This window comes from Telmatherina bonti, assembly GCF_933228915.1.
Source record: "Telmatherina bonti genome assembly, chromosome: 12".
Lineage (NCBI taxonomy): Eukaryota > Metazoa > Chordata > Actinopteri > Atheriniformes > Telmatherinidae > Telmatherina > Telmatherina bonti.
The window spans coordinates 22,913,336-22,968,562 of record NC_136610.1 but is presented as its reverse complement, the minus strand read 5'-3'; the positions used below and the strand labels follow the sequence as shown (position 1 = coordinate 22,968,562).

At 37.7% G+C, this 55,227-nt stretch overlaps 5 protein-coding genes across 6 annotated transcripts in view; 4 read left to right on the top strand and 1 right to left on the bottom strand.

Annotated features, from left to right (window-relative positions):
• Positions 1-7,604: 7,604 nt before the first annotated feature.
• On the top strand, positions 7,605-11,300 carry rap2c (RAP2C, member of RAS oncogene family). The gene is made up of 3 exons (XM_079250040.1): positions 7,605-8,553; positions 9,058-9,343; positions 9,912-11,300. The coding sequence occupies exons 1-2, from the start codon at positions 8,281-8,283 to the stop codon at positions 9,334-9,336; spliced, it is 552 nt and encodes a 183-aa protein (XP_079106166.1). The 5' UTR covers positions 7,605-8,280; the 3' UTR covers positions 9,337-9,343; positions 9,912-11,300.
• A 4,285-nt stretch (positions 11,301-15,585) lies between these two features.
• LOC306763433 (UDP-N-acetylglucosamine transferase subunit ALG13) lies at positions 15,586-21,181 on the top strand. The gene is made up of 4 exons (XM_079250236.1): positions 15,586-15,759; positions 16,925-17,087; positions 19,760-19,898; positions 19,996-21,181. Exons 1-4 carry the CDS (start codon positions 15,667-15,669, stop codon positions 20,105-20,107), a joined length of 507 nt encoding a protein of 168 aa, XP_079106362.1. The 5' UTR covers positions 15,586-15,666; the 3' UTR covers positions 20,108-21,181.
• A 7,765-nt stretch (positions 21,182-28,946) lies between these two features.
• sesn4 (sestrin 4) lies at positions 28,947-40,624 on the top strand. Its single transcript, XM_079250299.1, has 9 exons — positions 28,947-29,114; positions 35,628-35,825; positions 36,007-36,189; positions 36,351-36,596; positions 37,314-37,428; positions 37,632-37,756; positions 37,985-38,151; positions 38,251-38,395; positions 38,763-40,624. Exons 1-9 carry the CDS (start codon positions 29,049-29,051, stop codon positions 38,850-38,852), a joined length of 1,335 nt encoding a protein of 444 aa, XP_079106425.1. The 5' UTR covers positions 28,947-29,048; the 3' UTR covers positions 38,853-40,624.
• A 4,341-nt stretch (positions 40,625-44,965) lies between these two features.
• Positions 44,966-48,079, bottom strand: foxo4 (forkhead box O4; the record flags this gene model as incomplete). Its single annotated transcript, XM_079250390.1, has 3 exons — positions 44,966-45,229; positions 45,625-47,140; positions 47,639-48,079. 2 exons carry the CDS (start codon positions 48,077-48,079, stop codon positions 45,656-45,658), a joined length of 1,926 nt encoding a protein of 641 aa, XP_079106516.1. The 3' UTR covers positions 44,966-45,229; positions 45,625-45,655.
• Positions 48,080-54,674: 6,595 nt separating this feature from the next.
• ubl3b (ubiquitin-like 3b) overlaps positions 54,675-55,227 on the top strand; it is an 8,976-nt gene continuing 8,423 nt past the window's right edge. Inside the window, exon 1 of one of the 2 annotated variants that reach the window (XM_079249530.1) lies at positions 54,675-54,810. The gene's annotated coding sequence lies outside the window, so the exon portion shown is untranslated. The remainder of the gene's footprint in view (positions 54,811-55,227) is intronic. The other variant, XM_079249531.1, reaches the window with a different exon arrangement.

Here is a 55,227-nt window from a genome sequence, read left to right as displayed (position 1 = left end):
TATATATATATATATATATATATATATATATATATATATATATATATATATATATATATATACATACATTATGTGTTAACATGTATAAATGTATGTGTATTGTTATATAGATTTATATTAATGTTGATGGATGGTATGAGTACTTTTAGAAATACTTTTCACTTTTAGAAAAGGTAGATCAGAATTGTACTCTTTAGGGTACAAATGTGCACCATGTAGGTACATCACGACACAATTTGTTCAAAAATATCCTGACATTCAATAAGCTGCACCTGAAAGTAGGGTTTTTTGTGTGTAGTTCAGTTTAAATCCACAAGCTTTTTTTTTTTAAAGACTTGTACTTTTTTCCTACTGCAAATCTTGTTCTGTAAGTGTTCAGACTTGAGAAAGATTGCAAGCTCCTTTTTCCACAATGCAGTTTTGGCAGGTCTACTTTGTGATGATTTGCGCTGTGTTGCAATACAAATAGACTGACAAAGGATAGACGGTGTGTCCTGCAGCTTCTTACCGATCATTCTCATTGGACTTGTTACACACAACACAGTTCTGCAAGAAGGTTTGAGCTAAATTTGATATAAATTAGAATATGATTTACTACTTTGGTTTATTTTATTATCCTCAAAATTATGCTGTCCTTTTAGATTAACTCACTTTATTTGCTTGTAACCAGCTGAAACTTTCATTTACGTTGGTCCTTTGTTCAGTAAAGTACTCTCTTCAAATCACACAGTAAACAACACAGTAGTGCAGCTTGTAAAACTAATCTTACAAGAATGATTCTTATTACCAAGACATGCAAAATGAATTTAGGAGGAAGAAAAGAAAAATCTAAGTTTACAAAACCAAGCTCTGCACACCTAAATGTTAAAGTTTGCAAACCTAAAACTGTAGAAACAAACTTGTCATTACAAATTTACAAAAGTAATGGTTATGAACATAGAACAATGTTTTTTTAATCAAATGTCTTCAATTATATCATTTTTACATGTTTTTTGACTAATTTTGTGCTTGTTCACAAAATGGCAGATGTGCACCAGATACAAAGTTAATTGAGAGAAAGTGAAAAAGTTATTGTGGCTTTTTTCCTTTTTTTTTTTTTTTTTTGACCATCTCACCTTTTGCAACATTTCTGTCTTTATTAACTCCTTATGTGGAGACTGCATGCAGAGTAGTATGGACAGACCACCCAACAGACCTGTAATAATTTGCTGGTGTCCTAACTCGATAAATGCTGCCAGTTGCATTTAACAGGCAAGTTATAAACTTGGGATTAACCATGGTTATGTGAGGTGATTGCTTTCCCTCCCACATTAGCTGGGCATCATAACTAGAACAGGTTCTTGTCTCTTCCCACTGAAATATGAAGCTCGAACCACCAGTTTACCGTAAACAAGGAACACAAACTTAAAACTGTCTAAAAGTGACAAATAAGCCATAATTGCATCCCCTCAGGCTCAACAGTAAACACACACACACACACACATCTTCTTTGTTCAGTTAGTACACAAACAACAAACACCAGGTTTTATCCATAGTGTGAGTGCTGTAAGTGTTTCTTAGTCAGTTCCATTCTGAATCTTCTTGTTGGGGTTGCTAAATAACCTGAAGACTTGATACTCTAGACTTATACAATACACCAAGCCTCTACTTTTGGATCATTGTACAAAATACAATGGCCCAGAAGTGGGGTTAACTTTAGCTTTTAGTTTATCTGGTCATATGCTTTTAGTGTAATAAGTATGTTTAGGGTAATGTATATGCAAAAAATATTAGTCAATTTATACATTACAGTTATTTTTCTATGTAGAACTATACTGGCTTCCTCTAGTCAGCAAGCTAATCTTATCTTGTGGTTCAAGATTCATATTTATGGGCTCAATATAAGTCATAAATATTTTTGCAGGTGTAAATGAGTATCGGCATAGAATTTCAGATTTTATATTTGGATATCAAATTTTGCCATTCTGAAGAAAGGATCTGTCCAAAAGAATCAAGTTTGTAAATGTGCAAAAAGGGATTTGCATGGTTGTAAAATAGAAATGCATATGTGGAGAAAAACTGAAGTTATTTTGCACACATTGGATGATGTGATATGGGAAGCACAAAATTGCATGCAAGACCCTAAAGTTGCGGTTGTGAACTTTTCTCCGTTTTTATATGTTATTGGATAGTGACTATTTGAACTTTTCTATCAGAGAGTAGAGGTCTTCCTATCCTCCAGCACTGCTGGAGGCTCTTAAAGGGCAGTAGATGTCTTTTAAAAGACAGATGGTGTTACAATTGTGTCTCAGTAAATATGCTAAACCGATGTCTCACTCCCAGTCTCAAGCAGCAGGTGCTGCTGACTCTCGCTCTCTGCAAACCACCCCTTTTGTCTCCACCTGGCCATTATTGTTCATTCGGATTGTATTGCAGCTCTCTGATTCTGGGGTAGCTGCTGCTTTAGGTGGTCGCGTCCAGCTTTTTCCCTTACAGCAGCTCCTTGTGGCTGGAGGTCGAAGATTATACAGTGAGGGAGAGAAAGAGGTGCCTGTAGAATAACAGTATAATCTACTGTGTCCTTTTACATCTCATCACCTGTCTACTCAGAGGGCCAGCAGCCACCTACAAGCAGCACTTCTTTTTGGAGGAGCTGAGAAGAGCCATGGTGAGCCTCCTAGTGGTTAGCCAGGAATCCAAGCTCTGCTGGTGTAGTAACATGAGTACACGGAGGCCAGCTGGAGGAGAAAGTGGTGGTGTACAGAGAAAGTCTGAAGCAACAGCTGCTCAAGTCTCAGACTGAGTGATATCAGTTTGCAGGTCCAGACTGTTTTCATCATTCCATAGAAACACCATCCACTACCATCAGGTTTTCCAGCGACTGATACAGACTGAATCATATAGTTTTGTCTGATCATTTTACAAACTTCATCACATTAACGTTGTCGGACCCAGTGCCATTTAATAAACCGCTCTGGTCAAACTATCACTCGTCTTAAGGACATATCTACTCCCCTTTAGGAGCCTGCAGTGACGCCGGATGATGGGAAGCTCTCTGATTGGACTGTTTGATTAGTCACCATCCAATCAGAGTTTTGAAGACAGGATAAAATTTGCAAATGCAACTTCAGTCTTGCACGTAGTTTTGTGTGTCACATCCCTGGACAAGATTTTTGCAGAACAACTAATGCAAATATTTTTTTTCAACCATACCTGCACATTTCCAAACCTGAATTTTGTGGGCAGATTTTTTTTGCAGGATGAAAAAACTTGATTTACAAATATAAACTCTGACATTCTTTGCAAGCATTCCTTTACAGCTGCAAAATCTTTGTGACTTTATATTCAGCCTATACATATTCACTATATATAGACATGAGATCATGTAAGTGAGATAGGATGATCTCATATTTGCAATCTGCATGGAGGATAAAACCATACATCCCCTACTGAACAAGCCTGCCATCTTTAATTGATCACCGTCATTTTCTCCAGGATATCCAGACAAATCAGTTTGTTTAAATCTTACAACTGTGAAAGACTAACTTTTCCCAGCTGAAAAAAAGCCTCTCTTCGCCACCTTCAGTATCAGTATGCCTTCACTGACTCCTGTCCAGCTGGAAAAAAGAGAATACTTGATGAAATACTGTGCCTCTTGAGGGCATTTTAATTTTTAAAAAATATTTTTAGATGCATCTATCAAGGGTTAAACAAAGCGTGTTGGTTTGAAAAATTGTGACATGGCAAGAAAAAGTAGTTTTCACCTTTTTTTCCCTCTCACTCTTTTGGACTTGATTTTCTTTAGGCCTTGCTGTATTTTACCACATGGTCCTGAATCTTTTGTGGAACATGAAAGGAAAAAAAAATATCCTATTTCCTGAGTCTTCAGCATGTGGATACTTTATTCAGTCCTAAAAATACAAATAAACAGAGGGCCCTATTTACTGATCACTGTATAAAGATGTGATAGTGATAAAAAATGTCATGTAGAAATTGTAATTTAATCTTTTCTTTATCTCACATATAAAACATGGCATGGAAGTGATAATAAAAAAAAACTCATTTATATAGTTAGTAGTTTGTTTAGAACAACAGAAAACACAATATAATTTAAAAATCATTTGTACGCAATGATGAAGTCATTGTCAATAGTAATAGTTGTTGTTGTGATGGCAACAAAGAGACAACATGGCTACCTTTCTATTATTCTAGTATCTTTTTTCATAAACTTAATTAACACACAACACTAACATATTCAAAAAGGGAATGTCTAATTAGTTTATCTTCTTATGGCAACGTGATTGAATATTTTATATGGAAAAATTAAATGCTTGTAATATCCAAAGGTCCTTATGGGAGGTCAGTTGTTTGTTTTGTTGTCTTTATTTGAACATAAATCTTTGGAATGTTTTAATTTCTTTGTATATTGTGTTTTTGACAAATAAGAAAGGACTTTCAAAGCAAACACCTAATTGTCAGGGAGGTGAAGAGGCTTTTAGACCGACTGATAGATCTTTTTTTCTGTAAAGTCAAACTAGCCCATTCTGTGTGCCGCCTGTAGACCACACAGCCTGGCTGAGTTCTGTTGCAATTTTGCCCTGAGAAGGTGGTCTAGAAGTCTCTTTCAGCCCAGCTGTGCTGGGTGATGTCAGTCCTGACTGAGGTGTATACGAATGTGTGATGTTCACCTTGTTTGCACTTATGTACATAAATATGTTAAATTACTCAAAATTTATTTTGAATAAATACAGTAAAAGGAGATGATGAAAAAAATCTAATCAGTGTCTTGATAATAATATGTATGTTGTGTTATTACAGTATGAAGAGGTTGCTTTCCTTTGCAGTATTTGTCTTTTTTGTTTTGCGTTTGTTAAAGCTGTTCTTTGCTCAATATGTCTTTGCATCACTGTAAACTATGAGATGCTTTCTTTAGAAAAAGGGTTCTTTTTGTCTTCTTTTTTTTTTGTTTTCAGTTTTTGGTCATTTTTGCTTTGATATCATGTGACACTGACATCAAACAAGAGGGGTGGAAAAGAATAATCCACCTGCAATAAGTTTAGGAAAACCACTAACTTGTCCATAAATGCTTATAGTGGATACACAACATGTAGAGACTTGTCTTTTCCCTATAAAGCACCAATATAAAGCACACAGGGCCTTTACCTGCAGGCTGAAAAGCAGCCAGGAAAAAATGAATAGTCAACATAAGAAGACTAAAAAATGGATGTCATTTGTGTTCACAGGGTTTGTTTCATTTTGTAAAATGCGTTATTCTCTTCTTTCTTTTTCTTTTAAAGATGATCCTAAACTACAATAAATCTCTATTCTATTTAGCATAGTTGCACTTTTGACTACAATTAACCAGATGAGAATTCAAATTTATCTTTTTTTTCTGGGTTTTCCGACATTACTCTTGGAGCAACATCCTTACAAAATTATATTCCTGCAGAAATAGACATGTTATTCTCTTCAGTTGTTCCTAAAGCAAGCAATTTTGTTGCCATGGCACTTGTTCAAGTGGTGGATTGAGTCATTCTGGTTCACAGAACTCTTGACTATTGAGCATCGACTTTTAAGTGTCTGAACAAAGAGATAGGCTTTTGATTGACGCTAACCCAAACTACCCAAAGCCTCTTTACAATGACTCAGCATCTTTCTTTATCCCTTATGTAACATTGTGCAGAAGCATCGACATACTGTGGCTCCTTTTTCACCTGAAAGTGAAAAATTCAAAATCAGTTTATTGTCAATGTTAGTTTCAGCTTTAATTGTGCCTTTTTTTTTTTTTTTAGCCAAACAGACTTTATGTTCAACCCTTCCATTGAAAAAAAAAAAAAAAAAGAAACAAAATGACATGTACTGAATGTGTAGAAAAGTTACCCCTGATTTAAGGCTTTGTCGGTGAGTCATTATATTATTTTCCAAACTGGGTACAACAATCATAAACTAAATGGTTGCCTGTGGAAGATGAAGAAGGCATAAGACTGTTCAGTACTAAGCCATAACGAAAACTGTCTCTGATGCTCCAGGACCGACTGACTGCTGTTTTTAAGTCACCTATTGTTTCACTTTGCTTTTCTGCTTTGTGATGCTTGTATGTGCTGCTGTGCTACACACCAATTTATTTTGCAATGTATAGCTATTAAGACTAAGTTACTGTGCCTATGATGAGTTCTGGATTTTTGTTTTACCTTAAATAAAACACATTACTGTGATTCTCTTGTAGTGTGTTTTGTTGTTCAGTAGTTTTATCACAGTGTTTTAACACCTGTACTAATCGCTGATGATTTTATGAATGAAGATTACAGAAGTTATCAAGGATGTTATGTGCATATGTTACACATTGTATGAAATTATTCAATATTATTCATTCCATGCTTTTTGCATTTTCACTTGGTTCTATACATATAACACGACCAAATTAGTAGGGATAATTTTTTTTTATAACCTTTTATAACCATTAAATAACCTGAAAAAAAACTTAGAAACATATTGAGGTGTAGTTTTGGGGTGATTCATTTAGTCTTCTAACTTTAGAAGATGACATGCAAACTGTGTATGGAACATGTCCTCTAACCACTTAATGCTGTTACTTTAAGAAGTGTGATTTTAAATCTAGGCTGAAAAGAAAGTGTGTTTTTCTATGCAGTTTGATAGCATGGAACTGGAACCTGAACTGATCCATATTAAATTAATTTAACATGAAGAATATTAGACAACATTAATTTAACATTTAACTTATAAATCACTTTCTGGACTGAAAATGTCTGACATCAGACAAGTTTGAGTTTTCTTTTAAATCGATTAAATATTTTGTCAATATTTTCATTTCCTGCCAGAATTTACTCACACTGCCAAGAACAAAATGTCACTTTTAAAGATAAAAAACACCCCAAGAGTAATCTTAAAATGTAAAGATCATGCATGTATCTGCATGCATGTAATTTAAAACAGTACCTGCATTGTAAATCACTTTAAGTCAAAATTCTGAGCTACAATCTCAAAACTTTGAATAAGTATCTCAAAATGTTGATCTTAAACAAGGCCGTATTATCCAATGGGAATTATGGGCACAAGCCCAGGGGCCCACTTAGGGCACATGTGGGGCCCACATCAGGCAAACACCAGCAGTTTGGACATTAAACAAAACTGACATAAAAGCCAGATAGTTACACTGCTACCAATAGTGTATTGCTATTGGTACCATTGGCTGAGAGATGTTAGAAATGTCGTTTCACAGTGTTCATTCACAGTTTTTTTACAACGTTGTGGTGGGAAGGAGGCCTCTGGAACACTCTGGGCCCAGGGGCCTGTGCACTTTTAATCTGGCCCTTATTTTAAAGGTTAATTTACATCAACTAAATGTTTACTCATAATTTAAATATATTTACTATTTTACTTTGAATTTTGAAGTTGAAGATGGAGTTATTCTTTAAAATAGTATCTCTAAATTGTAGGTTTTATTTTTCTTGGGGGAAAAAAATTCAACACGCCAAAGCTACGGACAAAGCAGTGAGAGGTATGTCCCAGACTCTTTTGTAAAGAGTCTACAGCCACTGCTTTGTAATGCGTGACTAATCTGACATCAGTCTCGCCGGAAGTGTCGTTAGCGGAAGCAAGTTGCTATCTTCAGGAAATCAGTGGGAAAAGATTTTCTCTGCAATACAGCCTAGACTACAAAAAATCGATCATAGATCGGGGCAGCAACAGAAAAAGTGTGCCTAATGGATCGTTGGATTTCAGTAGTGAATCTGCATCGATAGCACGCTCGGCTGCCACGGCACCGGGCCGGGCCGGAACCAGAACCAGGCCCGTAGCCAAACTAACGGACATAAGCAGCGCTGCGACACCGGTGGGCTGGTGTGTGTGTGTTTGAGGGTCGTGGGATGCTGTCTGTAGAGGAGAGTGAATATGTACTACCGTGACTAGCTGTCTGGGGTTAGACGGCTGGTTCTCAGACGAGTCCGAGGCCAGTCGTGGTGCTTCAGACGGGGTGTGGAGGCTTGAAGCTCGACTATGGCACAGCTGGAATTTAGCAACACGCCAGCTAGCTTTAACGTGAGCTAACAGCGGAGTTTACGGACATAAACTTTTCACTCGCTAACAAGCTAGAAAGCTTTGCAAAACAAGTATGAGTGTGAGACCTGTGCTTTTTGGGAATATGCAGGGGATAGTTTATTTTGTTTAACTTTTCTAGTTCGCTTGTTAGCTCTTTTTAAAGGCCCGATAAATGTTTAAGAAGGGGATATAGTGGTGTAGCTACGTCGTTAGCTGCTAAGCTAGCCAGCTTGTGTCGCTCCAATGAAAGAATACAAAGTTGTCGTGCTGGGCAGCGGTGGCGTCGGAAAGTCCGCGCTCACGGTGCAGTTTGTCACCGGCACCTTCATCGAGAAGTACGACCCCACGATTGAGGATTTTTACCGTAAGGAGATCGAGGTGGACTCGTCCCCTTCCGTGTTGGAAATCCTGGACACAGCGGGGACGGAGCAGTTCGCCTCCATGAGAGACCTTTACATTAAGAACGGTCAGGGCTTCATCCTGGTCTACAGCCTGGTCAACCAGCAGTCTTTCCAGGTAGCAGAGCGGCACCACGCACACATAGAAACATAAACATCGAGTCCTCTCAACAAAAGTAGGATAGAATCACTATGAAAACCAAGAATATAAGAACATACATTTACACACACTGTTCAATTGACCTCTCACTTTATTAACCTGTCAAAACTATCAAAATAAAACACAAACTTTATTGTTTAACAAGAGCACTTAAATTTACGAAAGCAGTATCCCTATCAGGCATTGTTGTTTCCGCTGTAACAAAATATGTTGAATAAGATTATGCTCCAATAACTATTCCATTAATGTTGTACAGCTAAAGTATTAACTTTTTTATGTGTAGCAATAAAGAGTTCTACATCAACAGTATACTAACAAATTACACGTCTCCTTTAGTTTATTGTATTTATATATCCTCCACTCAGTATTTATAAATACAACTAATTTTTTTTCCCCTACAGAGAACCTGACAGGATTTAAAATCTCATTCTCCTCTGTATTTATCTTTTTTTTTCTTTTTAGGATATTAGGCCAATGCGAGACCAAATAGTCAGGGTGAAGCGCTTTGAGAAGGTGCCATTGATCTTGGTTGGCAACAAAGTTGATCTGGAGTCTGAGCGTGAGGTTGCTGGTTCAGATGGACGGGCTCTGGCTCAAGAATGGGGCTGCCCATTTATAGAAACTTCTGCCAAAAGTAAGACCATGGTGGACGAGCTGTTTGCAGAGATCGTCCGACAGATGAATTATTCCACGCTGCCAGAGAAGCAGGAGCAGTGCTGCACGGCTTGTGTTGTGCAGTGAGAAAGAGGTAAGGCAATGCCTAAGTGAAGTTGAAGTGTGGTACAGTTGACTGCTCTGGAGGTGATAAAATGTCCTTCTAGTGTTTGTGTGAAAGTGTTTCACAGGCTGAAGTGACACGTGTATGAACGTGTGGCATTTTGTTGCAATGTGAGGGAATGCTGAGGTTTGATTGGAAATGTGAAAGATGGGTGGTGCTGCAGACCGTTGGTTGAGCTTGTTATCATAGGATCACAGAAGTATGCTGAATGCAGAGCCCAACTGTCTGAGTAGCTCAGGGCTCAGAGAGAGGAAAAAAAGAAGAGCATAGTGTAGTGAAATAGATAGGTGTTTGAGCTGAGCTGCAGAGAGAGGTAAATGTCACTTCCGAAGAGAGAAATTTGTTTCTAAAACAGGAAGTTTACTTCAGACTCAGTTCTTGATGCTGCTTGTGCTAACTGCTACCTGCATATCTTTTTAACTTTAACAGATATGTGGGCTGAAGGTAACACAAGTTTAAAATTTAAACTTGCATTATCTAATATCTAATATTCTTCTAATATATATTTTCCTACCCTTTTTATTTTATTTTTAAACAGACATTATTCGTTTGGATCATCACAGATATTTTGAAGAGCCTGGGGACAACCTGACTTTGGACCTATCTGTCAAAAACTTACCACTTGGGTAATGTTTCTGTTACTGGTGGTTTCTGACTGTCACAGAGCATTTGACAGGAAAGGCGCCGTTCCTATTTTTGATATAGTAACTGTTGGAAGATGCTTCTGCTGCAACCTCAACGGCCTTTGAGATGACCCAGGATATAGTCAGACTGACTGACCTGGAAGAGCAGCCCTTTGTGAATTTCTGTCTTATTATAATTTTTTTCCTCATAGATGGAAGTTTCCCTGAAATACTAAGCAGGAGTGTCTTTTGAAGTTGCAGCTTTTTTTTCTTTTTCATAGAGCTGCTTTAATCACTATTATATCCTATATTATTACTTGTATTATGGCTCAAATCTGCAATTTGATGAAAGTGTTTCATAATATTGAAGCATTTTGACTTATAAGCATGCATACTTCGACTTGTGTGCTGCCCAGCTGTACTATTCTGAGGAAAAACTACATAAGTATGTTGAAAGTTTTTTGTGTTTATTTGCTTTTTAGGGTTTTACCACTTTAAACAGGGTGTGTAACTAGATTAAACCAATAATATTTACATAAAAGGAAATTTAATTTTCTATTAAGTCAGAAATATGAAGCAGCTGAACATTTTTGAAAACATGTATGCTCTAAAGTGAAAATGTTTAAACAACTAAATCAACTTGATGCAACATGATGAGCCATTTTTTTGTGTGTTTTTAGCTTGAATTTGTGTCATGGTCTCTTAAAGGCATGGCTTGTGTGGACGCAGGTCTTCCATTTTTTAGTTTTATTAAGGGGTCTGTAGATTTTGGATTGACCAAAGTAAACTAACACTCCATATTTGTGTTTGAAGAGATAATGTGTGTTGCTTTAAATTCAGGAGATGCTGATTTCTTGTTATCAAATAACTCCTGTTGCGATGTGGTTTGATAAAACTTCTGGCACAATTAATCAGATTTAACTTTGTATTTTTCTTTTTATTACAGTGATCTATTTATTAAAAACTAATGTCATGGGTAACCAGTTTTTAAACTTTTAATTTTGTACTAGCTTCTGCTTTTTTTACTTTTCAGGATACATGGTTTGTTTTGTTTTTTTTGCTTTTATTTTTAAAGCTGAAAATTTAACAGAGCCTTAAAATTTCTGTTGCACCCTTTTATCACTTGTCATTTTTGTTCCCTTCCCTGAAAGATAAATGGTTGTCATCGTTTCAGAACAAACATGTTGAACTGTCTGTTTTTTGTGACGGGACATATATAAAGTATTATCTTTGACTGATATACAAGCTCCATCTGGTCATTTCTAATTTCATCTTCAGTATTTGGTAATAAAAGGTTGAATTATTATGGTTTTCTTTTTTTCTTTGATTCATTTTTTCTGATGGCTGAAGAAATCTCCTAGTGGTCATCCTTTAATTGAAAGTACTGCCATCAGATTAAACCAACAGAGAAACTGTTGGCTTAAGAAAAGATCAGGGTTTTTGTTGTGTAATTCCAGCAGTTTTCATTTAATATAATTTTAAATTTGATTCCCCCCCCCCAATAAAAGTAATCATTTTATACATTAAGATAGCTGATGTACCACTATCCCTTTACCTAATTAAATGTGTCCAGTAAATAACTAACTTCTGCAAGTATTTGATACCGTCACACAAATCTTGTTTCAGCAACTCCAGCAAGTTCCATCGCATTGAAAACCGATTTCCTTCCTGTTTTTTTGGTTTATACCCTACATTTACAAAGCAAAGATCCTCCCCCACAGAGTTAACTATTTAAAATGTAAAAATTTATTACAGCTGCTGTTATATCTCGCACAGAGTCTGGAAGCAGACAAAAGAACTATGTTACACCTGTTTTTGTAAATGTCTTTTACCTCCTCTTAAAGCTCAGCTTGGGGACTTGTAAACAAATAAAAAATTTGTACAATCAACCTTTCCTCATACATGTGAACACAGACTGGATTTAGGCTCCCAGCTGTGTTGTGTAGCAGAGATTTAAATGAGTTGTATGTGGGAACATTTGGGCAGTGATGCATTTCTTGCTAGCCTGGAACATTTCCCTCATCAAAACTGATGACCAGAGCAACATGCCTATGTAACTTGTAAACTGACTAAGCATCCAATTAAACTTTCTGATTTTTCAGATAAAGAGACTGCTGTCAGTGGATGGGCTAAAGCAAAACAGTGATTGATAGAGGGAACATGCCATTAGCATCACTCTGTGATGTTACTGTAACTTTTATTAGCAATCATCCGGCGAGAGGTGGAGTACACCCTGCACAGGTCTCAATTCCATCACAGGGCCAACAGAGATACAACCAACCATTCACGCTCGCATTAATTCCTAGGGAGAGTTTAGATCACCAGTTAACCTAATATGAAAGTCTTTGGATGGTGGAAGGAAGCCAGAGTTCAAGGAGAGAACCCAAGCATATATGTGGAGAACATGCAAACTCCACACAGAAACGCTGCCGTTGAAACCTCCCCAGGCTTGACCCAGCAACCTTCTTTCTCTGAGGCCATCGTGCCGTGAAACAAATACAAAATGAACAGCCCAAAAATAAAATTAAGAAGCTTCAGCAAGTCAACCTTTACTTTTTCAAAGAGATTGCCATTGTTTCTTGACACCAGGGACTGTGGACTGATAAAGATGAAAACTCAGTATGATTAACTTGCACTATAGAAGCCTGCTGGTTTCATCCAAATTTATGTTCATCTGGAAGTGATCTTATCAAATCTACTTTTACATTATGTTGCAAAATATTGATTTGAATATGAGTGAAAAAAATGGCTTGATTTTCTAAGACCAGCTGTTTATGCAGTGTGATAGAACCAAACAGCCATAAACAGGCACCATTTTCCAATTCTCTGAGGCACTTTTTGTGTGCATTTAAATGCATTTTTGCATCTCACTCACTGATGGAGTTTCCTGCAGAGTAGAGCTAATTTCTCCCATCACCACTTAGAGCTGGAGCATCAGTCGAGTTGCCATGTGTCATCCAAGTACTTCTTGGGAAACAAACATTCTTGGCTTGTTTTTTTTTCTCTTGTTCCTGTTGTCTTCATATCTGTCACACTGCATGAATTACCACAGACTGATGGACTATCAGCAGCAGGTGCCAGCTACAAACTAGATCATCTTATATGAAAGCAGAACTGTTAATCTAATTTATATTCAGGATGATGCAGGAATCTTAACAAAGACATGAATGTGCAGTTTGTTTATCCTTGAACATGTAAATCAGCAATTTGATCAGTTAGAATGGATAGTACAATAACTTCACAGAATGTATAGAGGATCACAAGTGTTGATCCCCCCCCCCCCCCCCAATTCATATAATTTGACAAATTATTGAAATTCCACTTATTCTAGATGAAATATTAAAATCTCCTCTTTCTTTTGCTCTGTTAAATGTTCAGTAAAGTGTTCTATTTTCAAGACAGAAAAATTTTGACCTTTATCAAAAGCAGTTACAAAGCACCTTCAATAACCAAATTAAACGGAGACCAAAAGCAGATGAAAATGGGGGCACTTCATGTGAATGTAAGTCTGATTGATTAGAGTAAGTGAAAAGTAATAAACTCTTTTTGGATCTTTATCTGAGTAATGTAAAATTAAAAAAAAAAAAGACCCTCCTTCACTACGGTTGAGTGGTAAAGGAGGGTCTTTCGCTTCAGTAACAGCATCAACCTACATGTGTTGCCTCATTTAGTCAATGGATTTTGTAATAGGAATCATGTGTTAACATGCTACGTACTAAAGACTGAGCCAGAGTTTTCTGTAAATTAATTTGTATAGCACCTTCTGGTTACAGCTTTTAAAGAACTCACAGCACAGGCAGATAGATAGATAGATAGATAGATAGATAGATAGATAGATAGATAGATAAAGACAAGGCAGCAAAGAAGCAGAAACTGACTATAAGTAAAGAACCAGGAAAAGACAGTCCTGAGAAAATCCTATATTTGCATTAAAACTGACAGTTGACTGTATGATGGATACTGTAATATGTTTAAGAAAGCAAAAAATTGCAAGCTAAAAGGTTATATTTGGCTGAAACATCTGGAGAAATTGAAGTGTCTGCTAATGGGTTGATACTGGGATCTCTTCTGACCTGCTGTCTCTTGATTTTCATGTGAGACTCTCTTGTGTATTCAGAATATTGCCACATGCACTGAGCCCAGCTGTTATATAAAGAACAAACCTGAGCCCTGATTTCTCTGCCAAGCAGCTGAATGCCTCCAGGCCTCAGGTACAGGAAATATTTACATCACATACTGCTCTGTGCAGTCTGTTGCAGGTTGAGCGTTGGCATAAGCTGAAATACCAGCAGTTCTGAAAGAGACAAGGCACATATTCACATCCTTATGTGACAGTCCTTATGATAAGGACTGGGTTCAAAATAAGGGCAGGTAGTCAGTATTAGTTTTTGCTCTTCCACGGTTGCCAGGTCTGGTGTTCCAGGTGTCAAAATGAATGACTGTGCAGGAAGAGAAATGTATTGGCATGGGGACCTGGAAACTGCACTCTGCTGAATATAATTAGCCTTTTCTGTGGTAAAAGTTGATGGTCTTTTTCCCACTGTCTGGAATTTTTTAACCATTGTTTACCATTCACCTGGCATTGTGTTTGGACATTCATCTTAAAGGCAGCAGATAGAGATAACACTTTAACTAAATATAACGTTTTTAAGACCTTTGAAAAATAGATGAAATATAGCAGGTGATCACATCCACACTGTCATCTAACTGGGCTTATGAATGCTTTTGCTGGTGCAAAGTCCAGCTCAGCTGTCCATAATGCTGCACATTGAAACATAACAGTCTGCTGAGCTTTTCTGGAGTTTCACAGTTAAAACCAACCAGTAGCTGGAAGTTGTGTTTCAAGATGTTTACAACAGTGATAATGGAAGGAAAGTCATGTACAACCAATAACACTGAAGGTACCTCAGTTCTATTAATATTTTACCAAGCTATGACAGAATGATGCTCCGGAAAAACCTTCTAGTACTTTAAAGCAATGTAGACTTTTCTTTTATCCCACAGTGAAACCTTAAAATCAAGTTTTGAAATATTTATTGATACAGGGGAGAGACAAATTAAATTATAAACTTGACCCCTGTATTGAAGGTATTAGGAGTCTGATGCAGCCATGTTTTAGTTCCACACTTCACACCTATAGGCAGCAATACACCCCTTATGATATGAACATGTTTGTTACAAACTCTTAAACTGTGATGAGGCATTTCTATCTTGAAAGATGACACTGATTTTGTGCAATAAGCACAAAGGGTCTCTAATTATTTAGCTAAGGATAAAATGATTATGGATTTTGCTCTGCCTACAGTCTCGAAACAAAACGGTGTTCTTAACATCACTGAAACTGCAAATGTGAAGATCAAACACATGATACACCAATTAGTGAATATTTTAAATGATCACGATTTAGTAAAATATTTTTATACTAAAGTTCAGCAGTAAAATTGTTTGAATTTTGCAAACAGGTATTTTTCTACACTTCACTTTCAACACGTCAGCGTGTGCAGAAAATACCTCCACACCTCCAGGTGGCGCCAGGACGCCATCAGACTGTAACGATATCTTGGCTGAAGCGGAAGCAGCTGTCTGGTCTGTGTCTCGGGATGAAGATGAGGATGAAACGCAAGGAAACAGTTTAAAACTAAATAATATTGTGTAGTCAGGCGGTTTTCAATGGACAGCAGCATGAAGACGGTGTTTGTAACTGTCGGCACCACAAGCTTTGATGAATTGATTGAAAGCGTGACGTCCTCTGAAGCCGCACAGGTGAGTAAAGCCTGAAGGTAACGAAGAAGAAACAGTGTTGGTAAATGGTTTCAAATAAATAAATAAATAATCATAAAACAAACTTCACTGACTCAGGACTGTGTTAACCTGACAACACTTAAATATATAATGTTTTACAAGGCTTCCAGAGGAACAAGATGAAGTACTTTACTGAAAGCAAGAACTGAAGGAGAGTGTGGACTTTACCCCCAATTATTACATTAATTACTTAGTTTAAGAGAAACATTAAAAACATTTCCTGTAATTCACATCCATGACAGGTCTTTTGTTAACCTGTCAACTGGTTTATTTTTGCTAAATCTGTGCAATTCAATGTTTTATACCGATTCTGTGAGCATAATACAATCCCTCATTGGAAAAAAGGCAATAAATGCATTTTAAAGAAGTAATACATAGTTTTTCTAGCTCATGTCTAGTTAAACCTCTTTACCTATCTGATTGGGAAAAAAAATATGATCAAGTATCAGAAATTCTCCCCTTTAAAATGAAGTCATTATTGGTTACAACATATAAAATGCAGTGAAGGCAAAAGGAAAAATCTCTATTGGTTTTAGTGAAATGACTACGTTCATTACCACTACCACACGTGACCTACTTCTCTGATTAAACAAGCCATTAAAAACCAAAAAATACTGCAATAGCCCCCCAAGAGCCCTAATATGCTTCAAATTTATTTGCTGACTTTTATTCTGTGGACAGACCAACAATGTAAATACTTAAAATGATTTATCGTTATCATAGCTCCCAATGTTGCTTTTTGTGTCATTAAAATGGAGACTCATCACAAGTAAGACTGATGATTTTGTGAAGTGTTCTATTGGGGGAAAAAAAAGGAGGAAGAAAAAGAAAACATTTATTTTTAGCAATTAAAACATTGCAATAGGGGAGATAGTAGATTTAAGTAAAGTGAGGGCCTTGCTTAGGCTTCTTGTTTAAAACCTATGACTTTCATAAGTATTATGAAACCCAACCTGTCGTGTCATGTTTTAAAGCTTGTTTACAGGAAGTGAATCAGAGTTGCTGCAGGCTTGTCAGTTCTCTGTAATAAATGGGAAACATGCATGTTAAAAAGGCATATATTCAATTTTGATTGACTGGTTGAAAGTGTAAATCGACAACCACTTAAATTTATTTCCTGTTGCAGGAATTAAAGGCTCGTGGATATGAGCGTTTGGTTCTTCAGGTAGGACGGGGATCTTTTCTTCCACATGATGACAGCTGCCCACAACTCAGACTGGAGGCTTTTCGATTTAAAGACTCGATTGCTGAAGACATGAAAAAGGCTGACCTGATCATCAGCCATGCAGGTGAGGAAACTACATTCTTCTCAACAGAATGTATCCAGTATTGACACTGCCTAGAGTACAGTGATACACATTAATACACATTCATGTTATTTTCCAGTCTTTTTTAAATTAGTGTATAATAATGTTGAAATTATAAACCAAAACAAGTATTTTTTTGTATTAATGATCAAAGAATGCAGTAATTTTCTGATCATATTTACACTCATTTTTGACATTAGTATTATGGTAATATTGGGTTGTTGTGAACTTCCTTATATTTTTGATTTTGTATCATTTCTTGATATGCTTCATTTTTCCATCTGTGAACATAGAGCTGATGTGGCAAAAAGTTCCGATTTTGTCTCATCTGTTCACAGGATGTTCTCCCAGAAGCTTTGTGGCTTGTCAGCATGTAGTTTGGCAAATTCCAATCTGGCTTTTTTATGATTTGTTTTCTACAATGGTGTTCTCCTTGGTCGTCTCCCATTAAGTCCACTTTGGCTCAAACAACGATGGATGGTGCGATCTGACACTGATATTCCTTGAGCTTGAAGTTCACTTTTCATCTCTTTGGAAGTCTTTCTCGGCTCTTTTGTTACCATTCGTATAATCCGTCTCTTTGATTTGTCACCAATCTTCCACCTGCGCCCACGTTCAGAGAGGTTGGCTACAGTCCCATGGAGCTTAGATTTCTGAATAATTGTGTAACTGTAGTCACAGAAACATCAAGCTGCTTGGAGATGGTCTTACAGCCTTTACCTTTAACATGCTCGTCTACAGTTTTCTTTCTAATCTCCTGAGACAACTCTTTCCTTTACTTCCTCTGGTCCATGTTGAGTCTGGTACACACCATATCACCAAACAGCACATTGACAACCTGTAGCCCATAATATTTAAGTCCACAAGATTGAAGACACCTGTGATGCAAATGAGTGGACACACTTAGGATGAGCATGTCCCTTTGGTACCATTATTTTCAGTCTTTTCTAAGGGTACCATCATTTTTGTTCAGACCTGTTTAATGAGTTTATTTTTTTTAGATAATTCTGTTGAAGCATAGTTAAAAAGCAATGTCTGACTGTCATTGGTTTAATTCACAGAATTTTAATTTATTATAACTTTTGTCAGATTCAAGTTATTTCGGTGACCATTGAGTTTTTCTTTCATTGACTGAAGGGTATAAACTATTTGGTCAGTAGACTTGGGTTTGAATGTGTCCCCTTTTGCGCCATAAAACTTAGTCTTTGTCTCATCTGATCATAAAACTTTCTCTGAGAAGGCTATTTATTTATGCATGTTTTCAACTGCAAACTTCAACTTGTTAGGGAATTTAAAATTCATTTGACAAAGACCAGTAACACTGGTGTTTACGCACCTCCCATTTCATGATGAAGCTTTTCTCAAATGGTTCCTGGTTTTATCCTGAGTCACTTTGCTCTCAGCTAAGGATGAGGGTTAGAACTTGGCAAAGTAACAGTAGCAGTAGCACATGTTAATGACTTGGGCTTGCATGTTGTTGTTTGAACCAATGATCTTTAAATCTGCAGCTGATGAGAAATGTCTTTACGAGACATTCCTATAAATCTACGTTTCTATTTTTCCAATCTGTACTGAGCTCCTGAGATTTTCCCACTGCAGCATGTATTCAACAATCAAAGTAGTGTGCAAAACACTATTTTTGGCTAATGTTCTATTTTTTTTTTTTCAGTCCAACTTTTCTTTATCTTTTAAGGTCATTGTGAATATACTCCAGGATCACTGAGTGCAAAGCAAAAACAGGTGTGGGAGCAGGGTGGCAACAGAAAGCTGATAATTATTGCAGCACCAAACACAACCGGAGGGCATCAGAAAGAGAATTGTTAACAGGAGAAACAAAGACGTGTTCACTCAGAGCAACTTTGGTTGAAAGCTCTGTAAATGCTTTGCACACTGGACAGAGGGTCAGGACCTTTAACTAATGGAACCACTTAAAGCTGCAACACAAGTGTGTTTACAATATCAAATAATCTTTCGTGGGTGTCTCTGTGTGTGTGTTTCTTTATTTAATTAATGGATTAGTTTATAAAACTATTTTGTTTTACAGCTGACATGGTGGCACTTTACGTCATGACAAATTAAGCTGCTGTCTTTAACAATGTGTACTGTATTCCTTTTAGTCAAGCCAGTCTGTGCTTTGGTGGTGACACATCTAAACGTTCTGGGAGGATGTCTTTCTTACTTAACAGATCAGACACATTGTGAATTTTAACAGCTCCGCCTGTGATTTCCCTACTGTTTCCTGTGAAAATGTTTATACTGCATAGTACACATTTGAAGCACAGCAGCTGCTATTGCTCAGTCAGTGTTTCCTAGGATCCACGTTGAACTGTTTGTTGTGACACCTGGTAGACTGATGGTTGTCCGTCTGGTAAAGATACTACAGTCCCCTGAAACAATGCTAACATGTTATTTTAAACATGAGACAGGATGGTGCAGTGAAAGATAAAATCGTCCGACACACAAACATGTATCCAACCTCAGCTGTCTGATCATCTTTGCTGAGACCTGTTGCAGACAGCAGAGGCTGATGGGTAAACTTGTGGGTAGGTTTATCCTGTGTCCTTTTGAAAGTCATGTATTGTCAAGATCATAGTGGGCAGAGTTTTTTAGTTATCATCATGAATTATAGAATGATATTATTTTATACTTTTCAGGAGCAGGAAGTTGCCTGGAGGCTCTTGGTGCCGGGAAACCCCTATTGGTCGTAGTCAACGACAAGCTGATGGACAACCACCAGCTGGAACTGGCCAGACAGCTGCGCATGGACAACCACCTGTTGTACTGCACATGCAGGTATCTTCACAGATTTGTGCCAAGCTGAGTCACTTGAAATTCTCTGAGAGATCTAATGTAATTGTGGGTAATTTCTTTGTCTCTATAAATGTTTCAGCACCCTGACAGAAACACTGAGAAACATGGACCTCTCTGTTTTGCAGCCGTTCCCACCTGGACAGCCAAAGAACTTTGCAAACTTTTTAGACAAAGCTCTCGGAGTTAAATAAAGTTAACTACATAATAAATTATCTGTTAAATTGAAGTTGATGAGTATTAAATATTCATGTTACTGAATTTTACTGTTTAACACAGCTGACGTTATTTTATGTTTTTAATATGCATTGATAATAATATGTGCCCAATTCTAAATGCCTATATATGTTGTTAATTATTTAAATGATATTGTAGATATTGCTTCCTAAAAGGGTTTCTACAAGTAAAAGAAACATCTTTAGTGGGTTTTGGGGTTTGGGTCTGATTATACTTAGAAATTTAGGTAAACTAAAGTAAGTGCCTAGTACCAAATCTGTCACTACTAAGAATGACTCTTGAATAGTTTAATTCAAATGACAATAAGATTAATCAGATCAGACAGCTTAATTTCATAGCCTTTTATTTGTGTTTGTCGGTGTCCATGTGAAATGCATGATTTTGTTGTGACTTTGGGTTTGTGCATGTATATCTAGAATACTTTATTTTCATGTGGATACTTTTAAAGACTGAGGCTAAACTCTGCCTGTAGATCTTGTATTTTGCATTGCAGCACTGTCACTATTATTTCACTGTAGACCAAGATCTGGGGTCTACAGGCATTATTGTTGGTAAAAGCCACATATATTCCCACTGGTACTCGGGCTGAAAATTACCAGTTTGATCATGATACATCATATTGATTTAATGGATAGCAATTCAGTATTTGCTGATAAATTCAATCACTATCTGATTTTGATTAGATTTGATTTAGGATTCATTAACTGAAATGAATTAATATCATAGGTAAATGAACACAGTCAATTACATTTAAATCAATTTACAAAAAGCAACTAGGATGCCAATTAACATTTTAAATCCTGAGTTTAGGTATTTGAATTGATTAATCAAAATAAAAACAATGTTCCTATAAGACAGACTAGAAATAAACAAAAACAACATGCCAGGGTAACTCAAAATACAGCATTTTCCAAATAAAAATAAAATTGATGAATGATTTTTGCATTGATTTTTTTTTTTAAAGCAATATTTGCATTTTAGGTCGATCACATTGATAATATGGTTAAGATATTTATCAACTTAAAGACGCCAGACCACAGATGTGTTTTTTATGGCATTTTTCAAGGAAGACTGGGTCTCCAAATTGACTAAATCCAGTTATCGCCAAGTTTTACATTTTTGTGACTATGGGAAGATTCATAAACACATTTTATATCTAATGAAAACATCTCAGATCCACCATCTTTGCAGAAGAGAAAACACACCAAAAGCTATTTCACAGCATGTGACAAGTTTGCTCAGGCTATGCGGAGAAACTTGTTGCATGCCAAATAGAATGTTGTTGTGGGCGTGCAACACTTGCATAGAACATACATGCAGTCTGACTTCGCTTTACTAAGACCGTGGGTGCTTGTCAGCATATGTAAACAGGAAATCTCTTACCATAATGGCTAATCTTGCTCATGATATATTTCGTAAGACATTAAATGCATCTTATGGACATGTTAAGATCATCAAAAACTTTATTTTTAACATAGGGGAAAGTTGAGAAAATCTTGTTGTCCAAAGAATCGACATTGGTCCAACACGAATGGCTTGCCATCTCTTTACCTTAGCAAAAAGTAGTTTACCTAAGGTTTATTTTATTTAGTATGTTGGAGTGTATGTTTAAGTATAGCAAGTATACTACAGACCATGAACTTATAGTGTACTAAAAAGCATACTAATTTAATACCTTTGACTAAACTGGTATAGTTTAAATTCACTTAAGTTAAAAAAAAACAAAAATGGCTGTAGCACTTCATGCAAGGATCTGCATCCAAGTGGACAGTCCACTAGCATCTTCCTGCAATGTCCTTTACAGTTTGACTTTGTGCTTGTGTTGTTCTCACTCATATGTAAGTCGCTTTGGATAAAAGCGTCTGCTAAATGACTATAGAATAGAAAAGTATTCTTAAAGTATATTTAAATAAGCAACAATGTGGACGAGAAGTATATAACTAGTAGACCTACAGAAAAGAGTGTACTTGTGGTACACTTGAAATAAACTATAATGTGGAATGGCTGACCTGACAGGAAGCAGGTCACTGCCATGCTATATACACCACCATGCAGACCAAAATTTGTGTTTGAATTTGAAAATCTTGCGCTGTGCACTGGGTTATTTTGTTATGATTGGCAGCTATGAATCTGAGTTAGTGACCATGACTTGTAAAGTACCACAGGGGTCAGTCCTTGGACCTCTTCTTTTCAAGTTGTATAAGCTTCCTTTTAATTTACAACAAAATTATGCAGACGATACACAACTTTATGCGTCTGTCACCAGATGACTACAGTCCAGTAGACTTCCTGTGTCCATGTTTGGAACAAATAAACGCCTGGATGAGAAAATATTTTTTAAATAAATGAAGAAAAAAAACTACATTATTCTGTTTGGTAGCAAAAAGAAGAGGATCAGCATTGGTAAACACTCGGAGACTCAAGCTCTCAAAACCACAGACCAAGTTTTTCACCTTGGAGTTTTTCTAGACTCAGATTTGACTTTCAGCAGCCACATCAAAAGAAGCTTTTTTTTTACCAACTCAGAAACATCAACAGAATTAAAAACTTGGACTCTCATGGACCAGGAGAAAAATACTCTTAAGTATGTTACTTTTTGCAAAGGGTAGCACAAGCCAGTGACTTGACCTTATTCTATACTTGGATCAAGATATACTGAGTATTAGTACTTTGTGGCAGAAAGAATTAATAGTTTACTAGAGTTCAAGTACAAGCTTTAGTTTTAAACTATAGCCTGAATGTAAGCTGAAGTACTAATATACTTAGTCTTAGACTTTTCTTTATACTTTTCAGTATAAGCCAAGTATACTTCACTATACTATTATTAAGTACAAAAATCTAGTACATATAAAGGTAAACTTCAAGTACACTGCCTCAGTTTTGCTACACCAGAAATGAGTGAAAAGCTGCACATGGTTTAAACCTTTCAACCCCTGAACAGCATTTAGCATCACAACAGGAAACATTTTTGTCCACACTGTTGCAAAAACTTGCATTACCAACCTGTTGGCTATAAAAAAGGTGATTGTTAATTTCAGGAGGAACAAGAGTAAACAAGAAACTGTTTACATCCTGCGAGGAGAAGTGGTGGTAGTGGAGGAATACATCTATCTTGGAATTCTGCTAGACAACAGACCAGACTGGAAATGCAACACAGAGGCCACTTGCAAGAAGGGACAAAGCAGAGTCTGCTTCTTAAGGAACCTGAGATCATTCAACGTCTGGACCATGATGTTGCATATCTTCTAGAAGTCTGTTGTGAAAAGTGCAAACAGCTTTGCAACCATCTGTTAGAGCAGCAGCATCAGAATCAGAGACTTAAAGAGACTGGACAGTGTAAGGCTTAAAAGCAAGACAGAAAGCTACCGGATATCATTCCTGCCAGCAGCCATTGCCCTCTGGACTATGTCATTATCTTTTTCTAATTAATCATCTTTAAAAAATAATACTGTAACCCTACTACAACATTGCAATCCCCTTATAAGATTAATAAAGTATTTTTTTCATTTACATGAAGCCACAATAATATTAAATGTGTCTGACACACCAGCATTAAGTTCTAATATGCCAAGTAAGCAATCTGCTGTACATGTTATACAAGATCAAAAAGTCAGAAAACTGGCATATTTCTCTGTAGGGAAATTCCCTTCTGGTGGTTTCTAGACGACTTCCGTGGAAATGGAGGATTTGCTGTAACATTAGAAACAGTGGCTTTCCTTAGTTCCTCCCCTCATCTAAATGTCAGCTGACAAACATAAACTGGCAACTTCTGAGAAGCACAACAAATTAAATAAACCAGGTTTAGTTTTGGTCTGGGGTTACACCAGACAGCTGTTGTGTTAATTACATAATCAACAGCAAGTAAGTGCATGCAAATAACTCTGAAAACACAAATATCGGATAAAGGGTAAAGTTGCCTAAAATGCCAAGCAGGGCAGGAAAAACACCCGACTGAAATGCGAGCTTTTGTTCAGTCACAGCTCTATAAAATGCAAACAACAGAATGGGATCCAACCAAATTCACTAAGGACTAATAATAGATTCACTTCTTTTTTTTTCGTCAACTTTTACTAGTAAATTTCCCAGATGAACAATCCATTTTCAATGGTTTAAATCTTTTTTAAATCAGTATCTCATTAAAATATGACTGAAATCATCAACTTGATCACACATATTGTATCACAGCAAGCTCTAATTTGTCTTTGATTCAGTTAATCTATTTGATTTGAGCTGCTTTTGCCTGGCACAATATAATTCACATGATGTTTGCTCCAATGTCACACTAATCTAATAGAAATGGAGACAATAGTCAAGTGTCTCTCCTCTTTAAAAGGAAGCTTCTTCTGAATAGCACTAAACTACAGTGGACTATACAGTGGGGGCAAGCTTTATCTATAGCTAATTTTAAATTTTACATTGTACACCCCATTTCTTTGTCACTGTTTGCATCAGATTATAAAAAGCAGTAGTTTAGTCCAGGGAATACACCAGTATATGGCATATACCCACTTCTAAATCCCCTGTGATGCTGGTTTTACAATTACAAACATTGCTACACATGTACCAACGTCAACCAGCAGCTCCGCTATGGTTAGTGATGTTACACTGGTGCAGTTAGCCACCACCTGCGTTAACATTAGCCTGATAAAGATAATAAAGATAATGTATATATTTCTATGAGCCTGTCTCTAGTCTGTGTACCAGTATTGGTTTAGTCTTTTCTTGACTCTTCCTCCCAAATAGGAAAAAGCAGAAATTGTGTGACAAAGAGCAAATATACTGAAGGAGTTTTGGGGTAAACTAAATAGAGTAGTCTTGCATGTCACTTTTTCATGAAACAGTGTTTTTCTGGCATACGTTTTTCTGTCTTTTTTTTTTTTTGTTTGTTTTGTTTTTTTTTAAAGGCAAAACAATTTAGAGTATACCCACTTCTTGAGGGACAACAAGACCACTGATCAAAAGAGAGTACTGTCGGCACAGCAGATTTGTGTGACAGTTGTTAGTTGAGAAAAGAAAAAATATGATTAGAATAAATTCAATATCACTATTTGTACGAAAAAGAAGATAAGAAAACAAAATGCCATTCAACAAAAGAAGAGTAGAGTGTGCACAAATAGTAATGGCTGGGTCAGAGCAGAGTCACTTCTTGCAATGGTCAGTTGCAGTTGCGAGAACAGTAAATGCAAACGAGGGCTGTTTCGGTTTTCATGTATGAGAGCAAGCTGTTTAAAAGGCTTTACATCTTCCTTGGAGTTTTGCACTAATTGGTTTCATTTTACAAAGAGATGATATCCAGTTTTCATTCTTATCTGTGGGCTCTATTTGCACTTTGATTTGACCGTCGTCTTGCAGCTATTTCAACCTCTTCTGTACATTAGTTTCAGCAGTACAATCCAGTTTTTTTTATCCACATTTGCAAGAACTATACTCTTTGGACTGAAGCTGTTATTACATTACTCAATATTATATCAAAGTTTTTGCTGAACATGAAATTTCAAATCTCTAATTATTTACAAGCTGTGAAGTTTTCCACAATTGTTTTAATGGACTGTTTTAATGATTTCTGTAATTGAGGTTTGCTTGGCTTATGCTAGCAAATTGTTTTCTTGCCTGTGCACTAAGCTCTGTAGCGCTTTGTGGACTTAATAATTCTTTTAAACAGCAAATCTCTTTCCCTGATTTGTTGACACAAAGTATAAAGCATTGAGTCATTATATGTCGTAGGTGAACACTTCTTCTACATATGAAGGTCCACTTACAAGTTATGAATCACACTACTTACTCAGCCAGTGAGCACAGTTGTACAAGTTTTTTTTATATGTAACACAGAAGAGGAATTAGTGTGACCACAGTATGTGCTTTCAGACCACAAATGGTTTTACAAAAAGACCTTTGTTGAAAGCTTGGGGAATTCAAAGTTTAAAAGATGCTGGCCCTGAATACTACTGTCAAATGCCATCATGAAATGTTGAATCTAGTGTTTTTGCTCTGCTAAACAGATGGTAGCAGCCTTATCAGATATTGTACTTTACCGCAATGTTAGGAATCAGATTATCAGGCCTGAATTTTTCCCTTTTGGATGTCTGCTTTAGTGATAACCTTTCTCTGCTCAACTCCATTGGATAACAAAATTAGGTTTTGAACTTTTACTTAGTTATCGGTGACCATCTGGAGCCTTCCAACCACTTCACAGACCAACCCAACAAATACGGGGCTTCTTAGTCATGAAAAACATCTTTAAGGCTATGATCCTAGATTACCATGTCAGAAAATCATACTTAAGGATTAATCCGACATCAAAGGTCTTTTGAGTTACTGAAACTTATTGTTCAGTGAAATTTCAAGGATGCCTCTGTGTAGTCTTGCTGTTCTTAAAGTACCAACAATGTTTTGTCAAGGATGATGCAGAGAAAAGCGATTTGCTGTGTTTCTTTCAACATATTTGTTCTCACCATAAACATGTTAACATCATGATGTGTTGCATCAAAGTTGGAAAAATGATAAATTAACAGTATAAAAGGTTGTTGTGTAGCCAGCTGACACCTATGTAGAAGCTACTGAGAACAATGCAGTTTTCTCAGCTGTTGTTTATGTCAGGTGTAATTAATGACTGAACAGTTGTGATAACATTTACCCACTGGTTAAGGCTGGTCTATTATGTGTTTTCCTAATGTATGTAAAGACTCTTTTCTAGCCCAAAAAGGACACAATTTAAAATTTATAATTATTGTACCCATAGTGAGGGGCGATCTTTGATACCCTATCTATCAGTTGTGGCAATAGTGAGTCAGAAAGTAGAGTGGGTCTTCCAATAACAATATTTGTGATATATTGGTGGTTGAAATCCCATTCGAGCCCCCAATCCTCAGCAAGAAACTTCGCCATCTTTGCCTCCAATCTTAGTAACAATTTAACTATGTTGTTATCTAATGTAAGCACAGTTTAGTGGTGTATTGAGTGGTCATTGGCCATGCTTTTGTCAGCCTGCAGCAAAGCAGCTGTGGCAACTTGTGGAATTAATAAATAACAGTTGCAAAAGGCCTTTGAATGTCTTCTGCTATGTAAATCTAATCCATTTTTAACTTTTAAGACCATTTTATTTTTACGCATAACAATCTGGGTAGCCCTATGTAGAAATAATTTAGAAAAGGACATGTTCTTTAATAAAATACTTGCTGATTGGATGTAGCAACTCTATGAATGAACAAGCAAGCCTTAACTTATCTGATAAACAAGACTTTACAAGTCAGTTAGCAAAAACTGCCATTGTTTTATTCTCTAGTGTTTGCAATCTTGCCAATCTGTGAGAGTTCTTTTGCTTCACAAGGTAATCAATAAACCTTTTTCAATCTGACTCTGCAATATAAAAGGTAAAATTACCCACTACTTGCTTTTAGAGTTGACAATCATCTCTGCATTGGCTTCACTTTTCCAATCCTGCAACCACATGTGTTTTTGAAATGTAGTCATTGTGTGCATAATGAGGTTACAAAGTGTTCACATTGAAATTTGTTAACATATTCCTCAGTCTGAATATGGTAGATAGAAAAAAAGATGCCTCGTAGGCCTCATGGCACAAACATGAAAAAGTCTCTGCATTCCCACCTCGAGAGTCAGAACTTGGAGTAAGAATGAAAACACCAAAACTGACTTTATTCCAGATGGAAGTCAGAAAATTAGCAAGAACAAGGTTTACTATTATTAGGAAGGTGAAATCCTGATAGTGCATTGTGGATATTTTGCAAACACTGTAGCGACGTTAGAGGCTGGTCAGAGTAAAGGTGTAGCTGATTTTATGACGCACAAACAGAAGAAATAATAAAGGGGTTAGTGCTGTGTTTATTACATAGACTGTACCACTTTTTATGCACAAGCCAATCATCCTGGATTTCGAGGGTAATGGAGTGTAGATTCAACATGACATAAATAAACAACAAATAACCACAAACCATACAAATACTATTAGCTGATTGTGTGTAGTTCAGAATTTTTCCAAAGTTTTGTAACTCATGGTTAGCTGGTATCTTTTATTGTCATATTAGTTATTGAATTTTTTTTATTACTTTTTTTTTTAGCATCCTTGTGGTGGTGTTTGTGGCTTTGTACACCACATTTATTTCTGTTACATCTCTATGACCATTCTTCCCTTTATTTTGTAGATTAGTTTGCTTATGCTGTTTTAATAGTATTTTAGGTCTCAAGTCACAGTTGCAAGTTACTGAGTCAATCTGATCATTTTTCCAGATTTCTGATCATTTTATGGCCCTTGTAGGGCTTTTGACATGTTTCATCTCTGTATGAATGTTGTATGATTTCTGTTTTGCATGATGCCACTTTGCTTCTTTTACATGGAAAATAAATAAATAAAACTAAACAATATTTTTGTATTTTTCTTGTGTGTTTCTGGGATGAGACGAGAGGTCTTAGATTAGATCTAGACATTAGACCTGCAATATACTCGTGTGTGTGGGTGGCACAGGAGAGGCTAACTTTAATAGTCCACCAAAAAGCAAAGTCAGAACTTATTCCTCTACAGACTGCTCCATCTGAACAACTTTACGGTTCAAAATACTGCTATGAAGTTAGCAGTCTGACCCTATCTCAGCCATGGCATGTTTTTTTCTTTCTTTCTTTTTTCGTCTGTGCGTTGTTGTTTGCAGATGTTCATTAGCATTTCGCTTTACCCCTCCGGCAGCCAGCTCCGCCTCCTGCGCTTTGATTGGGCACACTGTTACTGGAGCTGTCAGCTTTGCTCTGGGAAGCTTTCCTTTCCTCTCAGTCCAGTCTGCAGACAGGCTGACTGCAGTCGGTGGTAGACCCGCTACCTTTGTTAGCAAGCCCGGGGAGCACCAAGAGAGCGAAAGAGCATTCATGCAATAGCGCACCTTTTTTTAAAAAATGATAATCTGTACGAATAAAATGGAATGCCCCTTAAGATCGCAGTGCCAGCGAGTCCAGAAACAGGTATGTTATATTTATGACACTGTCGAGAGTTCAAAATAGTTTGATTGATCGAGTTTTTACATTTAGCTAGCAGCTAACCGAAGAGTTCATTCATTTCCCTAAGAAAAAAGAAAAAGCTAATCTCCGAACAGATGCTTACAAACAGTTTCGCTGCCTTTTACGAGCTTTAAATTTCCTAGTATTTTTATGTCTGTAAACTTTTAACGCAGTTTGGGTAGTAACATTAAGTGGAGCGGTTAGCTAGCGTTAGCACATGAAAATAGCTGTACCAAACTTCTGATGTAGCTCACCAACTTAGACAACGCCGAGAAAACACCTTAAACTTGAACCAAATCGGAAACAGAAAGCTAGGGGCTGTTGAGATGCAGTCCAGGGTCATAAGTTGTTATCTTCCCCTACATCCAGACGCAGATCGGGGTTTCCATCTCCATCCGTTAACATGTCACGTAAAGCTCGCGGCGTTTCGCCAGACTCCATCCAACTGGGGGAAAAAAACGGACCGTTTTGGGCTAAAATAGCTCAGATTTGGAGTCATTTACGCTGACGGAAATGCACCATAAGCGGAACGAGTTCTTTTCCTTTGTTGTTTTATTGGGGCTGATTTGAGTAACTAATTTGGATATGTGGTTGAATTTAACTCCCATCTTGCTGAGAATGAACAAGTACCTGTTTTCATGGCTGAGACATGTCAGTATGTGGAGGAAGCTGCAGGTGAAGATGACATCATGTCAGAAATTGGGCTAAAAGTGTGTCAGTTTGCTGTGAAGTAATGCAGTAGCATTTCAGTGCTACGACCTGAGCTATAAAACCATACCAGTTGCTGATTTTTACTCCACGACGATAGACTGGGATTGTTACGATTTTATTTCAGTTTTCTGCCTTCTTAAATGTTGGATTCTCGTTGTTCTGTTTTTTTGGCTGAACCGGACTGCCAATCAAAGTTGTTTTTCTCCTTAACTGTTGTCTTTTCAGCTTGCAACAGAAAGGGGGCGCTGTCCTGAACGTAGTCTGAAAAGACATGTTTGCTGCAGATTAGAGTCCAGAAATGGAACAAAACAAGCAGTAGTCTGAGCAGCAACTCTGGCTGTGTGTGCTTTCTTGTATTGCCATCGCTGTGTTTATTTTTTTATCTGCCATTTGGACACAGTTTTATCTAAGTGAGGACAATCAGTGTGCATTTGTTATATTTCAAAGAAAGATAGCAGTTTATGGCTCATTAAAGCTATTTTTCGCAAATAAACCAATGTAAACTAAGCCCATAGTTGTTATATAGATAACTCACATCCCTCTGCCTTGTGGGTGAATGAGGACAGCAATAAATTAGCCCGTTATCAGTCTTTTGAACCTGCGTATTGTCCTTGCTCTACCTGCACCTCTTGTTTACTCACAGATCACTGTCTGTTGTATGTGGGCTTGCAGTTTCCATTTTAAATCCTGCAAACAGTGTTTGGTTTGTCTTGGTTGTGCTGTATGTGTAGCTCTTATCCTGTCCCTCTCTTGCCCTCTGCAAGCTGCTCTGGGGTGCAGCTGCTTTGTTTTGCATTACTCCTTGAGTTCAGATTGCAGAGCCAAAATCGTCCCTGGCTGCTTGTTTCCGGTGATGAAAGTGGGGTGAGGGGTAAAGGAGTTAATGCCTCCAGGACAGTAGCACATGATAAGGACAGACCCGTTTAGGCTAAAGTGGAATTCAGATTGAATGTCCTTCTCCTGTGTCTTCACCAGCCCCCGCTCCCGCAGCTTACCACACATTTCTACACTGCAAGTATTACACATTCATGGTGGCATCATTTTTCCATTTCTTTGTGTGTCATTTTAGACCCATGGGTTCTGCCTGGTGTTGCTGTTTGTACAGGGGTGCCGTGTTGTCCACTAGCTATCAAAGCCTTTCTTTGTCTTCATCCACCTTTTCTCCCCTCAGTGACGTCACCTGTTTTTCATTTCATCCCTGCTTCATGCTACACTATGATCAATATACAAATGACCTCTTCTGTGACAAGAAAGGAACATTTTCCTTTTTGATTCTTTTTGAACATTAAATCCACCTGTTTTTGCTTATAAATAGCCTTTTGTGAGAAGTTTTGATGACCAGTTTTCAGGCAAGCCTCCAGTTTTAATGCGTCTTGTGGTCTACATACAGCAGCAGTCTTACATCAATAACACTGTCAACCATCAAGCTTGTTGAGTGTGTGTGCGTGCGTGTGCGTGTGTGTGTGTGTGTTTTTATAGCTCCATTTAACTGCTCCATTTCCAAATGAGTTGTTTTTGAGTCTCTCTTAATCTGGTATGCATGTGGAGTATGTTAAAGCAGCAAAATGTGCTTTGTAATTCTTCCCACAGTTGTCTCGATGATATCTTCCTTGTTGCTTTATATATCCACCCACACGTTTGTTACTCTTTTTTTTTTCATGTGGGTGGCCAAAACAGTGTGCACTGCCTCATCAAAAGTAAAGATGTGTGCAGCTTGTGCAACTTGTTTTCAGGCAATAAAAATTTATCTGCCTCTATTTTGATACAGATTTGGCAATGGATGTCTATTTGGTGCTTTTCCCTCAGTGGACATTAATATTAAAGCTGGGGTAAGTCATGTTGGGGGGATAGCAAGATGTGAAAGTAGCCCCCTGTCTTTGCTCCTCCTCCTCTGGTTTTGCTCCTTGCATGATCCAAGGCTTTTCACAATTTTTTTTCTTTTTTCTTTTTTTTTTTTTACCTCTGCCAAGGAGGTTATGCTTTTACCGGCGTTTATCTGTTTGCGTTCAAGATGACTTGAAAAGTTATGAACGGATTTTAGTTAAATTTTTGCAAGTTGTTGAAATGTATAAAGGAAGAACTAATTTAATTTTGGTGGCAACCCAGATCCGTTTGGATCCCAAAATTTTTTAAATGCCATAGGGGGAGGTTTGCGCTCTCCGAGTGCTTTTCTCGTTTGCAGCTTTTTCCACCAACGATTTCTCTTTCTCGACTGTTTAGCAGGAGGAGGCAAATAAACCGAACTGGGTCAGGGAAATCCTTTTTGCATTTTCTCAGCCGTGAAGACAGTTACGAAATATAAGAAATTAACGACTTCAATTTGGCCCGAATGTTTTGATTGGTCAGTTTTTACAGATTTACAGCAAACTGAGACGTCGAGCTATTTTTCTTATTGTTCATGATTTAAAAATGACTACTATCAGGATGAGGAACCCCTTCACCCAGAGTAAAAAAAAAATGTCTGAGCAAGATTACCTACCCCAGCATTAATTACAAAAATTGATTAGTTAAGGTGATAATGGTTTTTAATATTTTAGAGTTTTACTTTTAACAAATATAATTTAGTTTTTGCATTGTCAGCAGAGTCTGTTTTTAATGAATGTGGGATGTGTCATTTCCTGTTTCACCAATGTTCACACCTACTGTTGTTCCTGTTTCGCTTTGAGTTTTCTGGTGGCTTTGTCCAGACATGTTTGAGATGATACAAAATACCAATTTCCTCTTCTGTTGTCACCAGTGACGACAAATCCCATTTCCTAACATAATGTTGTCACCTATTATATTTTTCTATTCGATACAGGCTGAAAATGTGTCTATTTAAGACTCACTGGGTTTTACAGAGTTGACTTGTTTGTCTACACACCTCAAACTGTACCACTTTTCAGAAAAGACCTTTTGAAATGTTGTTTACTGGCTTGTGTTGGCATGAGTAACAGTTCAGGGCACAAATGTGTGATTTTTCACCATAATGTATTTCACAAAATGCAGCCTTTTGCAGTAGGAACTGGTGTTCTCTATCGTTCACTTAACAAAGGCTTTGTCATAGCAAGGGGGGTGTCTTAGTTGTCTGGTTTTCATGAACAATGGAGAGCTTTAAATCTGTCCAGTGTGAGGTGTTTTCCATAGGAACAGCAGCTATGCCAAAGACATTTACAGTAGAAAGTTGTCGTTTTTTTTTTTATTTTCACCTACAAAAGTTTTTTGTTTCAGCTTGAAATTTTCTGCAAAGTTCATATATGAATCAAATTTCTAAATGAATAGCTTATAGAATTTTTTTAAAGTCATTTTAAAAAAGGAAAACAAAGAGTTTTGTCTGTGTCCTGTTTGAAAATCATTAATTAATAATTAGATTGAATTATAATTGATGATATTACAAGGTGAGATTTTTATGTCAGAAGCAGATTGGGGGCGTCATGCCTTCCTACATGTAACGTCCTCAGGGATTCTCAGGGAATGTGCTTGAAGTATATTTAATATTAGATTTAAGCCTCTGAAATACTGGTTGGTGCAACACTTCCTTTTCAGTGATCAAGCCGGTCTGTGCTTGATGGAACAGTAACCCAGATTCTGTGGCTCAGCATACTAATCAGTAGCTCTTGTGTTTGCAGAGAGATACTTATGTGAATACTCTCTTGTGGGTCTTTGATTGGCAGGCACCTGTGCACTCTATATTCCCTCCTCCCTATTTCTTATGCACGTTGACAGGTTAGAGAAGGTCAGGGTCCATGTCTAAGCATGTTTCATTGAGTGCCAACCCCCTCGATCACTCAGTCTATACCACAAGACTCGGTAGATGTAAACGAATGGGCTTGATTTTGTTTCATGCAAACAGTGCCTAACATGCCTTTTTAAGATCCGAGCATTGACTTTATATAGGTCGAGAGGTGGAGCTTCTTGCGGCGTCAGAAAGCCTCATCCACTTCAGGGAGAAGTGAAATACCACATGGATCTTCTAGCCAGATAAACATGGTACTGAATGCCAAAGAGCCCTACAGTGCTTACGTTAGGTAACAACATCTACTAGTCATAACTTGCCTTTAATATCTCTGGTATAAATCAAAGTGTCTGACTGGACAGTAATAATCCTAGACAGCAGCTTGTGCTGCTTAAAAGAAGACGTCTTTGCCAACATTTATACAGTTTAGACCGTAGCAAACCATAAGGCTGTGATCAGTGCTGTGTGCTTGGATTTCACATACAGGAGAACTAAGTCCGTGCTCATGGCTGAGCTCCCGAACACCTTTTCCTAGAGGCCATTGTGTGATGGCAAGAGAACTAATAAATGGTTGTGCCAATGAGGCCAAGCCAGCTTCCCTCTCCACATGGGTCTGTTTCTCTTGGCTTCGGGCTCCTTAGCCCGGTCGCTCCCATATTTGTATGTTTGGTTCTATCCATTTTTTATTTATTTTTTTGCAGCTATTGCACTTCCCTCTTCAAGGCCTCCTAAGCTTAACTTTCACATTAGTTCTGACATCTTTCCCTTTTTTCCAGTGTGTTAATCCCCTTTTCAAGCAACATTTTAGATGTTTTTTTATATTTCCTCTTATTTCAGTTGAGTTTGTTTACAGTCTCCATATTCATTTCAAATGAATACCATTAACTTAGGGTTTTGTCTCCATTTAATGACTACTTACTGGATTCATGTGGAGCAAATCATGGGACTACCCTGGTGTCTGTTGGGATGCTGCTGTTTGCTTGTTTCATTTGGAGAGGAAGAAATAATGTCAGGAATGTGCTCAGTTGCTATTGGCGCTGGTTTCACAGCATCACAGCTGCACTTCTTTCAAGATGGTCCCTCTTGTGCTGATTTAAGGTGTGGAACATAACTCCAGTCCAAAACACAGTCTGAGCCCGTCATCACATGGTGTTGACTCTGAAGTCCAACCTTATCTTTGAGCCAAAATGCCTTGGCGACAAATTGAAGGCTTATAACTGTTTGTACGACAGTCAACTTGACATTGCTGGATATTATGTCCATTGTATTTGCTTTCAAAGTAGCTGTTATGTGCAAGTAATCAGTTTTCCTTTTAAAATTGATTACTGATCATTTTTGTTTTGGGTAGTGTTATCTCCTCCTTTAATTTATAAAGCAACAAAACAAATCACCCGAGCATTGTTATTACCATATGTTGACTATCTCCCAGCTGTCTGGTCTAGTGCTTCATCTGACTTCACACATAAATAAACTTCATGTGGTTCGGAATCAAGCTGAACTTATAGCACTAGGTTTTAATTAAAAGATAAATGATATTGAAATGCATAGGGCTTAATGCTGGTTATTCATTATAATGCATTATTTATTATTAATATTTTATAGTAATATAATTGTAACAAAGACCCCTTTTGAAATGATATCAGAATTAAGAGTTTAGCAAAGATGAAAGTAATTATATGACAAGACTTGCAGTGGCTAATAATTTCACTTTTCTAATTTGAAGGTAATTTTATGAGAATAGTTTATTTAGAGGAATGAATTAATTGAATGCACCAATAAATATTTAATGGCACTAAACTCAGTTTCAAATTTCCTAAACAGTACTTTTGTATTATGGTGACTAATGTCAGTATAATATTTCAGGATAGTATTTGCCGTTAGTCCTTATAAGGATTTGTTTGAGCTCTATTACTGTAGTCCTATTAATGTTGTAAACATCACTGTTTTTTGTAAGGTTTTGAAAGTCTTCAGCTTGCACTGCAATTATTTTTTTAAGTTTCCCATCAGAAACCATCTTTTCTCACCACCTTTCTTTTTCCTGGCTTTGATAGGTGATGGTGAACGGAGAGAAGGAGCGAGTGTCGCTTCTGTTCATGAAGTCTTTGGTCAGCAGGGGAAGTGTGGACGCTGTGTCCCAGCAGATGGCGTCTCACCCTCAGTATCTGGAGAGCTTCCTGCGCACACAGCACTACATCCTGCACATGGACGGCCCCCTACCACTGCCATACCGCCATTATATTGCCATCATGGTCAGTGACCTGTTGTTTTGGCACCTCACTAAGGACTTCATTATTTTTGTCTCAGTGTACTTCAGGATAAACAAATAAGAAAATGGACGAGGATCATACCAGTATGATGCAGAATTACCATAAAACGTGGCTGTTTGAGTTTGTCTTTGGTTAAATCTGCCTGCTTGTCTTTCTCCTCCAGGCTGCAGCGCAACATCACTGCAACTACCTGGTGTACCTGCACTCAGCCCAGTTTCTGAGGGTGGGCGGGGACTCTTTGTGGCTGCAGGGTTTGGAGGCAGCACCTCCTCGCCTTCGCCTCCTTGATCACATCAACAAGGTGCTGGCACATCAACCGTGGCTCACCGCCTGCTCCCACATCCAGGTACGATGACGACCTCAGATTAATTACATATAGCAAAGTCTACGCTGACTGTACAGTTAAACTTGGGGGACTAATCATTCAAAATGTAACTTATAGTTTGTTTTTTTTAATTATAAAAGTATTATAATGCTGTAACAATTATGTTTCTTTATTTCTTGCAGACCCTGCTAAAGGCAGGTGAGCAGTGCTGGTCGCTGGCTGAACTGGTGCAGGCTGTGGTCATCCTGGCTCACTGCCACTCCCTCTGCAGCTTTGTGTTTGGATGCGAAACAGACTCCGACTTTGCCCCTTTCTCCAAATCTCCCAACGGTACCCCACCGACCCTTTGGCTTTTTGATGCTGCCAACGGCAACACTAATGTGCCTCAGTCGCTCAGCACTCCATCTGAGCATATAACACGACGACGGGTAAACAATTAATTTTGTTTTTTTGAAGAAAAACCCTGAAAGAACTGCGTAAATGCTGTCTGTCTTTTAATAGTAATCTTAAAAGGTTGCAAAACTCAACTAAATTGATGAAGTGTGTTTTGCTTTATATTTAATGATGCAAAATAATTTATTTTAAAATTTCATCTTTAGCATGAATCAAAGCAGCATTTAGTCTGTGAACTGTTTGCTTGTTTTCCAGTCTGTTCAGATTCTATTTTTATTGACCCAAACTTAATTTTATTTATAATTTAATTTTAAAAAGTCATGATCTTCATCTATTAAGAACAAGTAGAGTTGATTAATTTTGCATTCATGAATAATTTTTTTATATATATATATATTTCTTTACAAGAGTTCTTTTGATGATTGAAATGTGATTTCAGTATTTAAGATGCTCGTAAAGTTGGTTATGTAAGATGGGAAATGACTCATGTATGATTCCTTATTTTAAACACTAAAACTATAACTATGAAATAGATGATTCTTTCAAGCTGTGATTGTTTCCCTGGATGAATCTGGACTGATTTACTATCACAATTATTTGGAGTTCTTTAAATATGAAATAAGGAAATAAAATGCTTGCCTGTTCCTTTGTTTCGTGCAGTTTTAGATAGTTTTTCGTAGGAGCAGCTGCTGTTGTTTCTTTGCAGTATGGTTGATGGTTCATTTAACTTTGACTTGTATTTGGTTTGTTAGTCTTTGGACTCCAGTTGTGACATGGTGTGTTTAAAGGAGAGGATCCAGAAATCCCAGGAGGAGTGTGAAAAGAGAGAAGAGCACCTATTGCAGACACAGACACTCCAGCAAACAGGTAACCTACTGAAACAGAAACAAGAAACACACGCACCAAAGATGATAATGTTTACACTCACTCCTGATGGTTATCTTGAGCGTAAATGTGAGTCACATGGTGTGAAACCTGAGCAATTACCCCCCTCATCGGCCACACTTGATGAATCACTCTCTTTGCCCCCTCCCCCTGCCTCCTCTGCTGTCATCATCTTTTTTTTTTAGACATGGAAGACGAGGACGAGATGATATGCTTGGCAGATCCGTCGCGTTTCATCACAGACCCTGACTTTTGCTATCAGGAGTTTGCCCCCAGGAATGAGGAACACTTCCAAGTGCTGAGAGTTCAGGTGAGGACGCTGCGTCGGTAAACAACAGAAATGGCCTAAAATATAATCTAAATGTGGTGTCTGCAGTCTTTTTACATTGTGACACATTAGATTAATTGACAAAATGCAGAGAAGTGAATGAGAGGAAATAATTTAATAAATTTATTTGTTGAACTGGTGCCTAGCAACGGAGACATACAGGGTGTCATATTAAACAGGTGGTGCTGACTTAATGCATTTTCTGTGCAGGACTATTCATGGGAAGATCATGGCTTCTCCCTGGTCAATAGATTGTACTCTGAAATCGGGCACCTCTTGGACGACAGATTCAGGAGTGTAACCACCCTCCCCTCATTGCACAGCCCTGACCTGAAAAGGGCGATCTGGAATTACATCCATTGTGTGTTAGGAATACGGTGAGATAACCACTCCGTTATGCAATCCTTGATAGTGGAATATTCTACATGCTTATCATGATAATTAGTTTACTAAAAAGTGTGTGTTTTTGCTTACAGTTATGATGACTATGATTATGGAGAAGTGAACCAGTTGCTGGAGCGAGATTTAAAACTGTACGTCAAGGCCCTGGCTTGTTTTCCAGATGCCACAAAAACCACAGCGTGTCCACTGAGTTGGACTCCACTGAAAACATCAGAGCGAGTAAGAGTGTTTTCACAGGTTCGCAGATTGTTAAAGATGGATTAAAAATAGAAACCTTTGTCCTTTTCTGTAAGTTAAACATGAAGTTACATCAACTCAGAAAGACTTGATTGAAAAGGTTAGAAACAGCTGGTCTGCTTCTGCCCCAAATTTACCACAAAATGTTACATATTGATTACTTAAGTGATGACTAGTCTGCGGTTGAAGTTACCCAAAGCTAAATGTGTGTATTTTCATCCAATTTCTAAGTTAAAAAGTGAGTGTTTCACACAATATCTGAAGTTTCTTTTTATACTTAGGAATTTTGTAACGGAAACATCAGACACGTTTCATCAACATTATCAAGCTTTTTTCTTCTTTTCCTCAGATACACACAAATTTACTCATCATGGAGGCCCGGCTGCAGGCGGAGCTGCTTTACGCTCTGAGAGCCATCACTCAGTACATGATTGCCTGAGTGCCTGGAGGAGCACAAAGTTTAAACTCTTTGCCGGTACAGAGAGACCCGGAGACCCGAAGACATCTCAACTGCAGATGGTGACGTGGGACAAGAGTGGCACTTCTATTTTCTTTTTTTAAGGACACAGAGCTCAATTGTTCGAAGCTTTGTCTCATGAATGTGCTTTTTCTCTCTCCGATTTAATGTATTTATGCCATATTGTGCCACTCTCACCTCTTTATCAATTCTGCTGCTTGTCATTTTGTGAAGTCCTCTTAGATCTTGGCTCTCAAAGATTATGTGCAATTATTAATAGGTATTTTAAATTTTACCTGTAGTCTTGTGTTCCTGTTCAGTGTGTGGGGAAACTGTTTTGTTGCAGCAGTGTGTTTCCAGTGTCCAACACTCCTTTTATATAGATAAGTCTCCTTTTGTATTAACTATGCTTTTCCCAAAAGAAAGGGGAGAAAAAAGAAAATCTTTTGTAGAACATGATTGAATGTTATGAATGGCAATGGGGAAACCAGGGTGTCTGGTTTTTTTTTTTTTATGGACAATCTTTGTCAGTGTTGGAGGTGGACAGTTCAGTGAACTGAGACAACCATTTTAACTCTCCCTGCCATTTCATATTAATGCTGGTAAAGAACAAACACAGCCGTGACACTGCTGGAAGTTATCACAATAGTATAGTTTCTTTTAATAAGCACTTTTTTAAACTTTATATATTTATAAAGCAATGTAGCTCATAAGTAGACATTAAGACAGTCTGTTGGTCAACTTCCTTTTACATTATAGAACTTTTAGACAACTTGCCCTCAACGTTTCAGACTTTTGTCCTTCACTCCAGATTGTTGAGTAAAGATATCTGATATGAGATTTTAGCCAACCCTTCTTTTTCATGACTTGCAGTTTAGGGCTGAGACAGAAGACTTTTGAAGGTAATCTTTGCAGAAGAAGACATTTGTACCTGAACTAATCTGAAGACATCACTCAACTGTTTACTACAGCGATGCTGAAGCTGAGCCATTAACAGGATTTATTCTCTTTAATCGTACAGTCATCAAATTGGAAATAAAAACTTCAAATTTTATGTATTAAGATTACGTAAACATGTCCAGCTGTAGATCTACACCATTTCTGGGTTCAGATTTTTTTCTTTTTAGCATGGACTGTATCAGACTTTTTTCCTCTAAGGCCAAAATTTCCAAAACAGAATAATGTGCAAACTGTATCTTTCTTTTTCATGTCTTTGATTATTATTATTATTTTTACAGTTGTAAATCTCTGAATACTTTAGTGTTTTTCTGGGTGCGACTGTAGGACCTCTTTGTTTCGCTGCAGCCTGGTAGATGTAGAGGTTTTGCTGACTGTTAGAATTGGTGACTAGGATGTTGAAAAGAAACAAGTGCATATCGACGAACGCTAAAGCGCTGTTAACACAGGTGCCTTCAGGCTGAAACTGGAGCACTGCTTAATTTTGGAGAGATGTTACTGCTGAGGCTGAATGTGGGTTATTGTCTTTGCAACCAACAAGTGTAAAACTTGTGATTATTGAATGGGAATGGATTTTTGTCACCCTGGTTGTCAGCAGTATTTCTGATGCAATGTGGACGCCCGTATTTCCTGTAGGACATGTTCTACAAGCCCCAGCAACTCAGCGAGAGCCTTCGACACAGATGGATGTTAAAACAGACAATAATAAAACAAAAACAATAATAAAAAGAGCAAAGTGCAAAGGCAAAAAAATGTTTTTGAAAATGTGAAATGTTTTCTATAAAGATGCTCTGTGAAAATAACCGCTGTCTCCTGTTTTATCTTCTTTCAGTCTTCTTCAAGAACTCATGTTTAGCTCTGTTTACCAAATTACACAAACCCTCAAACAGTCCCAGAGATATCTGGAAGCTATTAAGCTTTCAACCTTTATTTGAGTTATTTAAATTTAATAACAAAAAAATCCACTCAAATTTGACTCAGTCCTAGAACATTAAACTTGTAAAATTGCCTGGAAAATGCGTGGTGGAAATTATACGAGCTCACCTGATTTTCTTGGAACTGGAAAGTCACATTTTTGTGCATAGCCTTATTACTAATCTCTTATCAATACTCTACAAATAAAATTCAACTGCAAAAGCACACCAACTTTGGCTTTTGGGCACACTTACACATTTTGTAAGGATCCTGTGCACAGTTTTACACACAAGGCCCCCGGGACTAGCAGCTGAAGTCTGATGAGAATGGGACAATACAATACTTTCCTAAAACTCCAGTCGCTGGTCTCATCACTTTTTGAACATTTACAGACTGTTGTTAAAAAAGAGGGATGTCGTACAAAGCTAAATTTCTCCCTGACCAAACTTAAAAAATCTCGATTTCAACAACTAAAATGTGAATTTTTTTATGATAAAATATGGACTTATATTTAGAAACCATTTCATTCTGTCTTTATTTGCATTTTACAATATCCCAAATTTATTTAAATTGGGGTTATAATTACTTGTGCTCCTTGTTCTGGGTCGTGAGATGTGGTTTGAACAGCTGTTATCATGGTCAAAGCTGAGCTTTGTCTTTATCTTAGCTGTCTGATGACTTGTAAGTTCATAGAACAAGGGCTTAGGAATATTACAAGGTATTGATAAACATGATTTAAAAATAACATATATATATAATTCAATACATACATGTTCACCTATCAGCCATAGCATTATGACCACCAGCCTAATACTGAGAAGCTCCAACCCATTTGTCCCAAAAGAGCTCTGTATGTTCAGTGTGAACAGAGTGCTGGATATTGCAGATTGTTTGGTGGAGTTTTTTTGTAGGTTGAGGTTTCTTACCAATTCCTTCAGATGTCATCAGACTAGAAACAAGGGAGTCACTGAGGAGGTTTTTGAAGGCCCATCACGTTCCTGCTGGGGAAGGCTGCTATGGCAGGGAAGTGTTATTGCTATGTAGAGTGTGTAAAAAATGTTTAAGTAGATGCCAAATTTCAAAGCACTATTGTGTGTGGCAGACTGCAAATCATTCACTGGAATTTGATTGGTTTGAATGTTGTTCTAACACTATTTTGGTAATAGATACTCTTTCCACCTCCATATAGATTGATTTAGTGGTATTCATTAACACCATATATGAATTATGGCCATAATATGTAGTAAAAAAAAAAAAAAAAAAAAAAAAAAAGTCACATGTAATAATCCTATCAAAAGTACAAAAAGCCCATTTATCTGCCTGTTTGTAGTTATTGTGACACAAAAATATGTTGGACAACAGTGGCCTCTAGTGGCAGACCTGTGGAAGCCTTCAGCCTCACGAATTCAAATGATACAAACAAATTGGGTTAAACAGTTTATTGAATTGGTTTCTGCTGTTCAGAACTGGTTTGTCATCTCTGGCTGACTTTACAATGAATAAAGAAAAAAAGAATGGGACAAAGAATGAGACAAAGAATGAGAGAAGAACTATCAACATGATTTAAAATCATGAACATTATTGGCTTACGCACAACTCATGCCCTTTGTACTGAAAACACAAAATGACCCTTGCTGAATACTAAAATGCTGTAACAAACAGGGGGGGGTTAAATGGTAAAACCTACAGGGACTAACTGCTACTTTAAGACAACTGAAAAAAGTACATAGCTTTGTTACATAAGGGGAGATATAAGAGAATTAATAACACCACACTGACTGCTTCAAGGCTGCAACCGTAAACTAGAGAAAAAGCAGCCACGGCAGACTACCGCCTATTCATAATGGGCCATTCATGAGAAAAAAATGGATTGGTTTCAAATAAGTCTAAATTAATTACATGTTATGATTGACAGTAAGTAAACCTCAAGATTTAAATAAGTTGGTCTTTTCAATCTTGATTAAAGTGGCCAAGTTATTAGACAAGTAAAAACAACACAAAGAGGGGAGGGACTCTTGATTGTGTCATTATTTCTACATTAATCAAGATCTTTTTGTCAAAGAGGGGGAAAATTCAAAGGCCCTGATATGCATCATTGCATTGTGGCGTACTCCAGTTACGTCACAGTTTAAATCATCTAGCACCATTCAAAATAAAAAGAATAAAATGAAAACATTTATACAACGAAAAGGAGAGTGCTTTATACAAATCAGAGGCTAACATATCCACACAGCTACAGTGAAATGATCAGTTTAAACTGCAGGGGCTGTATGTCTGATCACAAAAAAAAAAAAAAAAAAAAGTTACAGAGAAGGAAGACGACAGAATCCGGCCTTGCTACAGAGTAACATCATGCTCTAGTGTTTTAAAATATTGGCAGTCAAAACAAAACTAACAAAAACTGGATAAGTTAGTACTGATATACATGGCTGGACAGATGCAATACAGTTTTCTTAAGCAGAAAATAAGGGAAGTGAAATTCAGATCAGCTCTTTTTAAGACAGAGATGTCTCCAGGAAAACAAATACATGGCATGTTGGTTTCCAGTCTGCCTCGACATTAAATTGTGCAAAATAAATAATTATTCATATTATCTGATTACATCTGTGCACAGCTGTCTTTCCGGTTGTTTGTTTTCTGAGAGGTAACTGTTGTACGAGTCTCATTTTGAGATGAGAATTTTGCGGTATGTTACCGCATTTTCGACAGATTTTTTTTCATGGAATAAAAACAAACAAACAAAATAAAAAGCACCAAGCGAGTGGCTGGGAATTGTAGCTAACACAATCAAGAATTTGCCTCATTCGTCTTCCAAGAGTAAAAATAAAGAAGTTACAGGCATCTTTTGCAAAGCTTATGTACAACCAAGGATACTGTGTCAGGCCCAAGCACTCCCAAAATACCATGCAAATGCAAAATTAGTGTTCCTTTGGTTATGTAATACAAACAAAAAAAACTACATGCATCTTCTCATCCTTTACAAAATAAACGTATAGAAAATTACATTAAAATTATATGGGTATGCTTCCTCCAATGTAAAAAAAAAAAAAAAATCACTTTAGTCATTAGTAATATATTCATATGTATTAATATCTGATTCTTTTCCATCTAAATTGTATATTAAAACTATAATCAAATATATTCTTTTTTTTTGTATGTCTCACATAGTGAATTAATTGTTAATGTTAGTGAATTAGAAGCATCCAAATTCCCCTTTCCAACAATTTATCAGGATCATGTTAAATTGCAAAAGCCTTCAAGAAGTGATTTTTCAAATTTCCTTCAAGATTTCCTTTACCTCTCCTGATAAGTCTGCATAGTGTGCCATCAAGTACATGTGCAACGCGTTCACTACATCTCTTTTTTTTTTTACAGGATTACATACTCTCTTAAACTGAAATGGTACACACCAAGAATGGATGTATTCTCATAGTTTGGGGTTCCTGTATCACAGGAAACCTAAGTGCTTTGAAAATGCAGAGACTTGAGAAGAAAAGGGGTGAAGAAAAATAGAGATCAGGTAGATAATTTGACAAAGGAGGCATTCTGCTGTCTTTGACAGTATAATACTTGGCCAACTAATAATTTGTTAGCAAAATAGAGAAAAAAAGAAACTTGAATGCCCCGTGTATAAATTTACAAATCACATTTCTTCTTCTTCTTTTTTTTTTTTTTGTTAAATTCATCTGCACATCTGGGATTTGAAACAACACCCTCTACTTTGCATCTACCCTAACACACTGAAGTGAAGTCAAAAATGCCAAACTGTAAATACATACACGCTTAACTATTTAGTTATGTAATTGCAAATGAAGGAAAAACCATGTCTTTGATAAATCTAAAGGAAGTCCAGATGAGATGTAAAACTATCGACTCAAACCTTTAATATCTCTAGTCTTTATCTTCCACCGGATCACAGCCCACCCCTCAAAGTCCCTCCTGGCTCCTCAATCTCTCTCTGGAGAAATGTGCAGATTATGTGCACCTAGTTCAGGTGGTCAAATAACGTTTTTCTACTCTGTAGAGTAAAAATCTTCACAAAAACTGGCCATTTCGCTATAAAAATAAACAAAGTCCACAAAATCCAACGTCAGCAATATCAGTGGTACCGTATCTCCCATTAACCTATTCTGGTACTGAAATGTGAACACCCAGCAGAGGATGGCATATGATTTGTCTTTTCACTCCAAAAATATTATGTCAAACGTTTTTAAAAATCATCTGTTCGGATTATAAGAAAAATGGCTAGCAGCCAAATCGTTGCTAAGTGTTATAAAGAATAAAATAATTGTGAAAACCTGTGCATAGTAGCCTGAATCTCCTCCTTGTCCTCTTCATGTCTTGGCACATGACGCGGGTGAAGCCTAGATTTGCTGTTTAAAGTCCAAAAAAACTGTATTAAAAAAAGTGATCTTTCAACAGCAGAAAGGAGGAATGCACTGGTTGTTCTGTCATTGTGTGAGGTTAAGCTGACTGAAGATCAGTTTCTGCAAGACAAGATAATACAAGGGTCAACTGTGTTGCTGCTGACTGGTTCATAAAAACAGATAATAGGTGATGCACCTAACAGCTCATTTACTTGCATATCTAGCAATCTGTGTAACTGTCGAACTAAAACAAAGATCCTTCTGAAAATACAATTTCTCACTACTTTGTTCAGGAGGCTGAAAATGACTAAGAGTAACTTTGATTACAAACCTTAAACACTTTTTTTTAAGTCCTGTTATTAACGAAACAACAAGGACAAATACATTTTTAGCTCCAGGTTCTCAAATTTAAAGATACTGAAGATTTCTCTGTGTTTCAAAGTAACTATATTTGCTTAATTGCATTTGAAATGCAGTTATCAAATGATGAAGACCAGGAGTAAAAGTTGGTGTACCTGACTAACTTTTGCATGTTGAGTTGAAGAATTAGCTGGGCACCCAGTTGTGAGCGGAGCCTTGTGTAGTGGCTGGGCCTGTGTAGCCTTGACCTCCAGGCAGTATGGGGTCAAAGTTGAAATCAAGGCCATCTCCATCCATGAGGTCACTGTTGATTATGTAGTCCACATCACAATCCAGGTTTTCAGTGAACATGTCTATGTCCAAGTCTGTGGGTAGCCGGTCCTGGCTGTTGGGGAAGCAAGACGGCGTTCCAAACGGACTCATCCCCTGCAGGTTTGTGCCGGGACTGGCTGTGACGATGGGTCCTGTGTGGTGAGAACCCACAGCTGGCACAGCGGTGTGCTGGTCTTTGAGAGCAGAGAGCTGCGGTGGGTCCTGAGACATACCTGAGAGGATCACCCCCAAGCCCATCTGAGAGTGATGCTGGTGTTGCTGCTGTTGGTGGTGAATGTGATGCTGCTGCGGCTGTATCTGAGCCCGCAGCACCATCGGTGCCACTGCGTTTGGCTCAAGCCCTTTGCCCAGCAGCAGTCGGTTGGGTTTGGGCCTCACACCCACCATAGATGGGCCCAAGCCCATTTGGCCAACATTTCCAGGATTGGGCATGAGGGACTCCACCTGAGTCATCAAAATATCGCTTGGAGGAGGAGAGTCAGACGTGAGTAGCGCTTCCAGGCTGGATGGCACGTGGGGGCTATAATGGCTGCTCCCACGAGAGCTGGAGTTGGACATGTTGAAGAGTGAGTTGCTGAAGGTTGTGGGCTCTTTGCTGTTTGGACCACAAAGGGAGACAGAGGCTGGGGTACCGGTGTGAGAGGGGGCCTTTGGGAGGCTGGATGACTGCAGCTGATGAAAGGAAGGAAAGCTGGAGCCTCGTGGCAGCAGAGTAGAGGCAGACGGCAGTGGAGTAGGAGGTGCTGGTGGGGCTGTGCTGGGGCTTGCTCCTCCCTGCTGCCCAGTCATCAAGGTGAGGTTGTCAATCAGATCAAGCTCCTCCATGAGAGTCTCAGTGAGAGTGGGGGTCAAGCTGCTAGCTGTGTATCTCCCCAATAGTCCATCCTCAGGCAGGTTATCATCATCCTCCTGACCAGGAGCAATGGGAGACAGGCGTCCACTCAGGGTGCTGGCATTAGAACTTGTACGAGGGCGGAAAGTGGTCCACATGTCATTGTCATCCAGACTGCCACGGGATGAGGGGCTGCTGCTGTTGACTCCCCATTTGGTAAACTGCTGGGACGAGTTAGGGCTGTCAGCACTACCTGAACCTGTGCTGCCATCACCCTGCAACACTCCTCCAGCAGCAGCTGCTCCTGCTGCCTTCTTGGTCTGCTTGGCCCTCATGCGGCTCTTCAGCAGTTTGCTGCTGTTGTCCATGGATGCAGCCCGGCGACGGGGAGCCTTTCCAGTCTTCCCTCCTTCTGGATTAAGCATCCACCAGGAGCTCTTTCCTGTTGATTCATTGTGTACTCTCAAGAACTTGTTGTGGAGTGATAAATTGTGTCGAATTGAGTTCTGAAAAACAAATGAGGGAAAAGTTAAGTCCAACAGGAAGTTTAAACGTGAATTTGCAGATTAAACACTAATGTTCAAATTATACCAAGGGACACTTTATGTCTTCGAATCATAAATAAAAAGAAAAAAATTTAACTGCAGTCTCCAGTAGACACTGCATGAAGATAAAAAGATATGAGACAAAAGAATATTATTGTAAAAAAAAATATTCATCATATATATTCTTATCTTTTATTTTTTGTTTTTTGTTTGTGCATGTTTGCTTCATGAACAAAATGGGGTAAAACTGTTAGATAAAGACTAGTATTTGTATTTGGCTTTACAATTCAAAGTTATTTATTAAGACTGACAAATGTAAAATTAGTTTCTAAATAAAACACAGCACAGCTACTAGTAATAGATCAAACATCACCTGCGGATCTCCTCAAAAATTAGAGGCATTTTATATAAAACAAATAAAGTATAACCCCTTACTGAGCATTAAAGTGACGTGCTCACCTTCCAGCCTGCTGAGCTGTTACTGTCTCCTTTATCTCTGAAGTAAGGCACTGTTTTCACCATCCACTCGTAGATCTGAGCCAGGGTCAACCTCTTCTCCGGAGAGTTCTCGATAGCCTGGCTGATCAGATCAGCGTAGCTCTGGTTCCCCCACGCGTTGCGCCGGGAAGATCCTTTGCGGGGCGCCGCGCTGGCTCCGCCCACACCGGCCACGACCCCGCCTTCAACCGACACCACAGCTTTCTCGGGCTCGGATGTGATTTGCTGCGGCTCGGGCTTGTCCTCGTCGGCGGGCGGGGTCCCGGCGGCGGACTCGGTGCCGTCCGCCCCCTCCTGTTTGACAGCCGAGATATCGGGTCTCGGGAGCGGCCACGTGCAAGAACGAGGTCTGCTCTGTGGCTCGAAATCTGGGTCAATAGGGGGCATCGATGATTCCTCCATATTTGCTTTCTAGAACTCCCTCTAAGTTAGGTTTCACCTAAAACATTTATTTTTTAAAACGCTGGTTTAACTAGGATGCGATTCCAAACTTTCTGACACGCGCGCGCAATATCCTTGAGCCACGGCGGGGGTGTCAACTGAGGGGCCTAGAAAATAGATGTAATAATCTGGACACACCAATGGACTCTGTTAATCCTCAGATTGGAGATTAGGGAACCCAAATAATCTCCTTAATAGTAACTATCATAAACCTTCCGAATCGTATAGAGTGAAGGAGGGCTGTGACGGGACACCCTTTGTTTGAATGCAATAAAAACAAAAGTGGCGGAGTGGTAATGAGCACCAAAACATCTGGGTGTACAGATGTTTTAGCTCATCTGTAAATGAAGTAAAAAAATCTTATATATATATGCACACAAAACAATGCCATTCCAGGTGATAAACAATCGATTAAAGGTTTGTGTTTAAGGTTAAATAATTATTCAAACGTCTCTAAATAATTAACAGCATCATTATTTATAAATGAGTCTAAAAACAGAATTATTTCGTGCCAAATATTATGAACATACGGGGATGTTTTTACTGTAAAACTACGCACAGAGAGATTAGCTGGCTACCATTACAAAGGAGCTCCTGATGACAACCCCTGTTACTTGTAAACAACAAGCTCTCAACAAAGACAGTAAAAAAGTTCGTTAAAACGTCAATTAACAATCCACAACTAATAATAATAATAATAATAATAATAAAAACAATCAATGCGGCTGAATTAGTTATTAGGGAAAATATCCGACCGCTGCTTGTGTGAGTAGCCGGTTCGTGCTGCCCCAAAGTGTATTTACAGTTCAGAGACACTGGCAGACGTCTCTATAGTCTGTGTGCTAAATAAACACCAAAGCTAATTTGAAGAAGAGGAAAATATTGAAAAGCGATTTCAGCTACAGTCTTTATAGTGTTTATGGCAGTTTAAAAAATTGGGAAGAGAATAAAATGTAGTTTAAAAAAAAAAAGTCTGCCTCAGGTCTGCACGATTCGCCACACTGCAGCCAGGCGCATGTCACCATCTGCCATGTTTCTCCACACTCCTGCGGCGGCACACGATGCTCGAAGAAGCGCTTATTAAACTCTCTCGCTCTAGGCCCGGGTTGGGGCCGATCTTAGCCCCACCGTGTCTGTAATCTAACCTCGTAGTTTGTTTCCAGGTGCTGGCTGAAGCTGTGTCGCCCGGAGGTCTGTCGGCTCCCTCTCTCCGTACTTTGAAATCAGCACGATAGCCACCGTAACGTTAGCTGCTTAAGCTCCTGCTACTCCAGAGTTTACAATCCGTGAAAAAGTCTGTGAAAAGCCTCAGATAACTTACTCCAAGTAGCTATTTCCAAGCAGTGAACACTTTTGTCAAACTTCTTGTCCTTGTGGCGGTCCAAAAATGCACTTCTTCACTCTCTTTTTGACTTGTTTTGCTTTGTTTTGTTTTGACTCGAGGCGAAGACTCCCTTCTGACGTCTGTTTACCACTGTCAGGCAACGTGATCTGCGCCTGCGCGTAGTGGAACTCTGGGAAACTGAGTCACTAATGTGACAGAATGAACAGACGTAAACAGCGGCTCATGGAAGCAACATGTACCTGCATTATGTAACAGTTTATGAAACTGTGCTAAGTACACTTAGTCCATTTAAGGCATTACTGGTCATTAGAGAGACAAAACCAGTAATGGACAATAAAACTACAAAACTGTTTTATTCACACGTTAAACGTTTTTAAAACTAATGTAGACATATTAGGTGCTTTAATATGATTATGCCACAAAACAAACATAAAAATAACCTTAGTGGAAGAATAGTAATGCAACTATTACTATAGTACTGAGTCTATTTTCATTTTATTTCAGTCAGGGGTTTTTCTACTTTATGTGGTCTTTGATTCATATCATTTCTTTGGTTCAATTTGATAATGTAATTGAAAAGAGGAACAAATTCTGCTATATACCGTGTCCTAAATTGTTAAACGCATATCCTATACACACACGATACTCCAGGAATAGGGTTTAACTTTAAGATTTGCTACTATTCAATTCATTCATTAATTTTCTGAACTATTTAGTTCGATCAAGGGCCGCGGGGAAGCTGGAGCCCATCCCAGCAGTCATTGTACAGATTGTACAGATCGCCAGTTCATCAGGGTTTGCTAATAATTAATTTTTAAAACAATTGGTGTTCAGTAATAACATTTTAACAGACAAATGACTTTTGAATTGCCTTAAGCTCTCCATTGTTCATATCATCCGATTCTCCCCCTCCTCTCCCAACACCCCAATTCTAATAAAACTAGCACTTTGCCAGATTATGTGAGATATTCATTTTTATTTACATAGTTTCATTATCACATGTTTTTTTGTCAATGTAGACTCACACACACACACACTGTGATTCTTAAGGCATAAGTCTTATTCCAGCAGGTTACCAATTTCTCATTCTATACTCATACCCAGTGAGGTTGAGGCTAACAGATTATTTAATTGGTTAGTTATTCATTTTCTCCCAAATAGATGGATATCATTTAGAATTTAGACACAGAAATCCAGTCTTGACTTTTGCACAGAAAACACATAACCAAATTTCTTCAACTGTCATAAGCTTTCAGGTGCATGTCACAGAGTTCACGTGCCATCAAGAGCCAATCCTGATGATGAGGACAGTGATGTGGTTGAAATCCCTCAAGGAGATGGCAAGGAAAAAATTAGTTTTCCTATTTTGTCACACATTGGCACAGTTGAAGTTAAACTGCCCCCACATTTTCATTCATTAAAGACTATGGTGTCATGAGATGTGAGCTGGATTTTCTCTTTGTATGAAAACATTTCTGACTCAAACATATAAACTTGATTGATGGGCTTAGTCTTTTTTCTTTTCCATGTACACTGTAGTGTTTCTGAGGCGGCATAGTGTTCATTGACATGTTGTGTTGGCATTTTGTTTGCTGGGCCTTTAAATGAAAATAGAAAAAAGTTAATTAAGAAGTGGGCCTAACTGGTGTTGTCAACCCTGAAGCTGGGTAGTTGGTTTGTACCCCAGCATACACATTGGTTTTGTGTTGTCATTTCATTTAATTCTGAATGCTTGTGTGCCTTCCATCTTATTGTGATGAAAAATGTAACACACCCAGTTGAAGCTGCGCTTAATCTCCACCTTTAATATTTGTTTTTAAACCTGCGTTATAATGAGTCATTAGCTGACTCATGACTGAGAAGAAGCCAGTAGGAGGTTTCCTGGGTAAAACGCTTCAGTGACTTCAGGTGTCTAATTGCTAGGTGCAGACCCAGTTTGCTCATGGATCTACTATTACGCACCTATTGTACATGCTGTGGCAACAACAGGGAGTAAAATCAGAAGAAGAAGAAAAAACTAAGAAAGAAAAACCACAGTATGGTAGTTTTCTTACATGTTGATTATTATTCTTATCATAATCTTTTTTTTTATCCTAAAACCTGGATCTGTTTGAGCATGGATGATTTACCAACTGGCTTCATGGGTCTTATTCTTTCATGAACACGAGAAGCTTCAGGATCTTGTTAAAAAAAACACATTGATTTGTTTTCATCCACTTAGACACCTGATTCAGAAATGTAAAATTAACACTAAGTTGGCTGTTTAAATAGACTTGATGAAAATGATTATAGCTGAAAAGATTAGATTGATTAGAGCTAACATACTGAAAACAGCAGAAGCTTTGAACCTCTTGATGTGATATTAAACCCTTTTAAAACTATTTTTAATCACTTGGTCTTCTTCCATTGTCAGCATTGCTTAGGCCTAAATTTTATCAGCTGAGTTATCATGATGTTTTGTAGTTCATTTAAAATGTTCAGTGTTGTAAAAAAAAACATACCTTCATTATTTGACCTGATCCTTTTTTTATGTACTAAGAATAAAATGATTTTCAGACACCCACATACTTGGGTGCTTCAAAATATCTAAAAGGCAGGAGAAAACAAAACCCTGTCATTTTGTTTTGGGCCTTTTGTGTTTGAAAAGTTGAACATTTGTGAGCTCTTCAGATTTTCAGGGTAAAATTACACCAGTGTCCTCTCTCTCTGTGTTTCCACCCTGTTTGAACCTTCGGCCATACTGCATTCACTGTGCCATAGAAATGAGAAGTTAAAACTAGTTTTTGCTTTTGTGTTGTTTTTCATTTAAAATCTTATCAAAGTTATGTCTTTCACATTACATAAGAAGAAGTTGATCATAACAAGGAAATCTGACTTCTTATTGAGGTTTTTTTCATGTTTCGTGCTGGATCCTGAAAATTCTAATTTATAATTTATGAATCAGACCACCATTCACCATAGAAAGGAGGAAAAGTATGTCATAGTGGTGCAGGACATGTTTAAGATCTGTAAGACAGTGGTGAGATGTGCCAAAGGTGTGACAGAAGAGTTTCAGGTGGAGGTGGGACTACACCAAGGATCAGCTCTGAGCCTTTTTTTTTGTTGTTGTTTGCTTTGGTAATGGAACGGCTGATAGCTGAGGTTAGACAGGAATGTCTGGATTATGATGTTTGCATTGTGATCTGTAGTGAGAATAGAAAACAGGTGGAGAAAATCTTGAAATAATGAGGGTATGTCGTGGAAAGGAGAGAGATAAAGATTAGCTGCAGCAAAAACGAATGCATGTGTGAATGAGAGGGATCAAGTGGTACGGTAAGGTTACTGAGAGTAGAGATAAAGAAGGTGGAGGATTAGGGTCAACAGACCAGAGCAATGGAGAATGTGGAAAAGAGAGAAAGAGATGTGCACAAACAGGCTGGAACAGATGAAGAACAGTGTCAGATGTGATAAAAAAAAAAAATGCAAACTAGAATGAAAGTAAAGGTGGTGAAACCACTGAACCTGTATAATTTGTAGATTGTGAAAGAACTAGTTGGCATAGGTTAAAATCAAGAGGTTCTCTTTGGATGGACGGATCAGGAATGAGCAAAATGAGCAAATCAGGGTGTTAACACATGTTAACTAAGATAAAAGTCAGACAGGTCATACTAAAATGGTTTGAGTACAGAAGAATAGTGAATGTATTGGTAGCAGGGTGCTGAGGCTGTTATAACCAGGCCTGGAGGAAGACCTAAGATAAAATTTGTAGCTGTATTTAGAAAAGACAAGTTTTATAAGAGAAGAAAATGCACATGATAGAGTTAGATGGAGGCAAATGGTTCATGTGGTGACATTTTAAGGGAAGAGCTGAAAAGAAAAAGAACAGCAGCACCTGAACCAACTATTACAAAAACAAAATCCTTAAATACTGCTAAAATTGCTAATGGTGCCATTTTAAATTAAAACAACAAACAAATAGTGCAACAGGGAAGCCAGTGATTTAAAGAGCAAATGTCTGAAGAATAGTTATGATGCTCTATCTTTCAACATTGTCATTAACTGTTCACCAGATGCCCTTTCATGCTGTGAATGTTTTAACAACACAGGTTATTTAACTCATAACTTGGAACAATCCTAAAGCTGATAGAGAGATTTGTAACCCATCAACTGTCCTTTTTGTGTTATAGCCTAGGCGAATCCTAGTAACTTATACAAAAATTACCAAGTACTTTCAGTTTGATATGTGGTCTGAGCTCACAGGTTTTTCACTATATGCTATTTTACGTAATAAGAATATGTTTATTATTAATATAAATTATTGTTATTATTATTATTATTATTATTATCACCATTAATAATAATAATAATAATAATAATAATAATAATAATAATAATAATAATAATAATAATAATAACAATTTCTATTATAATTATTATAATAATTTATAACAACAACTATATCTGTCCAATACAACTGACAGATATAATTGTATCTGTCAGGCCAGGGAATCCCACATCCCCCTCTTGTTGCTGACTGTATTATCCTGGATGTTTTCTCTGATGTCAGACATACACAAAAAGATACACATTTTCTTAAAGAAGGAGCAGAAGATTTATAAAATTTTTAAATACAAGAAAAATATTTCATGATATTTTCAAACTGAAATGTTTTTTTTAGGGTGTTACGGTGATGGTACAGTTGAGACTTTTTGTCATGGGTTTTCAGTAATCCCTTGTGTAATGGCTCCAGAGATCTTGTACATGCCTGAGACCAGCTTATTATGCAATATAAAATGTGTGAATTAATCAGTATACATGCTGGAAGCATTTAAAGTCAAAGGATATCTAATAATCTTTGCAACCATACACTTAGCAAAGACTAGGTCATTCTTTTCTGATGACGGTTTTTTCTATGCCTATTGGGGGGGATTGATTAAAGTATGTGGACTCAGTTTGGTTTTACAGCTTAGATCTTGTTTTTGTTGGTAAATAATAGAATAACATAATTAAAAGCTCTTCGAGGGTTTCACGTTTGCTGTACTAAAAAAAAACCAATTAAAACAAACAAACAAAAATGAACAAGTCGTCTCACGAGACGCATCAGAAGACATACTTAAACAAGTTACATCAAGGTAAACTTGTTCCAAAGTTGCCAAACTATGGACTCCAACTCCCAGAATTCCTTGTGGACGTTGTGTTTACAGCCAGCTGACATCCGGCGTCTTCCCGTCCATTAGCTTCCAATACCTCGACTCAACCATAACCACAGGCTATCCAACTGCACTCGAAATTTTCCCCATGAAAGGCGCTCTGTGCTGATGAATTAAGCCATCTGAATGCAAAATTTCATCACATTTATCAGATGCAGGTGAGATCGGTGGACAACAGTTGCCGTTTAAGATTTGGTTAACCGGCGGTTAGTCAAGTCAAAGCTAACACATAAGCTAATACTAGCGTTAGCACAAGGCTTCTCCATTTGCAGAACCCGTCATTTATTAGGACAAAACTCGGTAATTGTTGTTGGCACGCACAATATGCATATTCAAACAACTCGACAACACAAAAAGCTTTATAAGTTAAACCCAGTTAATGACACATCGTTTCTGAATCTAGGTGAACTCGAAACGCTAGTGCGCTTACTTACTAGCTTAATGCTGGGTTATCTGCTGGAATCTCACTTTAGGTTTTAAGATCATGGATGTCGTTGAATAAAAAGTTAGATATTTGACCCGCTAAATATGTTTAAACACTGTGCTGATTGTTTCAGATAAGAAATTGATCACAT

Excerpts from the sequence above, each read along its gene's own strand:
- rap2c (XM_079250040.1), top strand. The coding sequence starts at position 8,281 with ATGAAAGAATACAAAGTTGTCGTGCTGGGCAGCGGTGGCGTCGGAAAG. Across the intron at positions 8,554-9,057 it reads TCAACCAGCAGTCTTTCCAG|GATATTAGGCCAATGCGAGA; the intron begins GTAGCAGAGCGG and ends TTTTCTTTTTAG.
- LOC306763433 (XM_079250236.1), top strand. The coding sequence starts at position 15,667 with ATGGACAGCAGCATGAAGACGGTGTTTGTAACTGTCGGCACCACAAGC. Across the intron at positions 15,760-16,924 it reads CGTCCTCTGAAGCCGCACAG|GAATTAAAGGCTCGTGGATA; the intron begins GTGAGTAAAGCC and ends TTCCTGTTGCAG. Across the intron at positions 19,899-19,995 it reads CTGTTGTACTGCACATGCAG|CACCCTGACAGAAACACTGA; the intron begins GTATCTTCACAG and ends TAAATGTTTCAG.
- sesn4 (XM_079250299.1), top strand. The coding sequence starts at position 29,049 with ATGATAATCTGTACGAATAAAATGGAATGCCCCTTAAGATCGCAGTGC. Across the intron at positions 37,429-37,631 it reads ACAGACACTCCAGCAAACAG|ACATGGAAGACGAGGACGAG; the intron begins GTAACCTACTGA and ends TTTTTTTTTTAG. Across the intron at positions 38,396-38,762 it reads CACTGAAAACATCAGAGCGA|ATACACACAAATTTACTCAT; the intron begins GTAAGAGTGTTT and ends TCTTTTCCTCAG.